This window comes from Terrapene carolina, unplaced genomic scaffold (genome assembly GCF_002925995.2).
Source record: "Terrapene carolina triunguis isolate 2854851 unplaced genomic scaffold, T_m_triunguis-2.0 Scaffold764, whole genome shotgun sequence".
NCBI classification, from domain to species: Eukaryota; Metazoa; Chordata; order Testudines; family Emydidae; genus Terrapene; species Terrapene triunguis.
Window position 1 is genome coordinate 351743 of NW_020665115.1, and position 72089 is coordinate 423831.

The 72089-nt window shown below is 44.1% G+C and overlaps 1 protein-coding gene across 1 annotated transcript; it reads left to right on the forward strand.

The window, feature by feature from the left end:
- Positions 1 to 26282: 26282 nt before the first annotated feature.
- LOC112118340 (zinc finger protein RFP-like) lies at positions 26283 to 44007 on the forward strand. Its single transcript, XM_029913647.1, has 6 exons — positions 26283 to 26628; positions 30119 to 30541; positions 39172 to 39195; positions 40048 to 40074; positions 40503 to 40529; positions 42762 to 44007. The coding sequence occupies exons 1-6, from the start codon at positions 26283 to 26285 to the stop codon at positions 43286 to 43288; spliced, it is 1374 nt and encodes a 457-aa protein (XP_029769507.1). The 3' UTR covers positions 43289 to 44007.
- Positions 44008 to 72089: the final 28082 nt, after the last annotated feature.

Below are 72089 nucleotides of genomic sequence, written 5' to 3' on the forward strand. Positions count from 1 at the left end.
GGCAACTTGGGCACCTATAGAGTTAGGTGGAAGCTAAGTGTACATTTGGTGGATCTAAATTTTGCATTTGGATACTTAAATCGCAGCTATAGACTCAAATCCCTGTGTGCAGCTGGCACTGGCCAATATTGTGTTCAGGTTAGTAAATTGTATAGGTCCTGATCCCAGAAAGCACTTAAAATTTAAACATATTTAAACTTTCCTACAGTGAAGCAAATAAGCACTGGCTTAACTTTAAATATATCCTTGTGTGCTTTGTTTAATTTGGAATCATAGAGAATAAAAATATTGTATTGAATAATCAAAATTATTCTTTTTAATGCAAAGAAATCCCAAATACTACAAGACAATGTGGAGCAACCAGCGGACACATCAGACATCAGTATACTGAAGAATCGTTACACAAAAATAAGTAAGTATATTGGAATACATCAAATATCACCATGTATTATTGTACGTTTGTAACAAACATGCATCAAGTCTTAAACTATTTAAAATACATAGTTTCTACATTTGGTAAGAAGGTTGCTGGTGTGTATCAGTTGTGATCAATAGTAATAATAATTGCAGAATTTCTTAATTTCATGATAAATAAATAATGGAGCTTGAAGAAATAATCCCTGAGAGTGCAAAATCCAATGGCTCAGCTAGACATCAGTTTCAATATTAGCTGTGCAGCCTTTAAGATCTATGTATGTTGTGGTGGTGTAGTTGTGTCAGTCCCATGATATTAGAGAGACAAGGTGAATGAAGCAATATCTGTTAATGGACCACATTCTGTTGGTGAGAGAGACAAGCTTTCAAGCCTAATAGAGCTCTGTGTATTACCTCACCCGCCTTGTCTCTCTAATTAAAAGTCTAGGGGTTTTTAAATAGTTAGACATGCAATTGTTCACATAAAATTAGCCATCAACACTTAATTTGCCTATGTAGTTACCCTACTTCACACTATGAACTGTATAATTTCTAAACATATTTGAGTCTCAGTAGTAAAAAGAAGCCTCACAACAATTTTGCAGATACATGAATATATATATATATGATACAGCCTCTTTCCCCCCCTGACTTTTAATGGCAGTTTTGTAATTCACAGCATGTGCTTTCAAACACATTTAGTTCAGATCAGATATTGAATGCTTATTGATGTTTCATAGCATGAAATTTGCCCCTTCCCTCAATGTGGAGGAAGATAGGTAACAATTTTATGCCCTCAGTTATGATTTCCACTACTGTTTTTAGCCAAAGTTTATTAACTAAAAATAATAGTTTTAAAGTGTTTATAAGACCCAGCAAACAGATCAAAGCAGATTACCTAGCAAATAAACAAAACACAATCTAAATATAATATACTAAAGAGATTGTATATGAGTAGTAAATTCTCACCCTAATTGTTGTCTTTGAGGTGGGGTATATAACAAACAGTCTATCGCTCCACAGTGGGTGGAGTCAGTGGCAAGGGGGGAGGATAGGGGGAGCCAGACCTACCAGGTAATAGCCCAGTGCCTGAAATGTGGCCGATGTGTCTGCCATCGGGTCAGCGGGGATGCTCTGGAAACACTCTGACTCATTTTCTAGCACCAGCACCAGATTTAAGTCTGGATCCCTGAGCTATATCCTACCACAATTTGGGTGTAGGGCTCTGTAGACTAAAGCTCATCTATTCGTCCACCTCCTCCAACTGCAGAGCATGGCTCCACTTGAGGGCCAGTCCGGGATCCTGCAAAGATCTTCACTGCTTCTAAGAGATGATTGCTCCCTCCAGTGGTCCAGCCCTAACTGAGCTCCAGAGCTCTCCTTTTACGTTTCCAGATCGGAGGGAGGCCACTCCACTTCATATATGGGGCAATTACAGTATGTCACTGGATGAGCACTGGGGGAAGAGCCAGGAGAAATAGAGACAATTGTTACAGAACTGATGCAGGGATCAATGGGTGGCCTTGGTTTGCAGGAGGTCAAACTGGATAAATGCAATGGTTTATGGTTTAGCACTTTGAATCTATAATTTTGGTGTTTCCTAATAATCAGAGTCTACCCATACAGATCCGAAAGATGGAAAAATGCAGCTAATACCACGAGATCAGGAAGAGATGTCTGGGAGTCCTGGGGATCTGGGTGGTTTGTGGCTCATTGAAGGAGTGGTGGGTGGATTCAGATTTTCCCTGTTGGCCAATGGAAAGCATTTAGGGGTTTTTTATTTTCATTTTTTTAAATTTGGCTCTGCTGGTTTTGGCTCCAGAGTGGAGTCTGAATTCACACAGCATTATGAACCCGAGTTCAACCCCAGTCCCCAGAACTCACCACTTGAAGAAACGTATATGAAATCTTTTGTGAAGGCTTAAAACTTTGAGAATATTTTTATAGATTTCCAAAAAGTCAGAATAAATTAGTTTCCAATGGCAAGCAATCAAAATTATTCTTTGCTTCTAAGTTTGACAAACTGTCTCTAACCCTGAACTGTTGTGGGGTACACGTTCATGTCCATGCACCGTATTCCAAGGCCTAGCCCTTGAAGACTAGGATGGAAGCATAGAAAAGATAGGAGATAAGGCAAGAGACCACCATGGCTTAACCAGGAGATCTTCAATGATCTAAAAATAAAAAAAAAGATTTCTACAAAAAGTGGAATCTAGGTCAAATTTCAAACGATGAATATAAACAAATAACACAAGTATGTAAGGGCAAAATTAGAAAGGCCAAGGCACAAAACGAGATCAAACAAGCTAGAGACATAAAGGGTAACAAGTAATCATTATACAAATACGTTAGAAGAAAAAGGAAGATGAAGGACAGGGAAGAGGGAAAAACAATAACAGAAAATATGGAAGTGGCAGAGGTGCTTAATGACTTCTTTGTTTCAATTTTCACCAAGACGGTTGGTGGTAATTGGATGCCTAAAATAGTGCATGCCAGGAAAAATGAGGTAGGATCAGAGGCTAAAATAGGGGAAAGAACAATTAAAAATTACTTAGATAAGTTAGATGTCTTCAAATCACCAAGGCCTGAAGAAATGCAGCCTAGAATATTCAAGGAGCTGACTGAGGAGATATCCGAACCATTAGTTATCATCTTTGAAAAGTCATGGAATATGGGAGAGATTCCAGAAGAATGGAGAAGGGCAAATATCGTGCCCATTTAGAAAAAGGGAAATAAGGACAACCCCAGAATTATAGACAAGTCAGCTTCACTTCTGTACCAGGAAAGATAATAGAGCAAATAATTAAGGAATCAATTTAAATTTAAAGCAAACTTTAAATTAATAAAATATATGGGGAAAAACTGTTAAACTGTCTCAGTTCTCTGCTGGTTTGCATTCTTCTAATAACTATCCAAATGGATCATCAGAGTCATGTGCTACCATAATTTCCAGAGCCATTTCTGCATAGAACCGGGGTAGTTTTTACTTACTGTATTTTTCTCACAGTTGTGAAATATGCACTGAGCAATCAATGTATGGAGAGTGACATGGAACTTTTCTCAGGCCTGGAAAGTGCTGGGGATTATTCACAAGACACTGAGAGGAAAGGAACCAACTGGGGTCAGCAGAAGAATGGTGGTACTTAACATGAGTTGGAGAGGCATTGTAGGGTCATGGACCCTACTGTGTCTGCACTGCCCAAAGCCAGAGTGTGTCTCCCCACTTGGTGTTTATGGGTCAGTGTAATGTGTCTCCTACATTTCCGACATGTGACTGCTGGGACTTCTCTACCTGATTCCAACTAGTCATCTATAGGGAAGCTCCCCTCCAATCTCATGGCAAAGAACTAGAGTGATTTTTTCTCTATATCCCCATAAGGCTGTACTCAGGCATTTCCTTCTACTCCACTATGGGCCAGCACTTTGGCTTTCTACAATTCTATAAACCTTGGTTCAGGACTGTGCTTCTTTCCCCATTCCCATCATTCAGTACTGAGGTCTTCTTCTTATTTGGTTGTTTATGCCAGTACATTTTTGCCATCCCTACAAATCAATGCTTAGACATCTCCTCATCTGTTTAGGGGAGAACAGTGGCATAGCTATTTGTGGGGCTAAGCAAAATGGAAGTTCTTTTATTCATGTGAGTTATTGCTGCATCATTCCCCTGTGCAGTATTCCCACTATATACACAAGATCAGTGCTGGGATGTTTCCCATTTTCACATCAGTCAGTTCTTCTGCATTTCTCTGATACACTTGGGTTAGTGCAGGGACTCTTCCCTTGTTAGCATGGACCAGTACAGTACCTGTCCCCCTCCCCACCGCCCCATTCAGATGTGAGACTAGCTCATTGTTCTTCCAGTTAACTTGGGACAGTTCTGGGACATTTTCCTGATCTCTTGATGCAACCCTAAGTTGTTTCCCACAATCTCATGGCACAGTACTGTGCTGGTGTGATAGTAATGGGATGTACTTTTCTAGCAGGGTAATTTGTGGCACGCAAACTGGAGCTAATCAAAGACTTTGTTGTTTTCTTACAGTTAAAACAATAGGAAGTGAGCTCAGAAAATCAAAAGAGAGAACAGAAATGTCTCAGAGCTCCGGTAAGTGTTGGGGAGCATCCCTCTCTGGAGTTACAGGGCTGGAGGAAAAAGGAGGCCATTGGTCATGAGGACATTCAGCACTGACCTCACAGAATCCCTTCTCATACACCACAGAGAAGGTGGGAGAGATAGTAGTGGGAATATGACTGGTAGGAATGTGTGTAAAGGCCTATGTCATCCTGCCATCCTCTGAAAACAATAACACCATTTCATAATATTTATTAATGATCCCAGGTCTACAGCCATTAAAATCAGGGGACAAACTCATCTTCATTAGAGAGTCACAGTCACACTACTGACACATATTTCAAATGGACATGTTCTCCCATGAGCAGAAAATTACCTCTCAAATTCTTATAGTTTGCGTGCAGGTGACATGTATTCAAGCACAGCACTATTCTGAACTTTAGTATCTTATGACCTGATGCTGAACATACTGAGAAGCTGCTGCTTCCATCGGTTTCAATGGAAAACAGATAAAAGAAGCCAGTCTGCAAATCAGGCCACTGTTGTTGCAGATTTATTTTCCTTTTTTATGGAAAAAAATTACTAGATGCAGATGAGCAGAGAGTTCCAGCCAAAGAAATGATGAAACTTTGGGAAAAAAAGTATCCTGGAACATATTACCATCTGTTCTATTTTCCATTTCAATTCCTTGTTCACATGGGTGAGAGTGGGATGTTTCAATGTACTCATTTGTAATACCATTCTTGTTAGAGTTCTAGTCTCCTATTGGCAGCTCCTGTCCCAGTGTTGAGTTAATATTATTCTTTGAACATTTCTTACAGCGATAACCTTAAAAAAAATATTCCCAGCATCAGGAGAGAGGAAAAGCCCTGGTAAGTGCCAGCAATCTTCCACCAGGTGTTAGGTGGGAAAGGACATATGGGGGCAGGGATTGGAGTGATTCATTTAAGGTAAGTTGCAAGGGTAGCATTGAGTCCTCCCCATACTTCTTTCCCTGTTGCTCATCACTACAGCATCTCCCCTCATTTTTCCCCTAAGTTTCAGCAGCAGCATTTCCCCCACCCCATAGGGCTGAGGTGTGCCTTCTTCTCTCTGTCATGCTGTCTGGAGTGGCACACAACTATGAGTACCTACCTCAGGGTAGACTGTCAGAAAACAAGACCAGCACCATAAGCTGGTTACGTATTCTATTAGATTTTACCAAGCCAGTATCAAATGTGAATTCCTAGATCATTATACGAGTCTTACCACGGAGTCCTTGGACTCTCCAGTCTACCTTGTGACCCAGACAAGTTGTACTTTGTGATACACTTATAAAATTAGCGGATTATACCATGCTTGGAGGGATTGCAAGTGCTTTGGAGGATAGGATGAAAATTCAAAATGATTTGGACAAACTGGAGAAATGGTCTGAGGTAAAGAGGATGAAATTCAGTAAGGACAAATGCAAAGTACTCCACTTAGGAAGGAACAATCTGATGCACACATACAGAATGGGAAATGACTTCCTAGGAAGGAGTAATGCAGAAAGGGATCTAGGGGTCATAGTGGACCACAAGCTAAATATGAGTCAACAGTGTAACATTGTTGCAAAAAAAGCAAACATCATTCTGGGAAGTATGTGTAGGATTGTTGAAAGCAAGACCTGCAATTTAATTCTTCCACTCTGCTCCATGCTGATTAGGCCTCAACTGGAGTATTGTGTCCAGTTCTGGGTTCCACATTTCAGGAAAGTTGTGGACAAATTGGAGAAAGTCCAGAGAAGATCAACAAAAATGATTAAAGGTCTAGAAAACATGATGTATGAGAGAAGATTTAAAGGACTGGGTTTATTTAGCCTGGAAAAGAGAAGACTGAGAGGGGACATGTCAGGGTTCCTTCCCCACTCTGAACTCTAGAGTACAGATGTGGGGACCCACAGGAAAGCCCCCTAAGCTTATTTACCAGTGTCGGAGAAAAACACAGTTCTCACTTTTTGTTTGGGTACAGCAAGTCAGATGCTTTATTTTCTTTCTCTCTATCAATTGCATAGAGGGAGAGAGCTAAGCAGGTCTCTCAACAGGTAAACAATTACAGCAAGCATTTATACCTTTTGTTACAGACAATAATGAGCAACAGCTGCATTTTGTTTATACATAGGTCATTCTGATATCTTGTTTTGCTCACTAATGTAGACTCTTAGTCTACATTCCATATTATCTACACAAGGTCGCAACAACTTCTCACACAGTTCTTTCCCACTCGCCTCACACATTCCTCGATTCTACAAATCTCGCGTTATTAGGGTTACAGTTAGCCTAACTCTTGCTAACAAACTGTCATGCATTGCATCCCCTTCCTGTCAGTTCTTTCTCTGCTTCCACACCAGCTTAGATCAATATGCTGCCACCACCCAAATAGTTTGTCATATTTGGGAAACTCTGTCTCCCCCCCAAAAAATCTTTCTCTCCAAAGTAATATAATCCTTCCCTGGGTAGCCTTGAGGGACTCCTCCACCAATTCCCTGGTGAACACCGATCCAAACCCCTTGGATCTTAAAACAAGGAGAAGTTAACCATCCTCCCTCCTTTCCCCCACCAATTCCTGGTGAGTCCACATCCAATTCCCTTGGATCTTAAAACAAGGAAAAATCAATCAGGTTCTTAAAAGAAGAATTTTAATTAAAGAAATGGGTAAAAATCATCTCTGTAAAATCAGGATGGAAAATAACTTTACAGGGTAATCAGATTCAAAGAGCCCAGAGGAACCCCCTCTAGCCTTAGTTTCAAAGTTACAGCAAACAGGGGTAAACCTCCCTCTAGCAAAGTAACATTTACAAGTTGAGAAAACAAAGATAAAACTAACACACCTTACCTGGCTGTTACTTACAAATCTGAAATATGAGAGACTTGTTCAGAAAGATTTGGAGAGCATGGGTTGATGTTCGGTCCCTCTTAGTCCCAAGAGCGAACACCCACCAAAACAAAGAGCACAAACAAAAGCCTTCCCCCTCCCCAAGATTTGAAAGTATCTTGTTCCCTTATTGTTCCTTTGGGTCAGGTGTCAGCCAGGATACCTGAGCTTCTTAACCCTTTACAGGTAAAAGGATTTTGGTGTCTCTGGCCAGGAGGGATTTTATAGTACTGTACACAGGAGGGTTGTTACCCTTCCCTTTATAGTTATGACAGGACATCATAACAGTTTTCAAGTACCTAAAAGGATGTTACAAAGAGGAGGGAGAAAAATTATTCTCTTTAACCTCTGATGATAGGACAAGAAGCAATTGTCTTAAATTGCAGCAAGGGAAATTTACGTTGGACATTAGAAAAAATGTTCTAACAGTCAGGGTGGGTAAGCACTGGAATAAATTGCCTAGGGAGGTTGAGGAATCTCCATCTTTGGAGATTTTTAAGAGCAGGTTAGACAAACACCTGTCAGGGATGTTATAGATGATGCTGGTCCTGGCATGAGTGCAGGGGACTGGACTTGATGACCTCTAAGTCCCTTCCAGTCCTATGATTCTATGAAAAGTGAGTCCCAGTTTGTAATTTCAAATAGTGGCAGTGATGTGCTAAACTGCTAGTTTCCTAAAAGTCTTTTTAAGGTTTCCAAATGGTTTCTTGGGTTTTCAAATGTTTTCTGAGTATCACATTGCATCTGATACTCTTCCATGTAAGGCTCCAAATAGTCAAGATATGGAATCCTTCCTTGAATTCATACTTATAGCTTCTTCTCTCAGAAAACCACCTGAATGTGTCACTACTTACATGTGCTTTTCCTTTGATCATGGTGAGTGAGGAATCAAGTGCAGTGCACCAGAGGTGGAGAACAGGAGAGATCAAAGTCACACCAATGCCTGAGAACCATTATACAGGGGAAATCTTTAATGAGCCATGCCTAAATGATTCCAGCTGGTGAACCATGATGCTTGCTGCACTGGAAGACACACATACACCAACCCCCTGGCAATATGATCTGGGGGGAAATAGTTTACCAACTCCAAATCTGGGAATCAGTAAGACACTTAGCATCTAAACAAAATCTACTATCCAGACTTCTAAGAAAGAGGCTCTGTAGCACCTAACAGCATGAGACACCTCAACTGGTATCCCATCTCTGACTGCTGCAGATCTCCAATGCTAGAGGGGCAAGTGAAACTGCCCCTTTCACTCTCCTCAGAGATTACAACTGTGAATCAGGTGGTAAAATTCTTTCCAATACCCGCATGTGACAGTCTGAAGTCCCAAAGCATGAGATGTTAAAAAAAGTAAATTGCTGATTAAAAAAAGAATAGATTGGGCACTTTTGAATAAAGTTTAATCTGGAAATGTGCTCAAATATAGATAGAGGGCAAATGAATCATTCTATATTTTCTCTGTGAATTCCTTCCTTTTCCAGCCAAAATCAATCTCTCTTCTTGAGTCATTGTTTACAGGATCCAATGGGGCAAATATTTTCACCCATTGAAAAAAAATTGTAGTACTGGGATATTGATAGAAGTGCGGCGCTACAGTCCTCCTTGCACACCCTGCAGGAAATTCACTGACTCTGACCCCATCCATTTGTAGCAGAGGTAGCTGCCTGATTAATAGTATTCTATTTTTTAATACTAGACTGGAAAATGGAAGAACTTTCCAAAAGGAGAAAGACTCTGAAGGCCGACATCAGGTCTAGTCAGGTAAAAAGAACATCCTTGTTTCATCTGAAGTTAAAAGGAGTCCAAAGCCAGCGACAGGATCCCCTCTCTGGGCTGGCTAAACAGATTGAAGTGGTGAGCAGCAGCTTGACCTCCAGAGATGATCAGATTGTCCTAACAATGGGAAGGAATCAGAAAGCTTTAGTCAGCATGGAACTTGCTACCAGAGATGATCCAAAGCAGCTGGAAATCCGCCTAGTGGAGAAAATGCCAGGGCCAATGTCCGTCCTGAGAGGCAGCAGCTGGAATGAGAAGCTGGGGCAACTAGAGGCTTTGGGTAAGAGAGGGCACTGAAAATGCCTTTCTGATTTGTTTCTACATCCCTGATCTCCCGAAAAGCAAGACCACATTATACTAGCTGCAGTAATACAAAGCCTGCAATAAAACTGTGAGGGGCCACCTTCTTTGGAGGCTTCTTTGGCTCAATTGATAGATCACCTGAACAGGGAGAAGGGTGTGGAGTTTTGCCATTTCATTGCCTTCTACTTTATATTTTATTTGTGTTTGTTTTTATATCCGAAGGAGGCTTGAAAGGTCCCTCCACCCTTTGTAGCTATATGTTTGAAATTCAGATCCTGTCTGCTTGAAAGTTTCTCTGGTGACTAGAAAACCAGACTAATGAAATGGTGATATTACAAAACCTAGAGTGAAAATTTTTCAAGTGGGAAGAGAAGAGATGTTCATTCAAATCCACGTGTCATTGTCCTGCTTCACTTTCTGTTGTTTACTTCTCCAAAGCTTCAAGGGCAAAATTAATACCACTGTGGAGATGACATTCTTCCTAACAATTCTTCACATCCAACCCTTGTGGGAAGGAGAGACACCTAAGAATGAACAGTCTCAGAGATTCCCAACATCTCCTGCAGTAATTCCACTCCTGACATATATAAGTTGGAATTAGTCAGGGAGGTATATAACTTTCCACCCTTCCTTAGGCATCATAAAGACACTGAGAAGAGAACACCTGTTCATATTTGCAGGGTGAAAGGCCAGAAAGAATTGCACAATGAAGCCTGACCTCCTGCACAGCACAGCCCATATATTTCACCCAAATGTTGTGACCAATGACTTCAGTTAAACTAAAGTACTTTAGTCTGCAGGATAGTAAACTGCTGTGTGCCAGAGGCAGATAACAGGAGACACCAAATGGCCAAAATGCTGTGTGCAGTGGCGGATTACTGCACAGGCCCACAAGGCCTATGCCTAGAGGCCTTGGCTAATTTGGGGGCCCCTGAAGGAGCGCCTGCTGCTTCTCCTCTTCCCCCTGAGGCCCCACTCCCTGGTCAGGCTGGAAGCCAGGGCCTGGTGAGCACATTCCCCGTGGCCCCCCTACTCAGAGCTCGCCCGAGCCCCTCTTCCCCCTTCCACATGAAGCTGGCCCCTAGCCCTTCTCCTCCCCCCTTTGTGAAGCTAGCATGAGACATTCCACTGATCCCCCTCTTCCTCTGCAGGGGACTTATCCAAGTCCTGCTGCTCTCCCATCCCAAGACCCACTGGTCACCCCCCCAAGTGCATTTTTGGCAAAACTGATCATCAGTTAGCAACAGCAAATGGGACAAATTCCCAGTTTTGCCAAAAAAGTCAGCACATCTTGTGCAGATCTTAAAAAGGGTACTGTCCCAGCCAAACGGAAAGAGCCACCCAGAGAGCCCAAGCAGCTGTGAGTAGCTCTGTACCCTCCACTTGCTCTGGGTTGGGTAACGGAGTGCATGAGAGAAGCCCTCAGCCCATGTCCCTGTCCCCCAACAGTGCATGCCACCTAGGGCAGGTGGAGGGTACAAGGTTCCCCAGAGCAGTCCAGGATGGAAGTAGGGTCTTGGGAGGAGGGGAAGGGGAGGACCAGGGGCAGGATCTCACAGGGGCAAATATTTGTTTCTTTGTGCCCAGTGCCCCACAAAATCTTAATCCGCCTCTGACTGTGTGCCAGAGGCAGTTAGCAGGAGACATCAAAGGCTCACGAACACCTGAGTCCCCTGCTAAAGCAGGGAACAATTGGAAAGGACACACTGACATGATCCCAGCAGGCAAACAAGGCCACATGCAAAGGAACGCAACCTCCTCCCCCTGCCAATAGTGCCTGTCAATATGATCTAGCAGAAGACTGCTTCCTCACCCTGAATCTGGGAATCAGTGGGAGCCTCAGCATGTAATCAAAATATACCTTCCATATTTTTAAAATACAGCCTCAATAGCACCTCACTACACCAGCCACTCAACCACTAGCCTATCTCTAGCAACATCTTATTCTGATACGTCAGAGGAATCCAAAACTGTTCCCACCACTTCCCCAGTTTACTATGGTGAATCAGGTGAAAAATTCCCTTCTGACCCCTGTATGAGAAATTAGAGGGTGGGGGTGAGTTTTCACATTGAGTGGCATAAGCCTGGCATATAATTGCCTCTATCTATGTGTCTGATGTAATTAGCCTCCACTGGTTGATAAATTGGGCCAGCATGTCTGCAAATAAGAAAGGAGAATGAACCTCACTGATTGGTCCCTGACTTTTGAGCATCACATCAAATCTCTGGCCCGGTTTCTGCTGAAGATGAAGAACAGGAAGCTGGTTCCCTCATCCTAGGACTAGACCTGAAAGATATCTTCTTTCTGCTGAGATTGAAATTAATCCAGCACATATCTGAAGCCAGTAGAGATGACCAGAGAAAAAGGCTGAAGCCACTCCCACTTGTTCATCAAGTAACAAGTCTAGGTCAACATATGTGTCCAGTTCCCCCTGCTACAAAGCAGAAGCCAATTCTTCATTATCTTCCTCAAAGAGGGAATATTGTACCACAGTCAGCACCATCAGATCAGGAGGAGATGGATCTGAGGACTTATTACCCCCTGTGTCCGCATCAGGGCAAACTTTACGCTTTCATCTATAAGACAGATAATAAAAAATACCCACAAAAAAACCAGTTGTGGTTGGATCTCGTAGGGCCCCAAAGTCAATTGCTGCCACTCTTTCCACTAGGTGGTAACCAGGATCATAAGTGGTGAAGGCATTGGTTAGCATAACCCAAGATGAAGCAGGCCTCCCAATTCTTCCTCTATCCTTCTCTGCAGGCGGACCTAGCCTTCAACCAGCAGAGAATCTAAGGGGACTTGTAGGAGTGGGCGCACGTGCACTCCAGTAGGCACCTCTTGGAGAAGGTTCTACCAGAAAGCACCACAAGACAGCACATGTCCCACATGTGGTTATATGCAGAGCAACGTAAAGGAGAACTTTAGCATTAGTTCCTATTAGTACGTATTAACCCTTTTTGTCCTTCTCTTTTTCTATATTTAATTATTTTGTCTATATTAACTATTCTTTAGAATCTTTATGATATTAACAAAGAATATGGTGGATTCTAAGGCCCAGAATACTGGTCCTTAGCCTATATGTAACCCCATTCAGGAATTCTGTGCATTAGGCTATATTTAATGATCCTTGGCACCTCCACATCTATACAACTCCCTACATTCATGGAACACCCCCCCCCCCTTTAAAAACATGCATGTATATAATGCTTACATAGGCATATATAAACTAGGAGATTGATGAAGGATATTTGTTATGGCAGATGTTTCCTATTGGGGAATCAAGAGAGAAGAATGACTTATGGGGGAAGAAGGACCCACTGAACAATTTTATCATGAAAAATTGTTGGTGCTCTCAGCTGTAAACAATCATGACTTCATTAATCAATTAAGTAAATTGAGAAAGTATTTATATTAAGTGAAATGACATCAGAATATATGTTTCTTTCAGAATATTCTTGGCAAAGATGGGTGTCTTTGTTTGAATAATGACAGAAGTTTTGGAACTTAGTTGTGGCATGAAAGTGTGCATCCCACCAGTTACAGTGAAGAAGAGACTCAGGGCCAGCTTTTAACCTTTCATTAACAGTGGTAATGTATCTCTCTTTTCTTTATTATGTATAGTGCTATACTAATCTCTGATTGATAATCTTTGATGAAACAATTCCAGTTGAGCCTGTTATTCGACAACCTAGAATCACTAATATCAGTCATGCAACATTTGTATACCAAGGAGCGAGGACATCAGGGAAATGTGTTCCCTGCTTCCAGGGAGGGGAGGGGAGGAGGAGGGCTTGGTACACTAGTGGTCCAGGATGGAGTGGGGATAGGAAGATGGAGTGAATAGGTTACAGGCATGGCCGGGGAGGTATGCCCAAGCAGGGCTGGTGGGCCTCATCTCTGTGGCTGGGGGCGGGAAGGGACTAAATGGCTGAGTATGGAAATAGGTGTACATTGTATGTACAACTGCCTAAATGACACACAATTCCTACCAACATCTCTATTCCGGTTCAAGAAACTGTGGGATTGAACGCCACAAAACTATGTTAATGCAGAATTAAGATTCCTTGGAGGAATATTGTCCCCTTGCATAAAATTTGAGTTGAGCAAAACCCAAACTTCTGAAAACCAGAAATGCACAATTTAAATTTCACATACAGCTATGACGCTGATCTCTTTTAGCAATGTCTCAATATGCTCTGTTATACATACAAACATATTTTTAGTCTGTCAAACCCACAGTTGCTGAAATAGAAAACAATTCACCTCTCTTTTCAACCCATTCCCATATGATTCCACTTAAATCTGCTAAAGGACAGAAAGGACAGACATACCTCAACATACTTATACTGACTGTCATCATTATCAGATGCTGGAGATGCCAGAACCTGGTGTATTCTCAAACACTTAGCGATAAACACATGGGCATATTGGGTCATTGCTGAAAGAGGACAGAAGGAAGTTTGCATGGGCTACCTTAGTTGTGCATTTCTGGTTTGAAGAAATTTGGGTTTTGCACAATTCAACATTTTGCAAAGGAATGACATACCACTGAGTAACCGTACCTCTGCATTAACAATGTTTGTGCCACTGAGTTATACACAAAGGAAGGAAGGAACATTCAGGTTGTCTTTATACTTGGAAAACTCTCAAAACTGGCTAGAAGCTTCTTTTTTTTCAATCCTCCCCTAATTAAATTGAATCCAGTAAGATTCCAGGAAGGTTTTCTTCTCATAGACAGAGAGGGCTTGTGTATGACTGATGCAAGTGCAGCCTGAATTGTCCTCTCTTACCTGTATTCATTAGCTGTTCTAATTTCTTTTCCAAATGACTGATTTCCTTCTTCTCCAAGAGATATCTCCATTCCTGCACCTTCAGCTCATCTCTGTTGGCAAACCGCATGCACTCTATAGTTTTGAGCTTTTCTTCTCCTTCCTGGGAAACTTTTTCATCAATGGAGGACAACTGATTTCTCAGTTGTATAATCTGTGCTTCCAGAACCAGGAGTTGATTTTGAAGCTGGACTTCTAAGTGCTTTTGGACACTTCCTAATTTCTCATTCAATAAATTGAACTGGTCTTCCATCTTCTTTTCTAATAATAAGGAAGAGAATAATTAAAAACACGAGTTTCTTTCAAATAATTACAGATGTGTGTTAGAAGTTAATTTTTTCATTGAGCTGGGAAGTAGAATAACCCAGCACTTTTATGAACCACGTACTATTGAAGGCAGTGTCTTTTCATTTGTGAAAAAAGGTAGCTCATCACATCCCTTGACCACATGAGGAGGAAGGAGAAGACAATCATGCAATACATTCCAAATTATGTACTGGTTATGTGGCAGAAACCAGATAGATATAATGAAGAATACACCAATCCCATAGTCTGACCCCTTTGGCACAGAAGTGGAACGAGTGAGCTTCCCCTCGTATGTTCAGCTAATTTGTAGTGGTTATATTGACCATTACAACCTGCAGAATGTTCTCTTGTACATGAGGGAGGAATGATCTCAGAGCCAGGTGGCTCCTTATTCCAACACACTGTGCTGTGAGCTCTTTTCTTGGAAAACCCAGTGACCCTGAATTCTAAATGGAGACAAATGGGCTCCCCATCCTGTGTTGGATGTATCTGATGCAATTGTCTCGGATGGGGCAGCGGGAATGAATAGTACACCTTGGAGAACATTCAATCTGTTCATCCACCACTTCAACAAATACAGAATGTCAAGGGGCATGGTGATAAACATATGAAGATTGTCTCAATTGGGTGTGTAAACTGGCAACATACAATGCTGCATTGTTTGCATTCTCAGAAGAGCAGAGGGGGTTACATAAGTGGTAGCTCCAATCAACCCCATGAATCCAAAGAGACTATGACCTTCTGGTATTGAGAGGCATGAATACACTGCAGCAGGCACAAAACTGAGAAGGTTCTACCTTAAAGCACCACACGGCAGCACAGTACCCCCATGTGGGAATATGCAGAGCCACGTGAAGGAGGATATTTGCGTTAGTACCTGTTAGTTCATATTAACCCGTTTAGTCCTTCTCTATTTGTGTATTTCGCCACTCTTATGTTCTGGATACAACCTAATGCAAGAAAGGGACATTCAGGTTGTCTTTATACTTCAAAATCTGTCAAAACTGGCTACAAGAGAGGGCTTTTGTATGACTGATGCAAGTACAGCCTGATATGTCCCCTTTGTGCTATTCTCAGGTGAAAAATTTTTTTTTTCTTCATTTTTTTTTTCTTCTCTTCCCTGAGTTCTCTTGCTGTTCTGATTTCTGCTCCAAATGACTAATTTCCAGAGTGGGATATTACATTAAAAGTTTCTTTTCTAGGATATCTCTCCATAGCTGCAGCTCATCTCTGTTGGCAAACTTCATGCTGTCTCAAGTTTTGTGCTTTTTTTGTATTTCCAGAAAAATGGAGGACAACTGAATATTTAGTTTTAAAATATGTTTTTCCAGATCTAAAAGGGGATTTTGTATACAGGTTTCTAGGTGTTTTTGGACACTTCCTAATTTTTCATCCAATAATGTCTCAATTGCCCTCTGACTGGTTTTGATTTCTAACTTGAAATGTTCTTCCATCTTCTTTTCTAATAATTAGGAAGAGAAATATAAGAACTTGAGTTTCTTTCAATTAATTTCAGAAGTCTGTTAGAGGTTAATGTTCCCCTTTATGGGGGAAGGAAAATAACCCTGCACTTTTATGGACAGGATGCAGGTTTTCAGTACCTGCTGAATTTGTCTAACTTTAGTATTTGCTGTAGTAGAAACAGAGAGCCTGAGAAATGTGGCCTTGTATTAGAGGCCTGGTATGAGTCCTGAACTAAAGTAATGGCCAAGTCTTGATAATATAAAGCAAAGTTAGCAAGAGATAGGCTGTGAGCAGAAATCAGTCCCTGTTATAAAATGTGCCTGCTTCCACTTCACAGAACCTGGCAAGAACAAGACTGGTATTGCAAAACCACACACATTGCTGAGAAGTACTAGGCATAGGACACTCATTCAAACACATTCCAGAAGGGTGGTACCAGAACACCCCAATATAGGGTTATGGTGTAAACTCACTCCCCAAAGATGATACAAGGACACACTGACCCCCTCTTAAAGGTAAGGTCCCATGGCAGCATAATGTTTTGATCGAACCAATATGTGAAAGTTAAACCGTGGTAACTAGTTGGTGTATAAAGAGGGGTCTCAGAGGCACTGTCTTTGGCTGGCCTCAGGGCAGTGGAAAGTCCTGCCACTGACTGAGCTGCTCCATTGTTACATTGTTACATGTATTAGTAATCCAGTAGAGTCTGGAGGATACTAGTACCATGCTTTGTTGATAATAAACTTGGATGGGCGCCTTCGCTACTGAAACGTGTCTGTGTTTTTTGGGCAGTTTGAGTGTCGCCAGATCTTGGCTGTGTGTGTGTGTTCTCTTTGCATGCTGCTCTGTGTCTGGCCAGTTAGCCTGAACTGTAGGCTCTCTCTTTCTACCATATCTGCTGTTGAACATCATCCTGATGTACTAATGAAATGGGAAGTGTTTCATCATGAACACATCCTGCCTTTTCCCAGAAACAGAACAGAAATGTTGTTTGAACATATCTGCCCTTCTGCATTATTATTGACAATTCTTCCCTTTGCATCTAGTAATGGGCAAATAATATAGCTAGGATTCATTTTGGTCCTAATGTTTAAATCTATGTCAATAAATTTAAATTAATGGAGATATCCCATCTCCTAGAACTGGAAGGGACCTTGAAAGGTCATCGAGTCCAGCCCCCTGCCTTCACTAGCAGGACCAAGTACTGATTTTGCCCCAGATCCCTAAGTGGCCCCCTCAAGGATTGAACTCACAACCCTGGGTTTAGCAGGCCAATGCTCAAACCACTGAGCTATCCCTCCCCCCTAAGTTCAGAAGCACCTCTGCATTCTACCTCTTCAATTTTTGTATAGGCTTATACATAATTAGAAGTGACAGAAAGGTGTACAATAAACCAGATAGCTAAGGCTGAGGGACTGTATTTGTGGCTCCCTCCCGTCTAGGGGAGACATGTACATATGATAATACAGAGCTCTACCTCATAACTCAAGCTAAAAATCTGAGTACAGCTATGGAGTTGTGCAAGACAAATGCATAACATGAGGACAGAGCCAGGGAGAACACCAACCTGCCAGTGGTCTTCTGAAACAGGAGGCACTCAGGATTGGAGTTGGTCCTCCCTGTAATGAGGGAGCCAGAAAAAATGCCTGGGCAAAGCTTGGCAGAGGACTGGGAAAGGTAGGAGCCCTGACCTGAGAGAGGCATTCTAGGAAGTGGCCCTGGAAAATAGTGGATCAGGACAGCCTTGAGTTCAGGTCACACTGCTGCCTCACAGTTTAGATTCCACAGCTGGTAAATGTTGACAAGGAAGGGCACAGCACGACCAATGATTTCACTTCAAGAAGTTGCATAGAAACCTTTGCAGTGAGAGTAAAGGAATGGGCGACAGGGGGTGGATCACTTGATGATTACCTGTTCTGTTCATTCCCTCTGGGGCAGCTGGCATTGGCCACTGTCAGAAGACAGGATACTGGGCTAGATGGACTTTTGGTCAGACCCAGTATGGTCATTCTTTTGTTCTTATGAATATAGAGTCCTGCAATAGGGACTGTGATTAGCCCCTGATACAAAGGGAGAAGGGAAGCCCTGCACTTAGGGTTGAAAGACTGTTCAGCTTGAGGAGGTCGAAACACTCTTAGCTCTGCCAGAGTGTGAGGAAAGGGATTTTGGTGCTTTGACTTCTTGTTTTGCCCTGGGAGGGAAGGATTTATAATTTGGCTGGAGAACAAACTCACTTTACTAGGTCAGGGAAGACTGTCTCCAAAGGAGAGAAATTGAGGCATGGATGCTTCTGAAACACAGAAAGGTACTCTGCACCCTCACATGTGGTGCTATCTGTGAGAGAGGGTCGGGCAATAAAAGCATAAGACACCTTTGCAAACAGGCATATTTTTGTATAACTGTTGCCACTGTTCAATTAAGGCATAATTTTGTAATAGTGAGATTAATTAACCATTGGAACAATTTACTGAGGATCATGGTGGATTCTCCATCATGGATGCCCCGCTTTATTAATTAAAACCTATATTTAGGGCCCTACCAATTTCACAGTTCACTCTAGTCAATTTCACAGCCCCCCGTCTTAAAATTGGTCAATTTCATGATTTCAGATATTTCCATCTGAAATTTCATGGTGTTGTAACGGTAAGTATCCTGATCCAAAAGGAAATTGTGTGTGTGTGGGGGGGGCGGGTCCCAAAGATGTTGTAGAGGGGTTTCAGCATTGCCATATTCACTACTGTACTTTCTTTATAGCCCAGCTCTGAGGGCAAGAGCTGTGGAGTTTCCTGCAGCTGGACGAGGCTCCCGGAGGTGGAGGAATTCTGACCTCCCCATTGCTGCTGGGAGGGCCCCAAACAGGGGCTCCTAGCTGCTAGTCAGGGCCAGTGGTGGATTAAAACATGGGCCCATAGGGCCCATGCCAAGGGGCCCTAGACAATTTGAAAGCCCTGGGCCCCCACTGGAGTCATGGGGGGGGCAGCCCTGAACCCAGCACGAGCCATGGGGAGGTGGGGCAGAAGCATGGAGCTCAGGCAGGAGCTGTGAGGGGCAAAAGCCCCGGGAGGTCTGTGTGTGGGTGGGGGGGTGGCAGCCCCCAGCCCAGGTCCCTGAGTCCAGACAGGAGCCACAGGAGGTAGAAGCCCTGAGCCCAGGCAGGAGTCAAAGTGGGGAAGGGCAGCAGCCCTGAGCCTGGACAGGAGCCACAGGCACTGGAGCTGTGGGGGGTGGCAGACCCCAGAACAGGTCCCTGAGCCCAAGCAGGAGCTGCAGGGGGTGGAAGCATCGAGTCCCAGCTGGGCCCTGGGTGCCCCCAGCCCTTGCAGGAGCCTCTGGGGGGAGGCAGCAGCCCTGAGCCCGGGCACCCAGAGCCTGTGGAGGAGCCACGGGGCACAGAAGCCCCCGAGCTCTAGAGCCCAGAGCCAGGGCAGGAACCGCGTGGGGGCGGGGGAGGCAGAGTGGCGGCAGCACTGGAGCTTGGGCATCCTGAGCTGGGCAAGAGCTGCACGGGGTGGCAGCCCCGAGCTATGGCTGGAGCTTGGGTGAACCCCAGCCCCAGCAGCATTCGCAGTGCGGGAAAGCAGCAGTGTGCGTCTGTGGCAGGAGCTGCAGGCAGCTGTAGCAACCCACAGCTTGGGCGCCCTGTGCCTGGGCAGGAGCCGCGGGAGGCAGAAGCCCAGAGCCCAGCTTTGGGGCTGCTGCACTGCAGAAGTGAGGGTGGTATACCCTCACTTCTGCGTTGCTTGTGGAGATGGGTCTAATCTCCCTCCAGTAACAGCTGAGCAGGGGAAGGACACGTCCTGTCCCTCCCCAGCCCAGCTGATTTTGGGGAGATCAGATTTCATGGGGCAGGGTTATTTTCTTGGTCCATGACATGTTTTACACATCCGTGAAATTGGTAGGGCCCTACCTATATTGATAGATCAGAGGGAAGTTTGAATCACCACTAAGGAAGAGACTGTGATCTGCCTTTACATCAGCTGGCACGGGAGCAGGATGTGCTGGGCCTGTCAGACCACTCCTGACCCTTTTATGGGGTTCCCTAGGACTATTTTTATACCTTTGCCTGTGGACCTCTGCCCTTGGGGCTTCCGTTCCTCTCCCTTCTTTCTGTTTCTTTCCTGTTTTCCCCCATCTGGCATAGTAGAAGGCCAAGATCTGTGTGGTTGCCCAGACAACGCCAGAAAAGAGATGGCTAAGAAGGGATCTGACAGGTGTATAAAATCATGAATGGTGTGAAAAAATTGAATAAGGAAATGTGATTTACTCCTTCTTATAACAAAAGAATAAGGGGTCACCCAATGAAATTACATGGCAGCAGATTTAAAATAAACAAAAGAAAGTATGACTTCATAGTCAACCTGTGGAACACTTTCCCAAGGGATGTTGTGAAAGCCAAACTGTAAAGGGGTCCAATAAGAACTAGATAAGTTCATGGAGGATAGGTCCAGCAATGGCTATTATTCAGTATGGGCAGGGATGAAACATTATGTTCTGTAAATCCCTAGCCTCGGTTTTCCCAGAAACTGGGAACTGGTGATGGGTTGGATCACTTGATGCTAGATAGCCTGTTCTGTTCATTCCCTCTGAAGCACCTGGTATTGGCCACATTTGGAAGACAGGATGATGGGCTAGATCGGGGTGGCCAACCTCTGGTTTTCGAGCCACATGTGGCTCTTCAGAGGTTAATATGCAGCTCCTTGCATAGGCGCCAACCCTGGGGCTGGAGCTACAGGTGTCAACTTTCCAATGTGCTACAGGGTGCTCACTGCTCAACCCCTGGCTCTACCCCAGGCCCTGGCCCCACTCCACTCCTTCCCCCAAGGTCCCCACCCCTTCCCCTGAGTCTGCTGTGCCCTTGCTCCTCCTCCTCCCCCCCACCCTGAGCCTCCTGCACACCACAAAACAGCTGATCGCGGCAGATGGGAGGCGCAGGGATGGAGAATTAGGTGCTGATTGGTGGTGCTGCTGGCAGATGAGAGACACTGGGGGTGGGGAGGGAGCTGATGGGGCACTGCTGATGTATTACTGTGGCTCTTTGGCAATGCACATTGGTAAATTCTGGCTCCTTCTCAGGCTCAGGTTGGCCACCCCTGGGCTAGATGGACCAGTGGTCTTCCCCAATATGACCATTCTGCTGTTCTTATATATAACCCAGAGATATCTGCTGCCGCTGTAACCCACTCCCCTCCCAGAGCTGAGATAGAACCCGGGGTCCCCAGGGGGTCTCTCTCTCCACAGAGTTAGTAACAAAGAAAGAATATACATTTTAAAAATAACCAGGGTCCCTTAATTTACTTGCCACAGAACATATGAATATTAGAGCAGAATTTTCACTCCCTAGATTCGTGTGATGTCACTATTTCATTAGTCTTGTTTTCTAGTCACCACAGATTATTCCATCCAGACAGGATCAGAATTTCAAACATACAGCTTCAAAGGGTGGAGGGACCCTTTCAAGCCTCCTTCTGATATCAAAAAGAAACAGAAATATAAAACACAAGGCAAGGAAAGGGCACAGCTCCACTCCCTTCTCCCCCTTCAAGTGATCTATCAACGGAACCAAAGAAGCCTCCCAAAAACATGATCCCTCACGGTTAGGTTCCAGACTTCTGTATTACTGCAGCCAGAAGCAGAAACAAATCTGAAAGGCATTTTCAGTGTCCTCTCTTACCTAAAGTCTCTAGTCGTCCCAGCTTCTCATCCAAGCTACTGCCTGCCATGATAGATATCAGCCCTGGCAATTTCCTCTCTAGGTGGATTTTCAGTTGCTATAGATCATCTTTTGTAGCAAGTTCCATGCTGGCCAAAGCTGTCTGATTCCTTCCTATGCCTTGGACAACTTCATTGTCTTTGGAGGTCAAGCTAATGATGACCTCTTCAATCTGTTTAGCAAGCGCTGAGAGGGGATCCTCTAGTTGGCTTTGAATCATAGAAAATCAGGGTTGGAAGGGACCTTAGGAGGCCATCTAGTCCAACCCCCTGCTCAAAGCAGGGCCAATCCCCAACTAAATCATCCCAGCTAGGGCTTTGTAAAGCCTGACCTTAAAAACCTCTAAGGAAGGAGGTTCCACCACCTCCCTAGGTAACCCATTCCATTCCACCCTCCTAGTGAAAAAGTTTTTCCTAATATCCAACCAAAACCTCCCACACTGCAACTTGAGACCATTATTCCTTGTTCTGTCATCTGGTACCACTGAAAACAGTCTAGATCCATCCTATTTGGAACCCACTTTCAGGTAGTTGAAAGAAGCTATCAAATCCCCCCTCTTTCTTCTCTTCTGCAGACTAAATAATCCCAGTTCCCTCAGCCTCTCCTCATAAATCATATGCTCCAGCCCCCTAATCATTTTTGTTTCTCTCTGCTGGACTCTTTCCAGTTTTTCCATATCCTTCTTGTAGTGTGGGGCCCAAAACTGGACACAGTATTCCAGATGAGGCCTCACCAATGCCGAATAGAGGGGAATGATCACGTCCCCTCTGGACTCCTTTGGAGTCCCCTTTGGACTCCTTCTAAATTCTGTCCCAATAAGGAGATTACTTCTAGCTGACTCGACCTGATATTTGCCTTCAGATTCTCTCTCCATGAGGAAATTTCTTCCAGCTTCTGATCTAGTATTTAAAAGGACAATACTATTAATAAGGTAGCTATCTCTACTATAAATGAATGGGGTGGGAATCACTGCATTTCCTCTAGAGTGTGGAAGGAGAACTGCAGTGGCACACTTCTACCAATATCCCAGTATTAAAATATTTTTAATGGATAAAAAAACATGTTCCCCATTGGATCATGGATACAAGTGAGTCAAAAAAGAGAGATTAATTATGGCTGGCAAAGAAAGGAATTCACACAGTAACTTTAAACCATTAATTTGCAATCAGTCAGGATTTGAGCCTATCTCTGTTCAAAACTCAGTTTACAAGAAAATAATTTAGTCTCTATTTAATCAACAATGTTCAAAAACTTTTTGTGCTTCAGTCAGTCACCTACAGGGGTCAGATTTAATTTGGCACAATCCTCCAATTTTTCTAGGTCACTCATGACCCTATCTCTACCCTCCAAAGTATCTACCTCTCCCCACAGCTTAGTGTCATCTGTGAACTTGCTGAGGGTGCAATCCATCCCATCATCTAGATCATTAAGAAAGATGTTGAACAAAACCAGCCCCAGGACTGACTCCTGGAGCACTCTGCTTGATACTGGCTGCCAACTAGACATTAAGCCATTGATTACTACCCATTGAGCCCGACGATCTAGCCAAATTTCTATCCACCTTATAGTCCATTCATCCAATCCATACTTTCTTAACTTGTTTGCAAGAATACTATGGGAGACAGTATCAACATCTTTGCTAAAGTCAAGATATATCATGTCCACCACTTTCCCCATATCCACAGAGCCAGTTATCTCATCATAGAAGGCAATCAGGTTGGTCCCCTTGATGAATCCATGTTGACTGTTCCTGATCACTTTCCTCCCCTACAAGTGCTTCAAAATGGATTACTTGAGGACCTGCTCCATGATTTTGCCAGGGACTAAAGTGAGGCTGACCGGTCTGTAGTTCCCTGGGTTCTCCTTCTTCACTTTTTCAAAGATGGGCACTATATTTGCCTTTTTCCAATAATCTGGGGCCTCCCCCGATCGCCACAAGTTTTCAAAGATAATGGCCAATGTCTCTGAAATCACATCAGCCAACTCCCTGGGTACCCTCGGATGTATTAGATCTGGACGCATGGACTTGTGCATGTCCAGCTTTTCTAAATGGTCCTTAACCTTTTATTTCACCACTGAGGACTGCTCACCTCCTCCCCATACTGTGTTTCCCATAATAGCAGACTGGGAGCTGAACTTGTCTGTGAAGACTGAGGCAAAAAAAAAGCATTGAGTACTTCAGCTTTCTTCACATCATCTGTCACTTGGTTGCCTCCCCTATTCAGTAAGGGTCCCAGACTTTCCCTGACCTTCTTCTTGTTGCTAACTTACATGTAGAGACCCTTCTTGTTACCCTTCACATCCCTTGCTGGCAGCAACTGCAATTGTGCTTTGGCCTTCCTGATTACACCCCTACATGGTCAAGCAATAATTTTATACTCCTCCCTAGTCATCTGTTTATTCCTGTGCCCTCAATAAAGCTTTTTTTAAAATACAGCCAGCTCTCCTGGACTCCTTGCCCCCTCATATTAGCCTCCCAGGGGATCCTGACCATCAGTTCCCTCAGGGAGTCAAAGTCTGCTTTTCTGAAGTCCACGGTCCGTATTTTGCTACTCTCCTTTCTTCCTTTTGTCAGGATCCTGAACTCAATCATCTCATGGTCATGCTGACTACTTCCCCTACCAATTCTTCCCTGTTTGTAAGCAGCAGGTCAAGATGAGCATGGTCCCTAGTTGGTTCCTCCAGCACTTGTACCAGGAAGTTGTCCCCAACACTCTCCAAAAACTTCCTGGATTGTTCATGGCTTTATTGCTCTCCCAGCAGATGTCAGGGTTATTGAAGTCCCCTGTTAGAACCAGGGCCTGTGATCTAGAAACTTCAGTTAGTTAGCCGAAGAAATCCTCATCTACCTCATCCTTCTGAGATGGTGGTCTATAGCACATTCCCACCACGATATCACCCTTGTTGGTCTTGCCTCTAAACTTAACCCAAAAGACTCTCAACAGGCTTTTCTCCAGTTTCATACTGGAGTGCTGAGCAATCATACCACTCTCTTACATAATGCAACTCCTCCACCTTTCCCCACGTGCCTGTCCTTCCTGAACAACTTATACCCATCCATGACATTGCTCCAGTCATATGAACAGCCCCACCAAATTTCTGTTATTCCAATCATATCATAGTTCCTTGACTGTGCCAGGACTTCCAATGCTTCCTGCTAGTTTCCCAGGCTTCTTGCGTTCGTATAAATACATCTAAGGGTATGTCTACACTACGAGAGTAGTTCGATTTTACTTAAATTGAATATGTGGAATCGATATTACAAAGTGGAATGTGTGTGTCCACACTAAGGACAGTAATTCGACTTTGTGAGTCCACACTAACTAGATAACTAGCCCATTGGCATACTTTCTCAGTATGTATCAGGAGGCTTCCCCTCTTGCACCTTCCTCCTTGTGTGTCCTCCTGGTATCCCACTTCCTCAGTTATCTATGAGCTTAGGTCACCGTCCCTCGGCGAACCTAGTTTAAAGCCCACCTCATTAGGTTTGCAAGAATGCCTGCGAAGTTCATAGAATCATAGAATCAAAGGACTGGAAGGGACATCAAGAGGTCATCAAGTCCAGTCCCCTTCACTCATGGCAGGGCCAGCACCATCTATAACATCCCTGACAGGTGTTTGTCTAACCTGCTCTTAAAAATCTCCAATGATGGAGATTTCACAACCTCCCTAGGCAATTTATTCCAGTGCCTAACCTCCCTGACAGTTAGGAAGTTTTTTCCTAACGTCCAAACTAAACCTCCCTTGCTGCAATTTAAGCCCACTGCTTCTTGTCCTATCATTAGAGGTTAAGGAGAACAATTTTTCTCCATCCTCCTTGTAACAACCTTTTAGGTATTTCTAAATGGTTATCATGTCCCTTCTCTGTCTTCACTTTTCCAGACTAAACAAACCCATTTTTTTCAATCTTCCCTCATAGGTCATCTTTTCCAGACGCCTAATCATCCTTGTTGCTCTTCTCTGTACTCTCTCCAATTTGTCCATATCTTTCCCAAAATGTAGTGCCCAGAACTGGACACAATACTCCAGTTGAGGCATAATCAATGCAGAGTATAGTGGAAGAATTACTTTTCATGTCTTGCTTACTCATTCCTCTCTCATGTACAAGGGAACATTGTGCAGATGGTAATGGACAATATAAGTACTACAAATTACATGAACATACTCACTCATTCCATTTATCTGCCAAAGGGGTCAGACAATGGGATTGGTGTCTTCTTCATTATATCTATCTGGTGGCCCCTAATGATTTCCCCCACATAACTAGTAAATAATTTGGAATGTCTTGCATGAATTGTTTTCTCTTTCCAGGTCACATGGGCATTAGATGTGATGAACTTCATCTTTCACAAATGAAAAAATATTGCCTTCAATATTAACCTGTTCATAAAAGCGCTGGGTTATTTTCCTTCCCATCTCAGTGAAAAAAATGACCTCTAAACAGACATCTGTAAATATTTGAAAAAAAACCATTATTTTTATTATTCTCTTTATTATTATTAGAAAGGAAGATGGAAGAGCAGTTCAAGGTGGAGATGAAAACCAGACTGAGGGAAACTAAGATGTTACTGCATCAGAAATTAGGAAGTGCCCAAACACACTTAGAAGCACAACAACAGAATCCCCTCTTGCGTCTGGAAATACAGATTAAACAGCTGACTAATCAATTGTCCTCCATTGATCAAAAAGTTTCCCAGGAAATAGAAAAAAAGCTCCAAACTCTGCACAGCATGCTGTTTGCCAGCACAGATGAGTTGAAGCAATGGAAAGATCTCCTAGAGAAGAAACTTTCAACGTCACAGCCCACTGTGGAAATCGGTCATTTGGAAGAGAAATTAGAACAGCTAGAGAAATCAGGTAAGAGAAGACAATTTCAAAAATGCATACATACATACATACATACATACATACATACATATATTCAATTTAATATGGGGAGGATTAAAAAAAAGATTCTTTTAGCCAGTTTTGACAGTTTTTGACATAGAAAGACAACCTGAATGTCCCTTCCTCCCTTTGTGTATTACTCAATGGCACAAAAACTGTTAATGCAGAGGTAAAGTTGTTTAATGGTATGTCATTCCCTTGCAGAATGTTGAATTGTGCAAAACTCATTTTTTTTTCAAACCAGAAATGCATAACTCAGGCAGCCCATGCAAATTTCCCTCTGTCCTCTTTCAGTAATGCCCCAATATACCTATGTGTTTATGGCTAAGTGTTTGAGAATACACCAGGATCTGGCATCTCCTGCATCTTATAATGCTGAAAGTCAGTGTAAGTATGTTGAGGTATTGTTTGAAGATCCTTGAGAGCAGGTGACATGGGAAACCCTCCCCTTTCCTTTAAAAGATTTAGGTGGAATCATATGGGTAAGAAGGGGTGGGTTGAAGAAATAGTTGAAGTGCTTTATGTTTCAGCAACTGTGGGTTTGGCAGACTAAAGGTATGTATGTATGTATAACAGAGCATATTGGGGCATTGCTAAAAGAGATCAGCGTCATAGTTGTATGTGAAATTTCAATTGTTCATTTCTGGTTTTCAGAAGTTTCAGTTTTGCTCAACTCCAATGTTATGCAAGGGGACAATATTCCTCCAAGGCCTCTTAATTCTGCATTAACATAGTTTTGTGGAATTCAATCCCCCCGTTCCTTGAACCGGAATACAGATGTTGGTAGGAATTGTGTGTCATTTAGGCAGTTGTACATACAATGTACACCTATTTCCATACTCAGCCATTTAGTCCCTTCCCGGCCCCCACCCACAGAGAATGCCCCAGCCCGCACACACACATATTCTGTATTTGACATTTTGGGAGCCATCTCCAGGAATAGGGGGTTGCTTCCTATTTTGGATGGAGTTTTGCAGTCTACAAAGGCTATTTGATCCTTTCCTCCCTCCTATCACCCTGTGTCCCAGAAATCCAACAAACTTTATCAAGTGCCACAGGAAGGAAATTTTGTATTTTCATTCCCAACCTATAAAAAATGTGCTACTCATAGCTGCAGCTAGTAAGAAGTTTAGATCTGGCCAGACTCACTCTACCATGACAGATAGAGAGGGAAGGAAGATTTATGCACCAAGGATAAAGTTTTCTGCTGCTCTGCTGATGTTGCTTCACTGATTATCAGTCAGTAATGGCCTATTATCATTTTGACCTGAAGGAAATGATGACTCTATTTGTCCAGCGCTTGTGAGAGGGGGAATGAAGATTGTCTAATGTCCTTCTCACAAAAGCACAGAAAGTGCCCAAGCATGTACTTGAGGGATCATTCAAAGCCTTAGACTCTTCAGCCAGAGTCTGGTCATCTGGAGTTTGTTTGAGGACACATACTTGTCTCTGGTTATCTCTACTGGCTTCAGATATGAGATTTAGAGCACAGGACCAGCCCTCTGAGGTATTATTAGTTCCAAGATAGAAGAGCACTTGGAAAATTTAAAGGAGACTAGATAGACGGGTTGCTTTCTGGGACTTTATCCATTACCAGGAGGAGGCCTTCTACTCCATCATTTATCTATCAGAGACAGCATTCCTCACAGTGGTCATTCATCTTATTTCTCCTCTAGCCAAAGGTGTCTGCACCAGCACCAGCAACTGAACACTTCATTTCAGTCTCAACGGAAGAACAGATCTTTCAGGTCTAGCCCTAGGATGAGGGAACTAGCTCCCTGTTCTTCATCTTCAGCAGAAACAAGGCTGAACATTTGATGTGATGCTTATGAGTCATGGACCAACCAGACAAGTTTAGTCTCCTTTGTTATAAGGAGTCAGGCTGGCCCAATTTATCAACCAGTGGAGGCTAATGACATCAGACACATGGATAGAGGCAATTATAGACCAGGGTTACACCATAGAATATGAAAAACTCTTCCTGTCGAATTCCTCCTACTCTTCCCTTTTAAGCGACTTTTCCAAGAAAGTGATTTACAAATATAAGTTCAAAAGCTATTCCTGACAATAGTGGTGGAGGACGTACCCAAACAAATTTGGGGTCAGGGGTTCTATTCAAAGTATTTTCCGATACAGAAAAAAGATTGTGCTTTGCATCTGATCTTAGACTTCAGAAAATTCCAGTTTCAAAAGTTAACGTTGCCCTCCATATTTTCCTCACACAAAATTATAGATTGGTCACCACCCTCAGCTGAAAGGCTGGGAGTTTTCATATTGCTATCCAGTGCAGTCACCAAAAGTACCTGAAGTTCTTGGTGTTGAGATGCCATTCCTGATACAAGGTGTTCCTATTTGGGTTGGGAGCAACAGTGAGCTGGGTTTTGTGCGCGCGTGAATTTGTGTGTGATTGTAGCAAAGTATTTGCATGCAGCCACTTTCAGCAGCTAAAGTTCCCTTGCATCACATCGAAGTTGCAATCTCCCCCTTCTCAGATCAGAGGCTGCTTTTCAGGGTTACAAAGTCTAATCTCTGCCCAAGTCAGTGGATTCTTTTCATGTGTTTTTCCCTGACTCAGTGAAGGGAGAGCCTTTCTTCTGGAAACAGGACTTTAAGATTATAAGCAGTGATTTCCCAAATTCAAGCCTGTCGATAGCAGAAGGTCATTGTCTCTTTGGGACTGATGGGGTTGATTGGAGCTATCACTTATGTAACCCCCTCCGCTCTTCTGAGAATGCGAACAATGCAGCATTGTATGTTGCCAGTTTACACACCCCATAGAGACCGTCTTCCTAGGTTTATAACCATGCTCCAGAACACTGCATTCGTTGAGGTGGCGGATGAAGAGATTAACTATTCACCAAGGTATGCTGTTCATTCCCTCTTCTCCATCCGAGACAATAACATCAGATGAATCCAGCTCAGGACAGGGAGCTGGTTTCCCAATTCAGAGTCACTGGCTTTTCCAAGAAAAGAGCTCCCAGCACAATGTGTTGGAATTTGGAGCCATCTGGCTCTGAGATCCTTCCTCCCTCATGTAGAAGGGAACATGTGCAGGTGGTAATGGGCAATAGAGTCACTACAAATTAGCTGAACATAAGAGGGGAAGCTCATTCGTTCCACTTCTGTGCCAAACGGGTCAAGACTATGGAATGGGTGTATTCTTCATTACATCTATCTGGTGGGCCATAATGATTATCCCTCACCTAACCAGTAAGTAATTGGAATGTATTTCATGATTGTTTCTCTTTCCAGCTCACATGGGAAGGAGATGCGATGAGCTACATCTTTCAGAAATGAAAAGATATCCGACTTCAAAATCATGCTGTTCATAAAAGCGCTGGGTTATTCTCCTTCCCGTCCCAATGAAAAAAAAAAGTTCTTTTAAGAAACATCTGTAATTAACTGAAAGGAACTCTTGTTTATTATTTATTTTTATTATTATTCTCTTCCTATTTATTAGAAAAGAAGATGGGAGAGCAGTTGAAAGCAGAGATCAAAAACAGTCTGGAGGCAACTGAGATATTATTGGAAAAGAAGATGGGAGAGCAGTTGAAAGCGGAGATCAAAAACAGTCTGGGGGCAACTGAGATGCTGTTGGATGAGAAGTTAGGAAGTGTCCAAACACAGATAGAAGCCCGGCTACAAAATCCCCTCTCGGGTCTGGAAACACAGATTAAACAGCTGACTAATCAGTTGTCCGCCACTGATGAAAAAGTTTCCCAGGAAATCGAAAATAAGCTCCAAACTCTGCACAGCATGCTGTTTGCCAGCACAGATGAGTTGAAGCAATGGAAAGATCTCCTAGAGAAGAAACTTTCAACTTCACAGCCCACTGTGGAAATCGGTCATTTGGAAGAGAAATTAGAACAGCTAGAGAAATCAGGTAAGAGAAGACCATTTTAAAAAGACATACATCCAGAGAAATATTTATATAAAATATTATTTTTTACCCCAGAGTAGCATGGACGGGTCAGATCAGGCTGTACTTGCATCAGTCATACACAAGCCCTCTCTGTCGTTGAGAAGAACACCTTCCGGGAGTCTTACTGGAGCCACTTTAATTAGGGAAAGAATAACAAAAGAGCCAGTTTTAACAGTTTTTGAAGTATCAAAAGAACCTGAGTGTTCCTTCCTCCCTTTCTGTATTACTCAATGGCACAAAAACTATGTTAATGCAGAGGTACGCGTGCTTAGTGGTCTGTCATTCCCTTGCAGTTCTCAGGTTACCTGACTGATCGATGAAGGCATGATTGTTTACAGCTGAGAGCAGCAACGATTTTTCAAGAAAAGCATTCTGTACATTCCTGTTTGTTTAGAGGGTGGTTTCCATGAATATCTGGAGTTTTATAGCCAAGGACTAGCAGATACAGCCTAATGCATAGAATTCCTGAATGGTGTTAGTTATGAGCTAAGGACCAGTGTTCTGGGCCTTAGAATCCACCATACTCTTTGATAATATCATAAAGATTCTAAAGAATAGTTACATTATATAAATGAATGAAATATACAGAAAGAAAAGGACTAAAAGGGATAATACGTACTAACACAAAAATTCTCCTGTGCTGCCTTGTGGAGCTTTATGGTAGAAGCTTCTCCAAGAGGTGCCTGCTGGAGCGCACGTGCGCCATCTCCAAACGTCCCCTTAGTGTCTCTAACTGGTCGAAGGCCAGGTCCGCCTGCAGAGGAGGATAGAGGAAGAATCGGGAGACCTGGTTCATCTTGGGTTATGCCAACCAATGCCCTCACCGCTTATGATCCTGGATGCCACCTAGTGGAAAGAGTGGCAGCCGTTGACTTTTTGGGCCCTACGAGATTTAACCACAACTGTTGTTGGATACAAAAAGAAAAGGACTAAAATTCTTAATATGTTTTAACAGGTGCTAACTGAAACTTTCTCCGTTAAGTTGCTCTTTATATAATCGCATGTGTGGACTGTGCTGCCTTGCAGAGGAGGATAGAGGAAGAATCGGGTGACCTGGTTCATCTTGGGTTATGCTGACCAATACCCTCACTGCGTATAATCCTGGATGCCACGTAGTTGAAAGTGTGGCAGCCGTTGACATTTTGGGCCCTACGAGATCAAACCACAACTGTTTTTTGATTACCTGTCTAAAATCACGGAGGGACTAAGTATTGTCTGAAGAGGATCCAGGGGTAATAAGTCCTCAGATGGGTCTCTTCCTGATCCAATGGTGCCGATTGTGGTACAGGATACCCTCTTTGAGCAAGAGGATGAAGAACCAGCTCCTGCTTTGGAACAAGAGCAACTGAACATAGATTTCGATCCAGACTTATCACTTGATGAGAAAGTGGGTGTGGCTTCAGTTTCCTTTTCTTCTGAGGATGCCTTACAGTTCCATGACCTTGAAGATCATTTAGTAACCACATTGACTATACTTTCGGTGGCCATTTAGAATTCCCCAGCCTGCACACATGCATATTTTGTATTTGACACATTGGGAGCTATGTCCAGGATTAGGGGATTGCTTTCCATTTTGGAAGGAGTTTTGCAGTCTGCAAAGGCTATTTGATCATCTCCTGCCTCCTATCTCCCTGTCTCCAAGAAAGCAAACAAACTTTATCAGGTCCCACAGGAAGGATTTTTTGTATTTTTATTCCCATCCTATAACAAATGTGATACTCATGGCTGCAGCTAGTAACAAGTAACAAGTTTAGATCTGGCCAGACTCACTCTTCCCTGATGCATAGAGATGGAAGGAAGATTTATACACCAAGGGGAAAGGTGTTTTTCTGCTCCTGCTGCTGCTTCTTCACTGATTATCAGGCAGTAATGGCTCGTTATCATTTCCACCTGAGGGAAAAGATTAATGTATTTGTTCAATACTTGCCAGAAGAGAAATGAAGATTGTCTAATCCCCTTCTGTACTGATTCACTGTGGGGGCCCTCACACTGCTGGTCCTCGGCAGGCTCCACCACCTCACTATGTCAACCGTATGCTGGCCGCCGTGAGGAATGAAGAGGAGTCTGCTCGCAGCTGGGGCCCAGGCCTGTGCTCAGTCTGGACGGTAAACAAACTCTCAATTGTTCCAGGATCAGGGCGGGGCAACAATGAGTCTAAATCTCAGTCCTGTGTGTAGGCTGAGAGGCAAAGGGTCAATTATTCCAGACCCCGGGATCAGGGCGGGACAGCAAAAAGTCTAGGGCTCAGGCCTATGCGGCAAACAAACAGTCAGGAGGTGCTCCGTCATGTGATTAAAGTTAGCCGGAGCCCCATGGAGGCCAAAGGACAAATTGATACATTCTTGTTGGAGTAGTGTGATGAACTGGAACTGTTCTTAATGTGGTCTTTGAATGCTGAGAGGGGAGTGTGGCTAGGATGGTCTGCATTGGGGGATGGGAGACTGGCCATGAGGGAGAATACCTGAGCATGTAACATGAGAACCCAGGAAGGGGTTAGAGGCCAGGTGACACCTTTGCCCGGGACACTGAACAAAGGCTGGAGAGACAGTTCAGAGCTGGCTGGGGGAATGGCTGGGAGGCAGACGGGGCTCTGATCTCCCAAGGGGGCTGGGGTGCCCTGGGACCCCAAGATGGACCTAACTGAGGGGGTCCTGTTGTCTGTGCCTGCAAGACCTGTCTTGGACTGTGTTCCTGTCGTCTAAATAAACCTTCCACTTTACTGGCTGGCTGAGAGTCATGGTGAATCGCAGGAAGCCGGGGGGTGCAGGGCCTTGTGTCCCCCCACACCTCGTGACAAGTAGCGATCGCCATCTTCTCTATGGAGCATGGGTGCAGGGCTATCTGCCAATACCCTTTTGTGAGATCAAGTTTGGTGATATAATTGGCAGTTCCAAGACAGTCAAGGAGCTCATCAATCCGGGGAATCTGATAGGCGTCAAACGTTTAGATTGCATTTACCTTCCAAAAGTTGATACAGAAGCGATGGCTCCCATTGGGTTTTGGGACCAGTACAATGGGGCTGTTCTACTTTCTTCACGACCGCTCAATGACTACCAATGCTACCATCGTTTGGACCTCCTTCTCCACAATCTCCCACATGTGCCGCGGGAGCGGGCAGGTCTCTTCACGGACCACCTGTCCAGGGTTTGTTTGGATCATGTGCCATACGACGGTGGTCTTGCCAGGGAGTGCGGTTAAGGTCTTCCAGAAGGTTTCCAACAGGCACCGAGCTTGTTTCTGCTGATCAGCCGACAGAATGTCACCCAATTGGGGCTCCTCCGTCTTGTCCAGCTCAGGCACTTGGGTCCACTTTGGGAGGGTAGGGGGCAATTATCAATCCTTCCCGGGCATGCCAGTGTTTCAGGAGGTTCACATGGTACACCTGTTTCTTCTTCCTCCAGTCAAGCTGGTGAACCTCATATGTGACAGGCCCCAGCTGATGGATGATTTTGTAAGGGCCTTGCCACTGGTCCAGGAGCTTCGACTCCTCTGATGGGAGGAGTAGAAGTACTCGATCCCCAGGCACAAAGGTTCTCGTTCGGTCCCCGTGGTTATAGCACCACTCCTGGATCCCTTGGGCCACCTGAAGATTCTCTCGGGCACGGGTCTCGGCACGGTTAAGCCAGTCTCACAATTGCAGCACAAATCGGAGAAGTCCCTGGGAAGTTGAGGGGTGTGTTCTCCCAGGCCTCTCTCATCAAATCCAGTACCCCGCGGGGCTGGCGTCTATACAAGAGTTCAAAGGGGGACAACGTGGCTGTAATGTCCAGGGCATCCAGGATCAGCTAGCAGCCCTGGTGGCCCAGGCCAGTCATCTGTTCCCTTGGCACCCTCTGCCATTTCCCAACTTGGGAGGCCATGGGAGATGCCTCGCATCTCCAGTGGTTGCCTCCCTTCTGAGCTTTCTGGACCACCCTTTATACTTCCTGCCCTCCCACCCACTTCCTGTGAGAGGGGCAACTATGCCCTGGTGCTGCCCACCAGGGCTCAGTGCAGGGGTCCTCCTCACCAAACTTTCTCACAAAAGCACAGAAAGTGCCCAAGCATGTACTTGGGGCATCATTCAAAGCCTTAGACTCTTCTGCCAGAGTTTGGTCATGTTTCCCAGCACTGTTCTGCTTCAGGTACCCTATTCCCAGGCAGCTAGGTCCTTCTCCCTCCAAAACTGGAGAGAGACTGCTCTAGCTTTGCCTCAGCCTGCACTTCTATCAGACCAGCTGTGCCCTGATTGAGCTAGTCACACCTCTGGCCAGCTACCCAGCCAGCCTCTCAATGTTTTAACTCAGGAACGGGGTAACTACAAATGTTGCCTGACTGAAGTTAAGGATGATTCTAGATTGCCGAATAACATGCTCAACCATAATTGCTTAATCAAACATTATCCATCAGAGATTAGTAGAGTATTATACAGAAAGCTACATTATCACTTTTGATGTAAGGTAAAGTGCTGGCTTTGTGTCTCTTCTTCACTGTAACGGGTGGGATGCACACTTTCAGGCCACAACTAAGTTCCAAGTCTTCTGTCCTTATATAGACAAATGCACCCATCTTTGCCAAGAATATTATCTGAGAAGGATATGTTCTGATGCCATTTCTTTTAATATGCATACCTTCCAAGTTTACCTGATTGATCGATGAAGGCATGATTATTTACAGCTGAGAGCACCAACAATTTTTCTAGATAATATCATTCAATGGGTTCTTCTTCCATCCATAATCATTCTTCCCTGTTGATTCCCCAATAGGAAATATCTGCCATAACAAACATGGTCTATCAATCTCCCAGTGTTATATTTTCCTATGTAAGCATTATATACATATGCGTGTTTATTAAGGGGGTAGTTTCCATGAATATCTGGAGTTCTATAGATGTGGAGTGCCAACGATTAGTAAATACAGCCTAATGCAGAGAATTCCTGAATTGGGATACTTATAGGGTAGGGACCAGTGTTCTGGGCCTTAGAATCCTTTAAATAAGCAAAACACTATGTTCAACCATGTTATGATGATGTTCTCAGAAGGGCTAGTTCATAGAGGCTAGTTCATCCTCCAAAGAAGATGGAGCTAGGCTGTTCTCAGTGGTGGCAGATGACAGAACAAGAAGCAATGGTCTCCAGTTTCAGTGTGGGAGGTCTAGGTTGGATATTAGGAAACACTATTTCACTAGGAGGGTGGTAAAGCACTGGAATGGGTTACCTAGGGAGGTGGTGGAATCTCCATCCTTAGAGGTTTTTAAGGCCTGGCTTGACAATGGCTGGGATGATTTAGCAGGGGATTGGACTAGATGACCTCCTGAGGTCTCTTCCAACCCAAATATTCTATGATTCTATATGTATCCTCCAGTTAGGAGCCATTAATCTGATTCACATAAAACATATGCTACCAGATCTAATATATGCTGATATGTCAAAATTTAAAATTTTCATTTTCAACTAAACTTTTGTTGGGAAAGTTTCTCAAGGCTAGGATGGAACTGCTCTTCAAAACCAGAGGAAGAAAGAGAAAGAATGCTAGCTTCCCAACTCTAGAATAGCCAATAACTGGGTGGTTACGGCACTCACTGGGAATGTGGGAAATCCACATTCAGGTCCCTACTCAAAATGAGGTGGAACAGGGGCTCAAATGTGGGTCTCCAACATACAAGGAGAATACTATAACTATAGGGCTATTGGCTATTCTGGAGTGGGCTTGTTAGATGTGAAAAAATTTGAAAGGTCTCACTTCCCATCAGAATGAAAGCAAAGGTGAAAACCTAATTTTTTTAACCGAATTCTTCATTTCCAGCCAACCCTATATGCAACTCCCTTTCAAATTTATGGAAGAATTTTCCCTGTTTTATCTGTAACTCAAGACAGCCTTTGTCATAGCCACTATATCATCTGGGGGAGTGCGTGAACTACAGGCTCCTCTGGCTGACATCTCAAGTATGATTTTCACAAGGATGAAGTGATTCTTCACACTAATTTCCTTCTCATTTTGTTAAAAAAAATCATCTCAATCAGCCTCTGAACTTGCCAGTATTCTTCTTTAGACCTCACTCCCACCTAAGAGATGTTGAACTACACACCTTAAATGCAAACTAGGTCTTTAGCTTTTTACCTAAAGAGATCTAAGAAATATAGAGTCACCTAGACTGTTTTTTGTCTGATCTTCACTCATTTAATTGTAAAATACAAATGTATCCGAATGTCTATCTAAATGGATTAGGGTTTTTATTCAGAAGTATTACAAAAAGACCTCATTCCCTCTCCCAGAGGGACTTAGAGCACACTCAGCTAGGACTAAAGTCACTTCCATGGCCTGCCTTAGAGATAATTACAATCTGCAGAGTTGCCATGTGAAGTTCAATTCACATATAATAAAACATCCCTCCTTACACCTGACATCTAAAATGGATGACAAATTTGGATAAGCAGTACTACAATCGCTGTTGAACTAGTCCGCCTCATCTCACCATCCTGCTTCCTAAACTCCTATGAGCAGGAATGTGAAGAGACCACTGGAACAAGGAAAGAAATTTATTAACCTGTAGCTGGAGTTCTTCAGGATGGCCTCTGCATGTTCACACTCCCCTCCTGCCCTTCCTCAAAGTCCTCTTAACAGCTGAAGAGCATTCAAAGCTATCAGCGCAGAGGACACAAAAACATTCCAATGGGCACTGCTTCTGGAAATGTTCACCAGTCCAGACTGCACCACTTGGGCATTGCATGAGTGTGAACGTTCAGAGGCCATTCTAAGGTCTCTAGTTACAGGTGAGTAACCTTCATTTCCAACATGCTTCAAGATATTTTTAACACTTTGATAAAATATCACATACACAGCTTGTAAAACAAAATGATTTGGCACACAAAAGAATCAGTTGAGTGAAATGCTGGTTATGTGAAAAGATTGGTCTCAAAAGGAGGAATTGGAATGTATTTAAGGCAAGCCAAGAGGAGAGCATTACAGAGAGTGGATGTCAGCAATTATGGGGAAATTACTGATATAAACTGAATGGGAAAGATTGAAGGTAAGGGAGAAGCCCTTATAATACATCAGAGATTACAAATTAGTTGTGCAATAGAGTTATGAACCAATGGCTTCAAGGTCCAACAAACAACGTTTTCTTCAAGTCATTGTGGAGAACCATTCAGTTCCTCTTCATCAGAAGCCAGCTAAGCTCAAAACTTCACACCTTCTTCCTAACCAGCACCATCTAAAAAGCCTTCCATTTAAGTGCTGGGTAAAGATAAGTTATCTTCCCTTCTCCCAGTAAGATATTTCATCCCATCAAAATCAGCCACAACACGAGGAGCTCCAAACACTTTCTAAACATGTAATAAATGAAGCCTCCTAATGTCCCTGTGAGACGGAGTATTATTTTTTTTTCATTTTAGAGATAGGAAAACTGGTATTCAGACACTGGTCTAGGGTGACACAAGAACCTGTGACAGAGGTGAGAATAGAACCCATAACTCCTGGTCCTATACAATAGCTACAGCAGTTACACTCACTGTGTTTCTTCCTTTTGGAAAGAGAATGTTGGTTTGAGATTCCCACTTTCTGCCATGGGGAATATGGTAGAAACCAGGAGAATTGCTCAAAATGGTGCTAAGTTTCACTTTAAGGTCTGTGTAAACAACCTCACTAATTCCATCCCTCAGGGATCACATTTCTAATCTGCCTGTTAGGGCATGTCTACCACAGGTTGTGTTTTAATATGTATTAGTAGGTTGTGGTCAATGCTAACACATCTTTAAAGGTGTTAAACTCTGTCTGTGCTAGGTGCAAATGCATGCTTTAAAACCTGTTAACTGAAAGGTGTGAGCTAACCTTTTGAAAACATCACATATATTTCCTAATCTAAACATGGTCTTACTGAGTCATTGCACACTCAGTCCTCCCAATGACATGATTACAAGACTGTGCCTAGTGGGTATCTGCAACTGTTAAAAAGATGCTAAAAAGTATGTCTACTCTAACTTCCCTAGGCATTTATATTGTGATTTCGAGCACGTTTCCATTTCTAAGTCACCATAATATAGTGGTGCCAGAAGGCCTGGAAAAATGTGAGGATCAAGCATCTCTGTGTGGGGGAGGGGTGCTGGGGGAGGCTCCTCTTCCATGCTCTGCTGCCCAACCCTGGCTTCGGCATCCCGGCTGAGCCACAACCAAGCACCGATGTTCTCAAAAAGGGGGCTGGGCATGGCTGCCCTGCTTAAAAAAGGGAGGAGGGGCAATTATCTCTTCTACCCCACTGTCTCCAGCACCTATGCCACAATAACATACACCCTTCCCCAAGGAAACTGTTGATATTTGTGTGTTTGTATTTTGTTAGATTTATTTTTAAGATTCTTATTGCAACAAGATAACATCAGAGAAGCAGGGTGTAAACTGTGTGTTGAAGACTAATATTCCTGTGGTTATTTGAATCCACAGACAGACCCAATCCTGCTGCCATTGAAGTCGACAGGAGTTTATCAACTTCCATGGGAGCATGATTGGGCTGCATGCATATGTGCATGTGTTTCTGTGAGGATGTAGTACAGAAAAAGAAAGAAACATGCATTTAATCACTGAGAAATGTTATCTGTTTTCTTCCCTACATTTAGACACTGAAAAGCGTTTTGAAGCAGGTAAGGTTTCCTATATTTCTACCAAAGTGTCAATCAGGGTCAAGTCTCACTTTGCCAAATGGACAGAAAACAGATGAGACATCACATGAATATTTTATGCCCCAAATGCAGAGAGCTGCCACTGTAGGGGAAGAAGAAACTTTAAATGTGCATTGTTGTGTGGTGGTGGTGTTTTTTATACAATGTCAATCCTAAGAGACAGAAATTTTGTCTGTGTTGCCAGTTTTCAAATGTGAGTATACTGCTTTAGTAGTAATTGTTGAAAAAGTGATCAGTGTATGCGTGTGCGCACACACACACACACACACACACACAAACACACTTGTATTAGTTTGGTAGCTTTGTTGGAATTACTAATCATGTTGCTCACATGGTGTGCTAAAGGACAGCATCCAACTTGTAGTATCATTAAAGCCTCTGGGGAAAATCCAGTTTGTGTTGGAAGTCTCCAGTGTGGGAAAAGGTTCTCTTTGTGGTCTAAGATCCTACAGTTTCTTTGGCCTCAATGCCTTGTTCCATTTAAAAGAGATAAAATAATGGCTCTGAGGGCTTTTCTATGTTGGGTATTGTCCTACCTAGCTATAGCAGAATAACTATTCAACTATAGCTATTCCACAATAACTCCCTCTGTGGACATTATTCTGAAACAAAAGTGACTTTATTGCAGAATAATTACTGTGGAAGTGCAGTAATTATTCTAGAATGAAATCACTTTTATTTTGGAATAGAGAGGCCACATGTGGGATATAGTTATGTTGCGATTTCCCCCCTGTGTAAACAAGGCCTTACTGGAACCAGAAAGCTCATGTATAAACTGATTTTTTTCTGATCTTTTTACTGTCTTCTTTTCAGAACTGAAAAAACTAAGAACTGAAATAGGTAAGAAAAATGCATTTGCAGTTAATGAAAGAAACCATTCTCTAGTAATCATGTACTAGATCATAGTCAATATAGCAGTGTTCTGTACAGGGAAGGATGGAAAATGTACCTTTCTTTGAAGCAGGTGGCACTAGCCACTATTGGGGACAGGATAGTAGACTAGATAGACCCCGGTTCTGATCCAGTCTGGCAATTCCTGTGCTCATAAAGTACATGCATATTGGTTATGTCATTTGTGAGTGAACACTGAAGTGCCATTTTTGTGCATTTTAATTTCTGCAATTTGCCTGTTGCACAAGTAAATTGTTCCATGCGTTGTCTGACATCTTCACTTACCCTCAGACTGAAAGAGTCCTTCAGCCAGAAGAAGAAAAATCAGCAGTAGGTGCATCATCTCAATCAATGTTTGTTTCTTATTTTGATTTCAGATTGGAGAAGGGCTCGCAACAATGCAGGTAAAAGAATACACAAAGTGGTACCCAGTTACTGCACTGACAAGTGCAGTGTGAGATCCTGAACAAAATAAGGAATGAAATTATTAATACTGTAAATACACTACGAACATGGGTCCATATCCTCTAGGACAATCAGGCTTCTTTGAATTGCGTCAATGGCTCAAAGCAGCCCTAAAGCCAGCTCAGTCCCTGCAAGATTCCCCCAGTACACGGTAATCCACACCAATTCTTTACCACCTCCCTCCTGGTTTCAGGTACAGCGTGTGGCTGGTACAGTTGAAAAAATGGGATATGGGTCCCTCCTATGTCCTAGTTATCCCCAGCTGCAGGGCAGCCACTTGGATCCTGGACAGCTGCTGTAGTTTTGACTAGCCTAGAGACTGTTCTAACAATAACACATATCCCAAGGATTGGGGGAGGTCAGACACACAGGTGGAGCCTCACCTGCAGCTCAGCATCTGGGTCACAAACTTGTCATCTTAGAGCCAAATCCTGAGGCGATCACTTGATTTGTCCCTCACTTCAGAAAATCTCCCGTTTATTTTAGGGCCTGATTCTGATCTCTCAGCAGCTTCACACTGGTGTAATTCCAGTGAATTCTGTGGAGTTACTCTGGAGTCAGTGAGATCAGGATCAGGTCTTCCGTAATTTTTGACTGAGGAAAGACCTCAGGGTTTGGGCAACAATGAAGGTACAGAAGATGTGGTGGCAGGAATGGTGGTTGCAACAATGCTGGCGATTTGGTGGTGGTGATGGTGGAAGGGATAATGGTGGGAATGTTGTCAGTAGGAGTTGAAGAGAAGGTGACAGCAGTGGTAAGATGTTGCTATGGTGATGATGGTGACTGATGCTCACAATTCTGATGGAGCCAATAGTGGTGATGGTGGCTCTGATTAAACTCATGATAGAGGTGATGGTGACTGTGGGCATGATCAGGGACACAGCGGTATTAACAGAGATACGAAAACAGTAAATTGGAGCAGCACCAGGTCAAGGGTAACAGGCTGCCCAGACCTGCTGAGCCCCCTTGCACTCTAAACATTCAGTGCGAGGCACTCTGTGATCTCCATGCTCCTTAAGTACATGTAAGCGCAGACCTTCAGCCTTCTTCATTGGGGAGGACCCAACCAGTCCCCACTCTCCTGAGAGAGGCAGCCACACCTGGAACAGCACTGGGATGGGGCAGGGCCGGCTCCAGGCATCAGCTTACCAAGCAGGTGCTTGGGGCGGCCACTTCGGAGAGGGGTGGCAGGTCCAGCTGTTCGGCGACAATTCGGCAGACGGTCCCTCACTCCTGCTCGGAGCGAAGGACCTCCCGCCAAATTGCCGCCACAGATTGCGATCGCGGCTTTTTTTGTTTGTTTGTTTGGCTGCTTGGGGCGGCCAAAACCCTGGAGCCAGCCCTGGGATGGGAACTGGGGTCAGGGCTTGAGAGGCTCAGGATGATTTAGAACCAGGCAACACCAGCAGAAGTGCAAACAGAAATGACTAGTGAAAGTGTGATGGGCAGTGGGATTGGGACTGGGAGCTGTTTAGGATTAAAATGACCTTGGGCATGAAATGCAGGGGACAGTGAGGATAACCAGCTATAATGGGAAGAGTTAAACAATTAAAATACTGTTGGGTTATTGGAGCAGGAAAGGGCACAGTTGGTCAGTAAGGGTGTGATCCTTTGGTGAAGACTTTAACCAATGAGGGGAGGACTACGTGCCACAAGAACTGAAGGTCTCACCCTTTCCTTAAGGTTATCTGTCCTTTTCATTTCATGACTTCCTTGTCTGCTCAGGTTGTAAGCTCTTTAATCAAGGACTGTGTCCATCTCTTCTTCTGCAGCACTCAGCACAATATGTTTTCAGGCCTCTAGGCACTAGTAACACAGGGATCATGACAGTTGTACAGAAGTAACAATACTACATTTTTGAGAGAGTTTTCAACAACTTATCCTTTGAGTTCATTTGAATAATCACTGCCTGTGTTTTGAAATGAACTTTTCATCCTAGTTCTGAGCTATGAACTAAATACTGAGCCAAATACTCTACATAAACTTCAAACACATTTCTGAAATGTTTCACCTCTACAGTCAATGTACAAGATGAAAGGGCTAAGTCATGCAAGACTAACTTAGGGAAAACTGCTATTGAAACTGCAGAATTAGGCCCAATGCTTCCCCTTCTCCCAGCTCAAGCTGTCATTATACCAGTGGTTCTCAGAATTAAAAATCTCTCTTTGCAGGTGACATCATTCTTGATGCAGGCACAGCCCACCCCAACCTCTCCATTTCTGGGGATAAGAAGAATTTGAAACATGAAGCCCAACCTCAGAAAGTTCATCAAAAGCCAGAGAGGTTCGATTCGACTGTCTGTGTGTTGGGCTCTGAAAGATTCTCCTCTGGAAAGCACTACTGGGAGGTGGATGTTGGGAGCAGCACTGACTGGGACCTGGGAGTGGCCAGAAAATCCATAAAGAGAAAAGGAAAACTTTCCTTGTCCCCTAAAGAGGGATTCTGGGCTCTGGGTGTGAGTGGGAAAGATTGTTGGGCAAAAACAGACCCATGGACCCGGGTCCTAGTGCAGAAAAAGGTCAAGAAAATTGGAGTTTACCTTAATTACCAAGATGGGCAGGTGACTTTTTTCAATGTAACTGACATGTCTGTGTTGTTCACATTTAATGATTGTTCATTCTCAGGTGCTGTTTATCCATTCTTTAAAAATTCCCACAAAGAAACATCAATGAGAATTTGTTCTATAAAAGAAGACTAATCATTTTAAAATGTTGTGAGAACTACAGATAAAGTCCATGAACCACTAGGTAACCACCACTAGGAAATCTCATTGATAACTTTATTCTTTGTCCCCCAGGACCTTGATGTCTGGGAAGGAAATATTTGAACCACTCCGTTTTCCAGTTGTACATAATTTATTATCAAAACTAAGTAATGGAGAAAAGGGAAGACAAAATAATAATAACAATATATAAATAAAACAAAAAAATAAAATAAGTAAATGTAAATATAAAATTGTCGTATCAATTCAATTATCAGCATAACTAAATAAAAACAATATTAAGTAACTCCTCTATATACAAGCTGAGGTAATGGCAGTCCATTTACCTATCAGCCAAAACTACTTGAACTTTGTCTCAGTTAGGTCTAATCTTATATTCCAGGCTGGTACAAAGGGGAGAAAAACAAACCAAAAGCTAAAGCTGGTGTTTGAAACACAGTTTAAATGCCAACAATGAGCTGCCTCCAAGATTTCAGTGGTGAAATTATAGTAATCCTTATATGGTCACATGAAATCTTCCTAATAATTCAGGATAATGGAACGTTTTATATTTAACAAGGCCACAATTATAACTAATGACAATTTCTTAGATTTTAAGTTAATTTCCAGCTTGAAAACAATCACTCAGAATGATTTAGCCATACACAGAAATGAAAATTCCTCAAGATTTTTTTTTAAGTTTCTATATTTTGCAAGCAGATGTTTCACTTTATTGATTGGTGATGTAACGACTAAATTCGAACAGGTGCTTTAACATCAAAATCTGAGTGAAAGCTTAGACTTTAACCCTAAAAGGTGGTTTACCTTAAAAATCATAATTTTAGGTTCACATTTCAGGGTATCACTACTCATGTTATCGTGGTGTATCTTTAAAATCCTCTCAACAATAAAAATATCATAAAGAGAGAAATATAATGTTTTTATTTATTTATTTATTTTACTGTGTATTGATTGCAGTCATATCTTAATTATACTTAAAGTTATTTTAAGGAGAGTGGACTAAAGCCCATTTGCATCCTTGTATGGAACAAAGGGGCTGCAGGAGCTGGTGAAATCTCTGCGTGGTGAAGACAGGACTGGCTCTAGGCACCAGCAAACCAAGCATGTGCTTGGGAAGGCACAATTCCAGGGGCAGCACACTTGCGCTCTCGGAGGTGGGGGTTTTTTTTTTTTTTTTTTTCAACAATTGCGCTCTCAGAGGTTTTTTTGTTTTTTGTTTTGCTTGGGGTGGCAAAAAACCTAGAGCCAGCCCTGATGAAGTGGGTTCCAGCCCACAAAAGCTTATGCCCAAATAAATTTGTTAGTCTTTATGGTCCTACAGGACTACTCATTGTTTTTTATTGAAAAAGACTATCATGGCTACCCCTCTGAAACTTGTCACCTTTATTTCTGTTCCCATTTTCATATTGTAATGTCATATGTATCCAAAGGAATGAAGTGAGCCCACATTATAGAAAAATCCAACTACATTTAATAAAATGGAATAATATAAACATATGGATGGCAGGGTTGAAAACTGTTGTCAGAATTCAGAGTAGCAGCCGTGTTAGGCTGTATCCGCAAAAAGAACAGGAGTACTTGTGGCACCTTAGAGACTAACAAATGTATTAGAGCATAAGCTTTCGTGGGGCATAAAAGTCCATAAAATATATGTTTCACTCTATATGCATCCGAAGAAGTGGGCTGTAGCCCACGAAAGCTTATGCTGTAATAAATTTGTTAGTCTCTAAGGTGCCACAAGTACTCCTGTTCTTTTTGTTGTCAGAATGACTCCTCAGTCTTGTCTTGACTAAACGTGTCCAATTGTTTTAAGCTGTTCTCAAAGGTCAGATTGTCTAAACCTCTTATAATATTTGTGTTGTGTTCTACTGGACTCTTTCTAATTTCTCCATTCTTTCCTAAAGTGTGGCATGCACAACTGTACACAGTACACAATCTGAGAACTCACCAGTGCTGAGTATAGCAGGACAATTACCTTTCATGTCTTACATACGACACTCCTGTTTTTACATACCAGAATGACATTGGTCTGTTTCACAACAGCATCACACAGTTGATTCTCATTCAATTTGTGACCCACTATAACCCCAGATCCTTTTATGCAGTACAACTGCTTAGCCAATTATTTCTCCATTTTGTAGTTGTGCATTTTATTTTTTCCTTTCTGATATCTCCTTTAAGCATCACTGAGATTCACAAAACCCCCACTCAGCTGCCCCCTTTCCATGCAGATGCCTGAAATATCTAGACATGTAATTTTTGCTGTAAATTACCTCTAGGTGCTTAAGTTTCTGCCTGTGAACATGCATGCTGCACCTCAGGCAGTCTTCTGGACTTTTATGCCCCAGCAAGATCCTCAAAACAGCTTGTCAACATGCCTCAGTGGGTCACAGCTGAGAATGCCAAATTCAGGACAAACTGATGAGAAATAGGGCAGACTCACCCAAAATGGGGGTTATTCTATCATTAGATTATACCAAGCCAGTAACAAAAGCGACCTTCTGTCTCACCACCCTGGTTAACAAGAAATCAAAAATGGAGTGTCCTTTGGCATCCGAACCATTGGCTCACCGCCCAGACACTGGACTATAAAATGAGTGGTTACTGAAAACCAATTTAATCAAATTTAGGGTCCTTCTAATCCCAAGATATCAGGCACTTAGCCAGCAAAATGTATAACTCACATCATACCCAATAATCATGCTGATGCCAATCCTTTAATAAATAAGAACTAAAGGTTTAATAATAAAAGAAAAGAAGAAGAGAGTTATTAATGGTTAATAGATCATATACATATACGTGATTTTTCAATGTTCATCGATGAGGATCATAGCAGTGATGGGATAAACTGCTAGCTTGCAAAAGTTCCTCTGGAAATTACCCAAACAGGTTGTGGGGTCTTCAATCTGTGTTCAAAGCTGCTTTGTTAGAAAGCCAGTCCAGAGAAATGAAGCAGGAAATGAAGACAAGATGGAGACGTTTCAGGGGTCTTTTATATCCTCTGCCATGTGCATGGAATTTTATTTTCTCAAACAAAGCTGACAGCCTCTGTTTTTGGAAACTTTCTGGCCTAAGATGGAGTCCAGGGTCACATGAGCACATCACATTTCCTTAAATGCTTTAATGACTCACACAGGCAGCCATTACCCATATTCTTGATGAAGCATCCACAGGAAGAGCTATCTGAGTGGAATGAGCTTCTTCTATGACCCATTGTGAGATCTAAGTGTCCTTGATGGACCATCAATACATAGCTGTCTGGCCTTAATGTAAATTTTACCTGGAGGATATTACCCAGGAATACAAGTCCATGGGCAATATTCATAAGTTAAGATACAGAAATTATCCATTTATATAATTAGGATAGTCATACATAGCAAATTATAACTTTTCCATTGACACGTGACATGACATATTTGGTACAATATTTGTTGCAAATGTATAACAGTGGTAGCAACTATGACTAAATGGTCACATTCAATCATACAGCATCACACAGCTGAAATTTGAAGTTGCTCCACTATCTTGCCTATGGGGCCAATTCCAGTACAGGTATTCACTGAAAATGTTTAGCCCAGTAGTGAGGGCACTTGCTTGGGGTGAAAGAGTCCCTAGTTCAGTTCCATCCTCTATCTGATATGGAAAGGGGTTTCAAACCTCTCAGGTGTTACCAGCTTTGCCCTTTACTTTGGGGTATGTTCATTTATTAGGGTTACTCTTTGGGGAAGGGGGGTTTCTGTACTTCTATCAATGTACTGATAGAAGTACACAAATGCAAGAAGCCTGGGAAACAAGCAGAGAGAACTGGAAGTCCTGGCACAGTCAAGGAACTATGATGTCATTGGAATAACAGAGACTTGGTGGGATAACTCACATGACTGGAGTACTGTCATGGATGGATATAAACTGTTCAGGAAGGACAGGCAGGGTAGAAAAGGTGGGGGAGTTGCATTTTATGTAAGAGAGGAGTATGACTGCTCAGAGCTCTGGTATGAAACTGCAGAAAAACCTGAGAGTCTCTGGATTAAGTTTAGAAGTGTGAGCAACAAGAGTGATGTTGTGGTGGGAGTCTGCTATAGACCACCAGACCAGGGGGATGAGGTGGACGAGGCTTTCTTCTGGCAACTAGCAGAAGTTACTAGATCGCGAGCCCTGGTTCTCATGGGAGACTTTAATCACCCTGATATCTTCTGGGAGAACAATACAATGGTGCACAGACAATCCAGGAAGTTTTTGGAAAGTGTAGAGGACAATTTCCTGGTGCAAGTGCTGGAGGAACCAACTAGGGGCAGAGCTCTTCTAGACCTGCTGCTCACAAACTGGGAAGAATTAGTAGGGGAAGCAAAAGTGGATGGGAACCTGGGAGGCAGTGACCATGTGATGGTCGAGTTCAGGATCCTTACACAAGGAAGAAAGGAGAGCAGCAGAATACGGACCCTGGACTTCAGAAAAGCAGACTTTGACTCCCTCAGGGAACTGATGGGCAGGATCCCTTGGAAGAATAACATGAGGGGGAAAGGAGTCTAGGAGAGCTGGCTGTATTTTAAAGAATCCTTATTGAGGTTGCAGGAACAAACCATCCTGATGTGTAGAAAGAACAGTAAATATGGCAGGCGACCAGCTTGGCTTAACAGTGAAATCCTTGCTGACCTTAAACGCAAAAAAGAAGCTTACAAGAAGTGGATGATTGGACAGGGAGGAGTATAAAAACATTGCTCAGGCATGCAGGAGTGAAATCAGGAAGGCCAAATCACACTTGGAGTGCAGCTAGCAAGAGATGTTAAGAGTAACAAGAAGGGTTTCTTCAGGTATGTTAGCAACAAGAAGAAAGTCAAGGAAAGTGTGGGCCCCTTACTGAATGAGGGAGGCAACCTAGTGACAGAGGATGTAGAAAAAGCTAATGTACTCAATGATTTTTTTGCCTCTGTCTTCACGAACAAGGTCAGCTCCCAGACTGTTGCACTGGGCAGCACAGTATGGGGAGAAGGTGACCAGCCCTTTGTGGAGAAAGAAGTGGTTCGGAACTATTTAGAAAAACTGGACGAGCACAAGTCCATGGGGCCAGATACGATGCATCCGAGGGTGCTAAAGGAGTTGGCGGATGTGATTGCAGAGCCATTGGCCATTATCTTTGAAAACTCATGGCGATCGGGGGAGGTCCCGGATGACTGGAAAAAAGCTAATGTAGTGCCCATCTTTAAAAAAGGGAAGAAAGAGGATCCGGGGAACTACAGGCCAGTCAGCCTCACCTCAGTCCCTGAAAAATCATGTAGCAGGTCCTCAAGGAATCAATTCTGAAGCACTTAGAGGAGAAGAAAGTGATCAGGAACAGTCAGCATGGATTCACCAAGGGCAAGTCATGCCTGACTAACCTAATTGCCTTGTATAAGGAGATAACTGACTCTGTGGATGAGGGGAAAGCAGTGGATGTGTTATTCCTTGATTTTAGCAAAGCTTTTGATATGGTCTCCCATAGTATTCTTGCCACCAAGTTAAAGAAGTATGGGCTGGATGAATGGACTATAAGGTGGATAGAAAGCTGGCTAGATCGTCGGGCTCAACGCATAGTGATTAACGGCTCCATGTCTAGTTGGCAGCCGGTTTCAAGTGGAGTGCCCCAGGGGTCGGTCCTGGGGCTGGTTTTGTTCAATATCTTCATTAATGATCTGGAGGATGGCGTGGACTGCACTCTCAGCAAGTTTGCAGATGACACTAAACTGGGAGGAGTGGTAGATACGCTGGAGGGTAGGGATAGGATACAGAGGGACTCAGACAAATTAGAGGATTGGGCCAAAAGAAACCTGATGAGGTTCAACAAGGACAAGTGCAGAGTCCTGCACTTAGGACGGAAGAATCCCATGCACTTTTACAGACTAGGGACCGAATGGCTAGGAAGCAGTTCTGCAGAAAAGGAGCAAGGGGTTACAGTGGACGAGAAGCTGGATATGAGTCAACAGTGTGCCCTTGTTGCCAAGAAGGCTAACGGCATTTTGGGCTGTATAAGTAGGGGCATTGCCAGCAGATCGAGGGACGTGATCCTTCCCCTCTAGTCAACATTGGTGAGGCCTCACCTGGAGTACTGTGTCCAGTTTTGGGCCCCACTCTACAAGAAGGATATGGAAAAATTGTAAAGATTCCAGCAGAGAGCAACAAAAATGATTAGGGGGCTGGAGCACATGAGTTATGAGGAGAGGCTGAGGGAACTGGGATTGTTTAGTCTGCAGAAGAGAAGAATGAGGGGGGATCTGATAGCTGCTTTCAACTACCTGAAAGGGGGTTCCAAAGAGGATGGATCTAGACTGTTCTCAGTGGTACCTGATGACAGAACAAGGAGTAATGGTCTCAAGTTGCAGTTGGGGAGGTTTAAGTTGGATATTAGGAAAACCTTTTTCACTAGGAGGGTGGTGAAGCACTGGAATGGGTTACCTAGGGAGGTGGTGGAATCTCCTTCCTTAGAGGTTTTTAAGGTCAGGCTTGACAAAGCCCCGGCTGGGATGATTTAGTTGGGAATTGGTCCTGCTTTGAGCAGGGGGTTGGACTAGATGACCTCCTGAGGTCCCTTCCAACCTTGATATTCTATGATTCTATGATTCTATGATACTGCTTGTGTCACTTTCATTCTCATAAGGAGCTCTACTTCTCCCTGCTGCAAGTTCCCTCCCAATGGAGCTATCCTGCAGGATCTAGGTTCCCCATGGCTGGCTTCTTCCAGCCCCAGAATTAGACGAACATACACACACATTAACAAAGCACGTCTGAGAGGACTGGGCTAATTAGCATTCCCAAAAGGCCCCTTATATGTCCCTGGACTCAGTAGGCTGGGTCGAACAGCACCTGCAAGCTGTCACAGTCATACAACCAGGAGGCTGTCACTGGTTGTGTTTGATGGTGTACGTCCCTTTCGAGATGTACACGGCTTACAGAAGAATGGGACGGAGTCTGGTGTGGTCTTAGTTTCATAACAAAATTAGAGTGACTCCCCGGTGGCACTCTGCATGCAATTGGCAACACTTTCCCAGGGGCAACCCGAGGAGTTGCCAATAGCATAGAACTGGTTGTAACACTGCAGGGCCAGGGGATTGCTCCCATTCCCATAGAATCCATGCATGTGGCACAGCAATTGTACTTCCTAGGCTCCAGCTGGCAAGCACCTCCAGAGACTCAGAGGGATCACAGGTACAGCATAGAGCCTGGACAGCATCAGACTCCAGACACTTATGAACAGCAGGGTGCTGCTGCAACAGTGGGATGTCATGGCTCATGTTCAGGGCCTGTGAGGGGGCAGAGAAGAGAGAACAAACTCCCACACTCCCCCATATATACTGGGAGAATCTGGGACCAATATTGCAGGGTGAACATGAGGCAGTGACCTACATAAGGGTGGCCATAATAAGTCAAGGACTTCTCTGGCCTTTTCCTGCCTCAACATCGGGGTTGGCACTGACAAGCCCACCCGACGCGTATTTTCCAATGGTGCCAAGCCGTTCCTTCTTGTTAGGCAAGAAGGGTGCCTGGCAGAATGGAGAAGGCAGTTATACTATTCCTTGTGGGTTATGTGGTTTATTCTTCCACACTTTGAGCTGTGAAGAATGAAAACATTTCCACCAGGGCTTCCCATTTTTTCCATTCAGGATTTCTACCTGATAAACACTGGGGCTGGCCCGATTCACAATAAAGCAGGGGCCATCCCAGGTGTGTGTCAAAGAGTGCTCCTTTGCTGAAAACTGTCTGTACATTACTGGTTGGCCTAATTCCCATATTAAAGGAAGTTTTCCCCAGCCTAGTTTTTTGTCTATGTTTTGCTGTATTATACCTGGCTGAGCTGCCACTCACTTGTGTAAAGCAGCTATTCATCTGTTACCACCTTCCTTTCCCAGGCACTAGGCAGCTCCACTCCCAACCACCAACTTTCATGCATGCGAATTTGCTTTCCAGTCATAACTTCAAAGGGAGTGTACCCATGTATTGCCTTAGAGCCTCTTAGAGCCATTAAGATGATTGGTAGCTTTTCATCCCAATCCCTCCCTGAGTGCTTTACTTTTTTTTCAAAGCTTCCTTTAGTGTGTGACTGGTTCGTTCAACTTGTCCAGAGGACTCAGGGTGTCCAGCTATGTGGAAACATTGCTTAATGCCTAACGCCTTACATAGCTCTTGCATAACATCTCCCATAAAATGGGATCCCAAATCTGAATCAATTACTCTGGGAATTCCCATTCTTGAGAAAACTATGTTAAAGAGCTACTTAGAAGTGATGGAGGCAGTGTTGGTTTTAGTAGGGATGGCTTCCACCCATTTGGAGAAGGGATCTACTATTACTAGGCAGTATTTATTCCCTCTACAGGTTGTGGGTAAAGGGCTTATGTAATCTATCTGAATCTGGGACCAGGAATGCTCTATTCTTAGGTGCCCCAATGCATTTTATCGCACCTGGAGATCACCATTAACCATGACACACTGCATATAAATATCACACCACTGATCTATATCCGCTTTCATGCCTGGCCACCACCCTGTATCTTTAACTCTCTTTAAAGCATACTGTTTTCTTTTATGCCCTTGCTCATGCACAAACTGAATCAGGTCCCCCCCCCCCCCCCCCCCCCGTATCTGGCTGGGGACTATCCAGTGCCTTTGACCACCTGCATCCACTGCCCACCAGATATCTCCAACCTGCTCAATCCTGTATTTTCCTGTGGGATCTTTCCCTGTCTTGGGTAAGGTCAGGACCGGATATCTGTATCCCCATCTTTAAGAGTACTTAAGTCCAAGGTATCTATTCCTTTGCCTAAAGTTTTTTTTCCCCAGGTAGTTACTGCCTCTATTTGTTCTACCTGGTCTGTGTCTCTAGTGTGGTTACTAGTAGCAGCAGCTTTGCCTAAGGCTTCAGCTCTATTGTTCCAGTGTGCTTCTTCTGAGTGATTTTTCTGATGTCCCTTTGTGTGAGTCACCCAGGTGTCTCCAGTTCTTTTCTTGATAACCTGTTTATCAGTGGGTCTCCCTCCGGAGATCCACCGAGAACTTAGAATGTTTACTGATGCTCCAGTGTCCACTAGCAATTGGGCTAACATCCCTGGGTTCCCCACTGTAGCCCTCACAGTGGGTCTCCCCCATATGTCGCACTGAAATCTTGCGATCAGCTGGGGAGGCCCGCGGTGAACCTCAAAAGCCTCCACTCAGAAGAGGGGGCAGGGATCTGGTTTTGACAGGGAGTGGGCATACTGGGGCAGTGGGGCGAGGGGGGGAGGGCTCCTTGCATTAACTCTGTTCTCTGCAAGACCTGAGACAAAGCATTAATCAGGATGTTGAGGGGCTGACGATCATATTTTCACATATCCTCCACTAACTTCACCAGCTCCATCCAAATCATGTTCCTAACGGTCTCCTTGGGTCAGCACTGCCCAGGTTTGTGGGAGGTAGGGGGATTAGAATTGGGAGGGTGACTGGCAGATTGAGGACCATTATTCACAAATGTGATAGCCTGTACTGGCTCCAAAGTAGTCTTTTTGCTGGTTAGTCTTTTTAAGACACCAGCCTCTTGCAGCAACTCCCCTGCCTGTTTGATTTTTGCCACTAGTTCATTCCAGGATAGGTGTTCTCTATCCACAGCCCCCATAGTCATTTTTGTCTGAGAATTTAGTCCTGCATAAATGCTGTGTACTATTTCGGGTCCCTGATAATGGAAAGTGATAATCCCATTCTCTTCTGTCTGGGGTAATGAATCAGAGAGAGCTGCCAGCAACTTTTTTTGAATTAGGTAAGCTTTGGGGACATCTCCTGGTTTCTGCTCTTCCGTTATATATAGTTTCTTGAGGGAAGAAGCAGGCAGTAATATTTTGAGAGCACTTATCATTAATTTTCGGGGTCCAGAGGCAGTCAGCTCCAAGAACCTATGCCTATGTCCAGAGCATCTGCATCACAAGGAGAGGCGCATAACTGAGCCAATTGGCTTAACGCAGGGGTGGGCAAACTTTTTGGCCTGAGGGCTGCATCGGGTTTCGTAAATTGTATGGAGGGCCGGGTAGGGGAGGGGGTCGTGGCACGGCCCCCACCTCCTATCTGGCCCCCCGGGACTCCTGCCCCATCCAACCACCCCTTTTTCCTGTCCCCTGACTGCCCCCTGCCACCCCATCCAACCCCCCTCCTTCCTGACTGCCCCCCCAGGACCTCTGCCCCATTCAACTCCCTGTTCCCCCCCTGACGGCCCCAACCCCTATCCACCCCCCACTCCCTGACCACCCCATAAACTCCCCTGCCCTCTATCCAACCTCCCCGCTACCTGCCCCACTTACCGCGCTGCCTGGAGCACTGGTGGCTGGCAGCGTTACAGCTGCACCGCCCAGCAGGAGCCAGGCCACGCTGCAACCGCCACTGCCACCATGCAGCATAGATACTGAGTCAGGCCAGGCTCTGCAGCTGCACTGCCCCAGGAGCTCACAGCCCCACCGCCCAGAGCATTGCGTCAGCGGTAGAGCGAGCGAGCTGAGGCTGTAGGGGAGGGAGAACAGCAGGGGAGGGGCTGGGGTAGCCTCCTGTGCCAGGAGCTCAGGGGCCGGGCGGGACGGTCCCGGGGGCCCAATGTGGCCTGCAGGCCGTAGTTTGCCCACCTCTGAGTTAAGTCTATGCCGTCAGCAGAGTGGTACATTTGCCAAATGTGAGCCAGCCATGCCACGGCAGTGTCACGGTTCAGTGGCCCCAGTCTCTCTGCAATATCCCTGGCCTGACTAGGAGACCATCTTACTACATCTGTGACCAGCTCTGTTGTGGGAAGATCGGCTCCTGCAACTATGTGTTTAACCTCCCTTTTGGAAACAGGGATGACATTATGCATGTGTGGCCAATTGGGATTGAATGGGGTTTTGGGGTCAGCATCAGGGAGTATCTCTATTTTCCCAGGGGGCTCCAAATTGCAATCCTCTCTCAACTTTACAGCCGCTACCACCCCCTTATGGGCGTTATGTTGGGCACGCAATTTACTAATCTCTGCCTCACACTCCTGATGGCCTGCTGCTGCCTTGGCTGCCTTATTCTCATCTACAAGGAAGCGAGTTGCTGCTCTCGCTTCTTCTAACAACTTTTTTTGTGTGTGTTAACTCTTTCCTATACTGCTCTGCATTCCTGCTGGCCTTGTCTTTCTCCTCTTGCATATTTCTAAGTACAGTCACCATTTTAAGCTTTTCTGCTATAAATTCACAGCCATCTGTCTCACATTTGTTCAAATGCTGTTGTAACTGCTTTTTCTACAGCTCCTGTTCCTGCCTTCCCTTTACCATTTCAACCATGTCCAGACAGGCATAAAATAATGCCTATGCAGCAGCCGCATCCTTTGAACTTCCCTGTGGCTTAAAGGTTCAGCAATATTGTCAAAGCTCAGACTCACTTCAATCAGGAGATTTTCACCCTTAGAGCATCCCATTTCCCACAGGCATTTCCCCTTCTTCATTACCCATCTCTCTAACCTGTTGGTTTTCTGCTGCCTCAAGCGAGCAGCCAAGGGTTTTTTTTCCAGCCATCTCTACTTCCCTTATCTCATTAATGATCCCTACCAAATGCCCTTTCATGCAGTCACAATATTGCTCTAAAATCTTTACTTTTAAGGCACAACTCTTTAACTCCTTATTCCATCGTCCTACAGTTATTCTAAGTACGATTCTTAACTTAAAAGTTACGAGACATTACCAAATATTAAATGAGAGAGAGACCTCACTAAAGGAGCTGAGTCTGAAAAAGGAAGAGACAGTTTGCTCAGGTCTGTGCTTCAGCTTCCCCTACTCTGCAGCAACTATTCAACAAGTACCATGTGATTAGGGTCACGTGCTGCCCGCGTTTCTCTACCGATTTGTTACCAGCTTTGCCCATTACCTTGGAGTATGCTCATTTATTAGCATTACTCTACCAAGACGTCACCCTCATAGGCGTGAGTGGGTCGAAGGCTGGGTCAAACAGCACTTCCAAGCTGTCACCCTCATATGCCATGGGCACCATCCCGGAATAGAGCACGCCTGAGCAGGCTGGGTCAAGCAGCACTTTCAAGCTGCCACCCTCATATGTCCCAGGTTCAGCACATCTCTATCCCCACTTTCACATTACAATTGTTCTGGTAGTAACCCACTTGATGAGCAAATCCCACAGGATTTTTGGGCCCTGCAGGGATCTTTTAGCTTAGGTACGAGGAGCGTTGATGCAGATTGAATGAAGAAACCAAAATAAAAACAACAAGGGCGGGGGGGGGAAGAGAGAGAGAGAGAGAGAAGCAACTAGCTTAATCATGGAAGTTATTTATTGCCAGGTAATAACCATATGGGAGCCAAACAAACAAAACAGTTTTATAATCAAATTTAAGTCAGATTTAATATTATAAGTCAGGTTTACAAAACTATAACTGATCACACAAGTCAGGGTCAGAAGGCTATACCAAGAGAGAGAGCAAGAGAGCTGGGTTCTCTCCACTCCATAAAGTTTGAATCGATCAGGGGCCCAAGGTGGTGGTGGCAGCTGAGGGTCCGGAGTACTGGAGTCTGGCAGAGCCCCCAACATGATCAGTGAGGAGAAGATGAAGTCAGAATAGAAATGATGCAGATTTTGGATCCAGGCACCAGAACACTTACTTGAGCATGGGTAGGGGGTTTTGTAGAGAAACAACAATGGTTCAAGGGAGAACACTAGATTTGTTTATGTGTATCAAGGCTGCTTCCCCACTTTGAACTTTAGGGTACAAATGTGGGGGCCTGCATGAAAACTTCTAAGCTTAACTACCAGCTTAGATCTGGTCCGCTGCCACCATCCCAAAGCTGATTCCCTTCTCTGGGTAGCCTTGAGAGACCTTCACCAATTCCCTGGTGAATACAGATCCAACCCCCTTGGATCTAAAAACAAGGAAAAATCAATCAGGTTCTTAAAAAGAAGGCTTTTAATTAAAGAAAAAGGAAAAATCATCTCTGTAAAATCAGTATGGAAAATAACTTTACAGGGTAATCAAACTTAAAGAGCTCAGAGGACCTCCCTCTATCCTCAGGTTCAAAGTATAGCAAACAAAGATAAAACACTCTAGTAAAAGGTACATTTACAAGTTGAGAAAACAAAGGAAAACTAAGACGCCTTGCCTGGCTGTTTACTTACAAGTTTGAAATAGGAGAGACTTGTTTAGAAAGATGTGGAGAACCTGGATTGATGTCTGGTCCCGCTCAGTCCCAAGAGCGAACAACCCCCCAAAACAAAGAGCACAAACCAAAGCCTTCCCCCCCACCCGCAAGATTTGAAAGTATCTTGTCCCCTTATTGGTCCTTTGGGTCAGGTGTCAGCCAGGTTACCCGAGCTTCTTAACCCTTTACAGGTAAAAGGATTTTGGAGTCTCTGGCCAGGAGGGATTTTATAGTACTGTACACAGGAGAGCTGTTACCCTTCCCTGTATAGTTATGACACGCCCCCCAAATCACAGATAGTGTTGGACGTCCGGTTCCACACTGACTGATTTCTTCCTGGAGCTCTAGGAGAAAACAGAGTTAATAAGACACATGTACCTTTAGACATACTACTGATTATATAAAAACTAACAATATGTTCCATTCCAAGAAAAATTTTTAACCAGTTGACTCTAGGAAACTTTCCCGGGAGAGTGCATCAGCCACTTTGTTAGAAGCTCCCGAAATGTGTTGTATTTCAAAATCAAAATCTTGAAGAGCTAAACTCCACGGAAGAAGTTTTTTGTTATTCCCCTTGGTGGTATGAAGCCACTGTAGCGCAGCATGGTCTGTTTGTAGTTGGAAACGCCGTCCCCAAACATATGGGCGTAGCTTTTCCAGCGCGTACACAATGGGGTAGCATTCCTTTTCGCTGATTGACCAGTGGCTTTCCCTCTCAGACAGTTTCTTGCTGAGAAACACGACAGGATGGAATTCTTGATCCGGTCCTTCCTGCATTAAAACTGCTCCCACGCCCCGCTCGGATGCATCTGTGGTTACTAGGAACGGTTTGTCAAAGTCTGGGGCCCTTAGCACAGGGTCAGACATGAGCGTCGCCTTAAGCTGGTGAAAGGCCTTTTGACACTCATCAGTCCACTGAACTGCATTTGGCTGTTTCTTTCTGGTTAGGTCTGTCAGCGGGGCGGCGATTTGGCTGTAGTGTGGTACAAATCGCCTATAATATCCGGCCAAGCCTAAGAAGGATTGGACCTGTTTCTTTGACTTTGGAACCGGCCACTTTTGGATAGCATCCACTTTGGCCTGTAGGGGATTTATAGTTCCTTGACCCACCTGGAGCCACAGGTAAGTCACTCTGTTTAGGCCTATTTGACACTTTTTAGCCTTAACAGTTAGTCCTGCCTGCCGGATGCGCTCGAAGACTTTTTCCAGGTGCTCCAGGTGTTCTGTCCATGAATCAGAAAAAATGGCCACATCATCGAGGTAGGCAACTGCAGATTCTCCCAATCCCGCTAAGAGACCATCTACAAGTCTTTGGAAGGTGGCGGGTGCATTTCGCAACCCGAAAGGGAGTACATTGAATTCAGACACCCCTTCCTGGGTGATGAAGGCTGCCCTTTCCTTAGCGGGTTCATCTAGTGGTACTTGCGAGTACCCTTTGGTTAAGTCTAAAGTAGAGATGAATTGGGCATGTCCCAATTTTTCCAATAGCTCATCTGTGCGTGGCATTGGATAGTTGTCAGGACGAGTTACAGCATTTAGCTTACGGTAGTCCACGCAAAAGCGTATTTCCCCATCTGGTTTGGGAACTAGAACCACTGGAGATGCCCATGCACTATTAGAGGGGCGGATTATACCCATCTGTAGCATGTCCTGGATCTCCTTTTGTATAGCAGTTTGGGCATGAGGTGACTCCCGGTAGGGTGGGGGTCTAATTGGGTGAGCATTACCTGTGTCAATGGAGTGGTATGCCCGTTTGGTCCGTCCTGGAGTGGCTGAGAAAATCGGTGCAAATCTTGTGCACAGCTCCTTGATCTGCTGTCGCTGCAGACGTCCCAGGGTCGTGGAGAGGTTCACCTCTTCCACGCCACCATCCCTTTTTCCTTCGTAGTAGACACCTTCAGGCCACTAAGCACCATCTGTTTCCTGGGCTGTAAACTGGCAAACGTTTAATTCTCTGGAATAAAAGGGCTTAAGAGAATTAACATGGTATACCTTAGGCTTTATGTTGGAGGTGGGGGAGGCTATGAGATAGTTAACAACTCCTAGGCGCTCCTGGACCGTGAATGGTCCTTCCCACGACGCTTCCATTTTATGGGCCTGGAGCGCCTTTAAGACCATGACTTGGTCTCCTACTTTGAAGGACCGTTCTCTGGAATGTTTATCATACCAGGCCTTTTGTTCTTCCTGAGCATCCCTTAGGTTTTCTTTAGCAAGGGCTAAAGAGTGTCGGAGGGTGCTTTGTAGGTTGCTTACAAAGTCTAGAATGTTAGTTCCTAGAGAAGGCGTAAACCCCTCCCATTGCTGCTTCACCAACTGTATTGGCCCCTTAACCTCACGGCCATACACAAGTTCAAATGGTGAAAACCCTAAACTGGGATGTGTTACAGCCCTGTAGGCAAAAAGCAACTGCTGCAACACTAGGTCCCAATCATTGGAGTGTTCATTTACGAATTTACGTATCATGGCCCCCAAAGTTCCATTAAACCTCTCCACCAGGCCATTGGTTTGATGATGATAAGGGGTGGCAACCAAGTCATTCACCCCATGAGCTTCCCACAGGTTTTTCATGGTCCCTGCCAGGAAATTAGTTCCCGAATCTGTAAGGATGACGGAGGGCCAACCTACCCTGGCAAAAATGTCTGCTAATGCCTGGCACACAGTTTTAGCCCTGGTGTTGCTTAAGGGTACTGCTTCCGGCCATCGAGTAGCAAAATCCATGAAAGTCAGTATGTACTGCTTTCCTCTGGGTGTCTTCTTTGGGAAACGACCCAGAATATCCACAGCTACTCACTGAAATGGGACCTCAATTATGGGTAGTGGCTGGAGAGGGGCTTTAACTTGGTCTTGGGGCTTTCCCACTTGTTGGTACACCTCACAAGACCGGACATAATTAGCAATGTCCTTGCCCATTCCCTCCCAGTGGAAAGACTTCCCCAACCAGTCTTTGGTTCTGTTCACCCCAGAATGGCCACTGGGATGATCATGGGCTAAGCTCAAGAGCTTTACCCGATACTTAGTGGGAACTACCAACTGTCTTTGAGGATGCCAGTCTTCCTGGTGCCCACCAGAAAGAGTCTCCCTGTATAAAAGTCCTTGTTCTACAACAAACCAGGATCGGTTAGAACAGCTGAGAGGCGGTGGGGTGCTCCGCGCCGCCGCCCAAGCTTTCTGAAGGCTGTCATCTGCTTCCTGCTCGGCCAGGAACTGTTCCCTTGATGCTGGAGACATCAGTTCCTCCTTGGACTGTGGACTGGGGCTTGGTCCCTCTGGAAGTGATGCAGGTGCTGGGGCTGTTTCCATTGACTGTGAACAGCTGTCCGCTGGTGCACTATGTGGTATTTCAGGCTCTGGCTGAGCCTCTTGGGTAGGGTTATCTGCTGCTTCCGCCAGTTCAGGCTCGCTGGTGCCCTCTGGCCTTGGAGTTGTAGACGGGTTTGCAAGCGCTGGACTCAGTGCTGGCAATGGTTCTGGTGCTGGTTGCGTTGCCAGTTCCAGTTCTGGGACTGGCTTTGGCTGGGTCTCTGGGATTGGATCCACTACGGCTGTTGCAGTCGTTGGCAGGGGATCCGGTTCCACCACCTTTGTTTGGGTCTCTGGTAACACAGACGGGGCCCTGGTGCACGGCTCAGGAACAGGGATGGGGGTGAAAGCTTGCTTAGCCTGGCTGCGGGTGACTATTCCCACCCTCTTGGCTAGCTTCACATGGTTGGCCAAGTCTTCCCCCAGCAGCATGGGGATGGGATAATTGTCATAGACTGCAAAAGTCCACATTCCTGACCAGCCCTTGTACTGGACATGCAACTTGGCTGTAGGCAAGGTTACAGACTGTGACACGAAGGGTGGAATTGTCACTGTAGCCTCCAGGTTGATGAGTTTGGGGTCCACTAGGGATTGGTGGATAGTTGACACTTGTGCCCCAGTGTCCCTCCAAGCGATAACCTTCTTTCCGCCCACTCTCAAGGTTTCCCTTCGCTCCGAGGGTATGAGAGAGGCATCTGGGTCTGGGGATCTTTGGTGTGATTGTGGTTTAATGAACTGTAATCGGTTGGGGTTCTTGGCGCAGTGAGCCTTTATATGTCCCATTTCATTACATTTAAAACATCGCTCTGCTAAGGTATCACCGGGGCGATGTTGGTTGGTGGAGACTGGTGTGGTGGGGTGAGAAGGCGTCTGGGGTTTCCCTTGGGATGTGGGTGGGGCCTTGGGTTGTCCCCGGTGGTAAGGTTTTGTTTCAGCTTGCCCCTTCTGTTATTCACTCCAACTGCTACTAGCTTTTTTCTTTTCTGCCACCTCCACCCATTTGGCTCCAATCTCCTCCGCCTCGGTTACAGTTTTGGGCTTCCTATCCAGGATGTACCTTTCTATTTCCTCAGGAACACCCTCTAAAAGCTGCTCCATTTTTACTAGAGAAACCAGATCTTCCAGAGATTTATCATTTGCTCCTGATACCCAGGCATCACAATTTTTGTCAATGTGGTAGGCATGCCGGGTAAATGACACGTCTGGTTTCCACCTTAGGGCTCTGAACCGCCGACGGGCATGCTCGGGTGTTAGCCCCATTCTGAGTCTGGCCTTGTTTTTAAAAAGTTCATAACTGTTCATGTGTTCCTTAGCATTTCAGCCGCCACCTCTGCTAAGGGTCCACTGAGCTGCAGCCTCAGCTCTACCATGTACTGGGTTGGAGTGATGCTGTATCCAAGGCAAGCCCTTTCAAAATTTTCTAAGAAGGCCTCAGTATCATCGCCTGCCTTGTAGGTGGGGAATTTTCTGGGATGGGAAATGGTACCTGGAGAGGGGTTGTTAGGATTGGCTGTTGTATCCGGCCTAGCCCGTGGTAATTCCAGTTCATGCTTCATCTCTTTTTCTCTCAGCTCCATAACTCTCTTGTGGGCCTCCTCTTTGGCTTTCTCTTCTCTTTCTCTCAGCTCCATCTCTCTCTTGTGGGCCTCCTCTTTGGCTTTCTCTTCTCTTTCTCTGAGCTCCATCTCTCTCTTGTGGGCCTCCTCTTTGGCTTTTTCTTCTTTTGTAGTCATTTTCCTGTTTTCTTGTGCTGGGTCACACCCCTCTGCAGTTGACTGAAACTGGGATGCACTCAGCTCTGGCTGCTGCTGAGTTAACAGAGACTTTCTACCTAGCTACTCCCGAGGAGGTAGAAAGAAAAAAAAACCAATTCAGCTTGTAAATTCCTTTTACCAGTTGTTTGCTCATACATTGAACCCTTCTCTTAACAAAGGCCCTTGTTAAAAAAACTTAACACCTCTGCCTTCAGGCAAGGAGAGATAAGATATGCATCTACCTTCAGCTCTGCTTTCCAAGCAGCTAGAAGGAAAAAAAATCTTACTGGCTTTTGGGTTTAAAATGATCCCACCTCTGCCACCATGTCAAGGCTGCTTCCCCACTTTGAACTTTAGGGTACAAATGTGGGGGCCTGCATGAAAACTTCTAAGCTTAACTACCAGCTTAAATCTGGTCCGCTGCCACCATCCCAAAGCTCATTCCCTTCCCTGGGTAGCCTTGAGAGACCTTCACCAATTCCCTGGTGAATACAGATCCAAACCCCTTGGATCTTAAAACAAGGAGAAATTAACCATCCCCCCTTCTTCCTCCCACCAACTCCTGGTGAATACAGATCCAACCCCCTTGGATCTAAAAACAAGGAAAAATCAATCAGGTTCTTAAAAAGAAGGCTTTTAATTAAAGAAAAAGGTAAAAATCATCTCTGTAAAATCAGTATGGAAAATAACTTTACAGGGTAATCAAACTTAAAGAGCTCAGAGGACCTCCCTCTAGCCTCAGGTTCAAAGTATAGCAAACAAAGATAAACACTCTAGTAAAAGGTACATTTACAAGTTGAGAAAACAAAGGAAAACTAACACACCTTGCCTGGCTGTTTACTTACAAGTTTGAAATAGGAGAGACTTGTTTAGAAAGATGTGGAGAACCTGGATTGATGTCTGGTCCCTCTCAGTCCCAAGAGCGAACAACCCCCAAAAACAAAGAGCACAAACCAAAGCCTCCTCCCCCCCCGCAAGATTTGAAAGTATCTTGTCCCCTTATTGGTCCTTTGGGTCAGGTGTCAGCCAGGTTACCCGAGCTTCTTAACCCTTTACAGGTAAAAAGATTTTGGAGTCTCTGGCCAGGAGGGATTTTATAGTACTGTACACAGGAGAGCTGTTACCCCTTCCTGTATAGTTATGACAATGTGTAAACAAGGGTACATACCAACGTTGTTTTGTTCAGGCTAGACAATTATTTTTTGAACCCCATTATAATTTTGGCCTTCACAGCATCCCATGGCAACAAGTTCCACAGGTTGACTGTGAGTTGTGTGAAGAAATATTTCCCTTTGTTTGTTTTAAACATGCTGCCTATTAATTTCGTTGGGTGACCCTATTTCTTGTGTTGTGTACAGGATTAAATAACACTTCCTTATTCACTCTCTCCACACCATTCAGAAACCACCACTGTCACACCCAAGTTTTTTCTAAAAGCTAATATTCCCTTTTGATCTCTGAATCAATAGCATATTGTAACAGACAGGAACCATCTGGTTACATTGTTAACATCTAACAAGATATAAGTAAACACAGACAAATACAATCACTATCTTCTTCTAATTCTCTAACAATACAACTCTACATTTCAGAGCTCTAGTTTATCTAACATAACTTTGTATTTATTTATAAGGAATGGTCCTAATGATCATTTATATACTTTTCTAATAAAGGTTGAATTTGGGTCATTTAGCCTGATAGTTGCTTAATCCTTTCTGGCTCAGTGTCACACCCCCTCTGTGTGATGTGAATGGAGGTCTCCCATTTCCTGTGTGAGTACTCTAACCACAGAGGAAAAGCTTATGGGGGGGCCTCCTCAGGTTTTTGTGAAAGCCTAGGTAAAGCCTTCATGGCTGTGAGTCCCACACAGAGTTAGGCCCCTCCCTCCACCCCCGATTTAGGTGCTTATATCCCTTTGAGGGGTGGTGCTTATGAACCATCCATCTCCTCAGCATTCCCTATTGGCTTGTTTAGGTGGCCCCCTGCACAAAGTGCCAGTTTTGTCAATCCAATTCTTAGGTGCTTAATTGTCCCCATGCATTGCACAGGGAGCCTTGGCATCTAACTTGGGGCTGTGGATGCCACTAGGTAGCAGAGGCCCTAAAAGTTAAGTGCTGCAATACTGATCTAAGGGTTTGTCTACTCTTGAAATGCTACAGCAGCATAGCTGCACTATGTAAGCACTTCAGTACAGAGGCTACCTACACCAACAGGAGGGGTTTTCCAGTCACTGTAATTAATCCACTTCCCCAAGAGACAGTAGCTAGGTTGACAGAAGAATTCTTCTGTCAACCTAGCACTGTCTACACAGGGATTTAGGTTGGCTTAACTATGTCACTCAAGGGTGTGGATTTCTCACACTTCTGTGGGATGTAGTTAAACCAGCAATTTTCTAGCATAAACTAGGCCTAAGTCCCCTTTGTGTATCTAGCCCTTACAGTCAGCAAAGGAATATATTTCTGTTAACTGCAGGTCAACTGCTCAGTGTGAGTGTATGTTACTTATGGATTTCTATTCAAGAACAAAAGCAAATCCAAAAATTTGTCAAGGGTAAAAATCCAGTGCCAGTCTTTTCTCAGAAGATGAATCAAAGGCCAGAACCTACCCAGAGTGGGAGAGAGAACCATATAAGTGAACATTCACAGTAATCAAAATGCATATTCAGAAATTCATCTACTCAGAAGAACTTTGTGAAAACCTAGATGTGGTTGGAAAATGAAATTTCCATTCTCCAGGAAATTCAGATTTTTTTCCAGCAGTTGTTTTTGTCCCAAATATTGACATTTTTTGTAATGTAAAAATGAATTATTTTAAACTTTTTTTATCAAAATGAAATATTTCTTTTTGAAATGTCAATTCAAAATGAAAAATTTCAAATGTCATCTAAATGTCATTTTATGTCTAAATGTTTATTTGAAATACATTTTTTTCATTTTGAATTGACATTTTCACTTAAAATGACACTTTACATTAAAATGTCAATTTTAAATTAATTTTTTGTATTGAATCAACATTTCTAAATTTATAAAGGAAAAATCATTTCCATTTTCCTGATCAAGAATAAAAAAAGTAATAAAAGATGACATTTTTCTCATGAACAATTTTGATTTTCACAAAACCACATTTTGTAACTGAAAATGTTTCATGCATTTTTTTTATCAGCTCTATCAAAAAAATGTATCTTCACAGCAGATTTGTTGCAACAATCTATGCCCTCAGATTTTTAATTTTAATGATAATTACATGAATATGAAGGATGAATTTTGACCTTTTCGCAGGCACTTGGTTTTTAAACATTAGTGTATTAATCACCTACACAATGAATGACAGGGAAAACAGGCACCAAAGAATTGGGTTCACACAAACCAGGAAGCTAGGCAGAAAGCTGCCTAAACTAAACCCCCAAATAGTTAGTTTTCAAAATCTGTTTTATTTAAAAAAAAAATTAAACCCGTCAGTCTTCAATTTCCAGTTTCTCACTGAATTGTTTCTCTCTATATAAAGTCTGATGAGAAAATTTCAACCATCTCTAATCAGACCTGTCTCCATAATGGCCATGGCAGTGAGAACTAAATTCCCCATACTTTGGGAGTAGTTCAGATTAAAATTTGGCCCCCGATCAAAATTTGGGCCTATGACTATCCTACAGAACGTATGCTGGCACACAAGGCTTTAGGCACCTAATTGCCTCCTTAGGCACCAACATCCCAGAATCAGGTCCCATTAGGTTTTGCAAAACCCCTGCTCAACTGCTGCCAAACCCTGTAGTTGCCTAAATTCACTTGGCAGCTAAATTTTTTGCAGTAGCAGTTGCCAAGGTGCCTATGTTTCTGCCTCTGAACAGGCGCACGGCAGCCCCATGCAGGGCACCAGATGCTCAAACCCAGAGATTTTCATGGACCTGGGGAAGATAAGTATTCCTCCCCCAACCCATGTACAGGGCCTGATGCAGTAGGCATATTCAACGGCCACTTACCAGATATAGCCATGCAAGAGAGCTCATTCCAAACAGGTGTTGGTGTATGGGGAGAAAGAGGCCCTCCCCCCTAACTTTTAGCATAATGGTTAGGGCACTCACCTCAGATGTGGAAGACCCTTCCCCCCCCACCCCAACTCATAGGAGAAGATATTTGAACAGGAGTCTCCCACCCCTCAGGAGAGTGCCCCAAGCACCAGAATGTGGAGCACTCTCACTGGGGGGCCTCCCTCAGTGTCTCCTGTTGAAGCTGTTCCACTCTGCCGAAATAAGCATCATCAGAGCAGGTGGACTGAATCCTGGGCTGCCCACGTCTTGAATGAGTGATCTGACCACCAAGCTACGGTCATTCTCGCGTGTGGGTGCACTCTCATTCTCGCTCACCCAGTAACTCATTAGCTATCCACAGTGGAACAGCTTTATCAGGCGAGAATGAGAGAGCCCCACACTGGAATATCTCATAGTTGTTGTAGGAGCACCAGTGACCTGTATTCTCTGTGTAACCTGTATGCTCAAAAGGTCTGTTACACTTCCCCCACCTTTTGTCTCCTCTCCCTCTCTGAATACCTGTGAAGTGGCTTCCCCCCCCCTCCTGGAATGCTTGTGGGATGAATGGGCTGGTTGAACAGCTGGAAGATCAGAAGAGCTTCCAGGGAGATGAGGTGTCTGGGACTCTAATTAGGCAGTGATCACACACCCAGTGCATGGACGCTGCATGGACACTACCTGAGGTGGAGTGTGACCAACCAGACGTGGCCAAGTCATCTCTAGTTGCAGGCCATGAGGAGCAGGTCCTTAAAAGGGGAAGGGGCCATGTGCTCAGGAGTGCACTCTCAAGCTTGTACCGCCTGTGAAGGCCCTTTGCCTGGACCGCCTGGCCAGTGGTTTGCCACATTGCATTCCATCATGCCTTAGGAAGACTTACGTTCATTGCACCATCCATCGCTGTGGTCTCTCAATTCTAATGCCTGGGTCATATTTCCCTGTCCAGAAAATCCCCCCTTAAGCCCCAACTCCCTACTTTACCCCCTAGCCATGAGAGTCCGCTCAGTTTGGGCCCCCAAAGATCCTCAGCAGCCCCACCCCACTCCACCCAAGCTGCTCACTCCTCCAGACACCTGCTCTCTGCTCCAACCACACTGGAAGGCCCTGGACTCTGTCAAAGAGGCACACATCAGGAGATGAGGACCCCAGAGTCCTCAAACTCTCCCTGTCCCCTACAAGGTGACTGGTCCTGAGAAACCCCTAATACCCTCCACGTGCCTCTGACCCCCATCAGTGCCTGCATATGCTTCTATCCTCTGAGACCCACCAGTGTACCGCTATTGCATCTCATACACCTCTCACCCCTCAATCCCTGACATGTATCTCTGGTCTTGTTCAGCTGTACCAGATATGGACTGGTCACAGAGCTTGCTTATTATCCACACCAAGTTTCTTCAGCATAAGATTCTTTAATGCTCTGTCTGGTATGTCTGAGGCTGCATTAAATTGGGTATTTTACATGCAATGCCACCTGGTGGCGCATGGCCCCACAGTATGCCAACATTTTTATGTCTGACTTAGAACAACACTTCCTTAGCTCTCGTCACCTAACGCCCCTACTCTACTTGCACTACATTGATGACATCTTCATCATCTGGCCCCATGGAAAAGAAGCCCTTGAGGAATTCCACCATGATTTCAACAATTTCCATCCCACCATCAACCTCAGCCTAGATCAATCCACACAAGAGGTCCATTTCCTGGACACTAGTGTGCTAATAAGCGATGTCACATAAACACCACCCTATACTGGAAACCTACTGACCACTATACTTACCTACATGCCTCCAGCTTCCATCCAGGACACAGCACACGATCCATTGTCTACAGCCAAGCTCTAAGATACAACCGTATTTGTTCCAATCCCTCAGACGGAGACAAACACCTACAAGATCTCTATCAAGCATTCTTAATACTAAAATACCCACCTGATGAAGTGAAAAAAAAAAACAGATTGACAGAGCCAGAAGAGTACCCAGAAGTCACCTACTATAGGACAGGCCCAACAAAGAAAATAACAGAACACCACTATCCATCACCTTGAGCCCCCAACTAAAACCTCTCCAGCGCATCACCAAAGATCTAGAACCTATCCTGAAAGATGATTCCTCACTCTCACAGATCTTAGGAGACAGACCAGTCCTCACTTACAGAAAGCCCCCCAACTTGAAGCAAATACTCACAAGCAACCACACACCACAGAACAAAAACACTGACCCAGGAAACTATCCTTGCAACAAAGCCCAATGCCAACTCTGTCCACATATCTATTCAAGTGACACCATCATAGGACCTAATCACATCAGCCACACCATAGGGGCTCGTTCACCTGCACATCTACCAATGTGATATATGCCATCATGTGCCAGCAATGCCCCCTGCCATGTACATTGGACAAACCGGACTGTCTCTACACAAAAGAATAAATGGACACAAATCTAACATCAGGAATCATAACATTCAAAAACCAGTAGGAGAAGACTTCAACCTCTCTGCTCATTCAATAACAGACTTAAAGGTGACAATTTTGCAACAGAAAAGCTTCAAAAACAGACTCCAATGAGAAACTGCTGAACTTGGATTAATATGCAAACTACATACCATTAATTTCGGCTTGAATAGAGACTGGGAATGGCTGAGCCATTACACAAATTGAATCTATTTCCCCATGTTAACTATCCTCAGACCTTCTTGTCAAACTGTCTGAAATGGGCCATCTTGATTATCACTACAAAAGTTTTTTTTTCTCCTGCTGATAATAGCTCATCTTAATTAATTAGCCTCTTAGAGTTAGACTCATAGACTCATAGACTTTAAGGTCAGAAGGGACCATTATGATCATCTAGTCTGACCTCCCGCATGATGCAGGCCACAAAAGCTGACCCACCCACTCCTGGAATAATTCTCTCCCTTGACTCAGCTGTTGAAGTCCCCAAATCATGATTTAAAGACTTCAAATCGCAGAGAATCCTCCAGCAAGCGACCCCTGCCCCATGCTGCTGAGGAAGGCGAAAAACCTCCAGGGCCTCTGCCAATCTACCCTGGAGGAAAATTCCTTCCCGACCCCAAATATGGTGATTAGCAGAACCCCGAGCATGTGGGCATGATTCTCCAGCCAGACCCACATTGACCATTGATACTAATTACCAGCGATGGCACGTTATTAACCTATTGACTAAAATCACGTTATCCCATCAAACCATCCCCTCCATAAACTTATCGAGCTTAATCTTAAAGCCAGAGAGGTCTTTCGCCCCCACTGTTTCCCTTGGAAGGCTGTTCCAGAACTTCACCCCTCTGACGGTTAGAAACCGTCGTCTAATTTCAAGCCTAAACTTCCCGACGGCCAGTTTATATCCATTTGTTCTTGTGTCCACATTAGTACTGAGCTGAAATAATTCCTCTCCCTCCCTGGTATTTATCCCTCTGATATATTTGAAGAGTTGAAGTAGTGCTTTAGTTCTGTGCCAAATATTGAAGTTTTATTGCTGATGAACTTTTATTTCAGCATCCCCATTTTAGAAAGTGCTTCACATAGGTCACTTAGGTTTAAGTTGTATTAGTGCAACAGGTATGAGCATCTTTAGTCATATTCCCATCAGAAGTTCTGCTGGAGATAGCCCAGGTGCGAGCAATGTTGACGGATATGTTAATAGTGCCTTATTTTTGCAGAAGTCTTTTAAAAGTCTGCACTACTCTCTTCACTCTTGTTGCTCTGGGGGCAATATGGAGAACTAGTATGGTGTTCAAAATTGATGTCTCATGAAAATGTTAGAAGTGTTGCAGAGGTTAATAGAGGCCCATTAACAAATGTGAGGACTTCAGGAACTCCATGTCTAGCAAATATTTAATTTCTGGATGACCTGTGCCTGCGAAGTCTGTGTAAGTATAGCCAAGTCAATGTACCTGGAGAAGTAATCAACAACAATAATGTTTGTATATCCTTTCTGTAAAAACAAATCTGTTGCCAAGGTTTGTCAGGTAGCTTTGTAGAGACTAATGGCCTTCCATTTATAATTACTTTTTAAAAGTGCATATTATTGAAATGATCTTTCTTTTTGTTTTTAAGAGGAACTCCAGAGGAGAAGCGGTGAGTTTGCATTGATTATTGACCCTTACTTTATTCAGCTTTCTGGGGCTATAAGCCCATGTAAGTAAATCTGGTAAATGAGCTGCCTGTAATTATAGCATTGGAATTTTGGGAGCAGCATCAGAAATTATTCTTCCCAGGAGTAATTCAGCAGAGACGAGTCAAGAAGCATGGAGGAAGGAATGGAGTAGGCAGATCCATGGCTCCATAGTCCTATAACTGGTCATCTGAACCTTTTAAAGGGCTGATGTAAATCAGTGGTTCTCTACCTTTCCAGACTACTGTACCCCTTTCAGGAGTCTGATTTGTCTTATGTACCCCAAGTTTCACCTACTTGCCACAAAATTAGACATAAAAATACAAAAGTGTCACAGCCCGCTATTACTGAAAAATTGCTTACTTTCTCATCTTGTCTGTATGAAATTTTAGTTTGTATTGACTTCACTAGTGCTTTTCATGTATGCTATTGCAAAACTAGGCAAATATCTAGATGAGTTAATGTTAGGGTGACCAGATGTCCCAACTTTATAGGCACAGTCCTGATTTTTGGGTCTTTTTCTTATATAGGCTCCTATTACCCCCCACCCCCATCCCGATTTTTCATACTTGCTGTCTGGTCGCCCTAGTTGATGTACCCCCTGGAAGACCTCTGTGTACCCTCGGGAACATGCATACCCTGGTGAGAACCACTGATGTAAATTACTCCCTCCACTCTCCTGCCCAGCACAGCCCTGGGAGACACTGTGCCCTTTGGTTCTTCTGGAGAGGTGTGGTTCTCCACCCCACCTGCATATATTCTCCATGCTAAAAGCACAATCTAGACCTCCAGTTATAATTAGTTTGAAAAAGTGCATATATTGAAATGTTCTTTGCTCATTGAGTTTTGTTGTTTGTTTGTTTTTGTTTTTAAAGAGGAACTCCAGAGGACAGTTGGTGAGTTTGCACTGATTTCTGACCTTACTGTATTCAGCTTTGCAGGGTAATTAAGTCTGGTATATGAGCTGCCTGTAATTATAGCATTGGAATTTTGGAAGCCGCATCTGAAATGGTTCGTCCCAGGAGCAATTCAGCAGAGACGAGTCAAGAAGCATGGAGGGAGGAATGGAGTAGGCAGATCCATGGCTCCATAGTCCTACAACTGGTCATCTGAACCTTTTAAAGGGCTGATGTAAATCAGTGGTTCTCTACCTTTCCAGACTACTGTACCCCTTTCAGGAGTCTGATTTGTCTTATGTACCCCAAGTTTCACCTACTTGCCACAAAATTAGACATAAAAATACAAAAGTGTCACAGCCCGCTATTACTGAATAATTGCTTACTTTCTCATCTTGTCTATATGAAATTTTAGTTTGTACTGACTTCACTAGTGCTTTTCATGTATACTGTTGCAAATATCTAGATGAGTTGATGTGCCCCCTGGAAGACCTCTGTGTACCCTCGGGAGCATGCATACCCTGGTGAGAACCACTAATGTAAATTACTCCTCCACTCTCCTGCCCAACACAGTCCTGGGAGACACTGTGCCCTTTGGTTCTACTGCTGGAGAGGTGTGGTTCTCCACCCCCACTGTATATATTCTCCATGCTAAAAGCACAATCTAGACCACCAGTTATAATTAGTTTGAAAAAGTGCATATATTGAAATGTTCTTTGCTCATTGAGTTTTGTTTTTTTGTTTTGTTTTGTTTTGTTTTAAAGAGGAACACCAGAGGACAGTTGGTGAGTTTGCATTGATTTCTGACCTTTACTGTATCCAGCTTTGCAGGGTAAGTAAGTCTGGTATATGAGCTGCCTGTAATTACAGCATTGGAATTTTGGGAGCAGCATCAGAAATGGTTCGTCACAGGAGCAATTCAGCAGAGATGAGTCAAGAAGCATGGAGGGAGGAATGGAGTAGGCAGATCCATGGCTCCGTAGCCCTATAACTGGTCATCTGAACCTTTTAAACGGGTGATATAAATTACTCCTTCCCCTCTCTTGCCCAGCACACCCTTGGGAGACACTGTGTCCCTTGGTTCTTCCCCTGGAGAGGTGTGGCTCTCCACCCCCACTCCATGTACGCTCCAAGCTAAAAGCACAATCTAGCCCTCCATTTATAATTATTTTGAAAAAGTTCAAATATTGAAATGTTCTCTGTGTTGTTTTTTTTTTAAAGAGGAACTCCAGAGGAGAAATGGTGAGTTTGCATTGATTTCTGAATATTTATAATTCTATTATATATTTTTTGTTGTTATGGAAGCACTTCTCATGGTTTCATAGAAAAGAGTGGGTTGACTTTGGCAACTGAGGCAAGGATTCAGTCACTTGCATACTGATTTGTTTGGTTTAAACTGGGACTGCAAACACTACTGTGAACTATTCAGAAATGTGTGGTTATTTCACAGTAATATATAATTGAGGCAAAGGTTGTCTGAGTCTTAATTGCGTATTTTCATCCTTTAAAGTCTTTGCATGGTTCTTAAATTAAATCTTAA

Excerpts from the sequence above, each read along its gene's own strand:
- LOC112118340 (XM_029913647.1), top strand. The coding sequence starts at position 26,283 with ATGGAAGAGCAGTTCAAGGTGGAGATGAAAACCAGACTGAGGGAAACT. Across the intron at positions 30,542-39,171 it reads AGAACAGCTAGAGAAATCAG|ACACTGAAAAGCGTTTTGAA; the intron begins GTAAGAGAAGAC and ends CCCTACATTTAG. Across the intron at positions 39,196-40,047 it reads TGAAAAGCGTTTTGAAGCAG|AACTGAAAAAACTAAGAACT; the intron begins GTAAGGTTTCCT and ends TCTTCTTTTCAG.